This window comes from Chanos chanos, chromosome 3 (genome assembly GCF_902362185.1).
Source record: "Chanos chanos chromosome 3, fChaCha1.1, whole genome shotgun sequence".
Taxonomy (NCBI): domain Eukaryota; kingdom Metazoa; phylum Chordata; class Actinopteri; order Gonorynchiformes; family Chanidae; genus Chanos; species Chanos chanos.
Window position 1 is genome coordinate 33467888 of NC_044497.1, and position 72089 is coordinate 33539976.

General features: G+C 38.5%; 3 protein-coding genes across 3 annotated transcripts in view; 2 read left to right on the top strand and 1 right to left on the bottom strand.

Annotated features, from left to right (window-relative positions):
• The first annotated feature begins 16322 nt into the window (after positions 1-16322).
• On the top strand, positions 16323-44917 carry LOC115808201 (chemokine-like protein TAFA-1). The gene is made up of 4 exons (XM_030769495.1): positions 16323-16458; positions 41746-41886; positions 44600-44724; positions 44891-44917. Exons 1-4 carry the CDS (start codon positions 16323-16325, stop codon positions 44915-44917), a joined length of 429 nt encoding a protein of 142 aa, XP_030625355.1.
• Positions 44918-51486: 6569 nt separating this feature from the next.
• LOC115807837 (chemokine-like protein TAFA-4) lies at positions 51487-60312 on the bottom strand. Its single transcript, XM_030769006.1, has 6 exons — positions 60231-60312; positions 59151-59240; positions 58833-58951; positions 56447-56602; positions 54643-54767; positions 51487-51914 (listed from the first exon to the last, which is right to left on the bottom strand). The coding sequence occupies exons 2-6, from the start codon at positions 59198-59200 to the stop codon at positions 51903-51905; spliced, it is 462 nt and encodes a 153-aa protein (XP_030624866.1). The 5' UTR covers positions 59201-59240; positions 60231-60312; the 3' UTR covers positions 51487-51902.
• Positions 60313-65349: 5037 nt separating this feature from the next.
• Positions 65350-72089, top strand: part of LOC115806913 (WD repeat-containing protein on Y chromosome-like) — a 9431-nt gene continuing 2691 nt past the window's right edge. The window contains exons 1-15 of the mRNA XM_030767769.1: positions 65350-65389; positions 65666-65784; positions 66165-66265; positions 66464-66656; positions 67058-67160; positions 67486-67570; positions 67939-68047; positions 68363-68505; positions 68836-68903; positions 69035-69177; positions 69486-69623; positions 69812-69910; positions 70378-70605; positions 71334-71404; positions 71702-71930. Of these exons, the coding sequence (XP_030623629.1) occupies positions 65350-65389; positions 65666-65784; positions 66165-66265; positions 66464-66656; positions 67058-67160; positions 67486-67570; positions 67939-68047; positions 68363-68505; positions 68836-68903; positions 69035-69177; positions 69486-69623; positions 69812-69910; positions 70378-70605; positions 71334-71404; positions 71702-71930 (1869 nt within the window). The remainder of the gene's footprint in view (positions 65390-65665; positions 65785-66164; positions 66266-66463; positions 66657-67057; positions 67161-67485; positions 67571-67938; positions 68048-68362; positions 68506-68835; positions 68904-69034; positions 69178-69485; positions 69624-69811; positions 69911-70377; positions 70606-71333; positions 71405-71701; positions 71931-72089) is intronic.

Genomic DNA, 72089 nt, shown 5'->3' on the forward strand with positions numbered 1-72089 from the left:
TTTGCATGAGCCCAGTATTTCTGAAACCGCATGCAAGACTTTTCAAATTCACCCAAGAGAATACAGAGTCTAAGCTGTAAGAATGGTTTTTAAATGCACCAGGGTTTTTTTCTGTCAGTCGCTGGACCCTTGTATGTACTTACATTACTTCTTCAGTTAACTCCCTGTTCTGTTAACCAAGTGTCTTTCTTTCCATCCAGTACCCTCACAACATGACATTTAAATTAGGACAATACTGCAAACCTTTTGGAGTGAGGCTAGCATGCACACACAGACACACACACACACGCACGCACCTTCTGAAATGTGTGGCACTATAGTGACAGCATTTCATTCGTCAAGCAACATAACATGGAGAAGAGCCTTATTCAGTCAAGCCTACACAACTGCTCTACAGACCTAATCCTGATGGTGCATTGTGTAGCAATGAGAAAGAGAGGGGTCCAGCAATTCGTTCTCGCCCCAGGGAATGTGCCCAATTGCATTTTCCTGCTATTCCCAGACACAGATGGCGAATGTGGCACAGCTGGTATCCTATCAGATGAATCCCAGCCGAAGGACTTGCTTGTGCACTGCAACGCAACATCTTAACCAGGGCCATTTGCTGATTTTTAGTTATAATCCATACCTGCAATTATTTTTTTTGTTCACAACATCATGCATTTTCTCCAAACTCATGTTTTGTGTCAGTCCTAACTTTTTATTCTGTAAGAATCTCCAAAGCGCTTTGTCAGAAAAGAAACACAACTATAATAATAAAGGATGGCCCAGACAATCACCTAAGAGACCTGGCACAACAAAAACCCAGCAACTATCTGCATGTAAAATACCCACCTCTTTTTTTCCCTGCCTCATAACGCTGCATGGCCAATCAAATTTAATATATTGAAATGTATTCACACAAGGGGTCAATTATTGAAATGACTTGGACTTAGATTGCACCTGATCTTGGAAGCAGTGAGCCATAAAACGGGCATCTGCTCAAACGTGTTCACTTTAACTCACTGGTTTTCTGGTGCTTCATTTAGAGTGCACAGAGGCTGGGAGTTACATTGTCCTTATTCCGTCTTCACTCAGATATCAGCAGAGACAAACTCATTGGAACAAGGAGACTAGAACTCCCGAAATTCAGTATAAGAAGAATTCATTTGATCCTATTTGGTATTGTTAAATTAAATCCAAAGTGTGATGTAAACGGAAATGTTCTTTTAATATTTGTCTGTAGGATATGCTGCTCTTATCTCACACAGCTGAGCTGGTGTTTGAGCAGGTGAAAATTGGTTTATCCCACTGTTGTTCTTTGTAAATATCATGATCCCTGTGACATTAAGATTTTTTTGTTCTGTTGACACAGATCTTGACTCTCTCGTTAGTCCCAAAGGAATTTCTACCTTTTACACAAGCAGCTATTTTTGGGCCTTCCAGGTTCAGTGTATCAGTCACAACCTCGGAAAGTTTAGGAGATGGCATACAATGAAAAATGGAAGTGAGAGGAATGGGGGGGGGTCCTTTAAATGCCTTTGTCAGTGTATGCTATCCAGATGTGGCTTTGGCAAAATGGTATTTCAGTCCGTGATATGTCTCAAACTGCGACGGCAGTTTCGGTAGCATTAGCATTAAGAACTGTGCTAACTGGACAGATGTTTTATCTCACAGATGCTACAGTTTTTATTGTGAACCATGAATCTAGACCTCTGAAACTGAAACTAAAAAATGAAAACACCTCTCTCTTTGCTTGTTCAGTTGAATATAATGATGCACTGAGAACATGTAAGAACTGAAACAAAGAAGAAAAATTAGAATGAAGACAAACAAAGGAGATAGTTGAATATGCGCATCCAAGGCAGACTCTTAAAGTCTGTAAGCTCATTAATGATGCACTGGGGTCCTTATCAAAACATTATAACTCCAAAATAGAACACAATTACACAAATACTCCTGCCTATTCCATCTCAATGGGATGATTGCTAAAGGTTTCAAGTGTTCTCCAGAGAGTGAAACATTTTAAAGAGAGTGAGCAGGTTATCCCTCCTGAAGGGTGAGCGAGGAGATCTGAATAACTTCTTTCCAAAATTGGCTCTTCCAGGCAAAAAAAGAAAAAAAAAACCCATCAGGAACAGTCTTAATCTACACCATGTATAATTTCATCTCCAATTTTTCATTCCTTTCACATCCTTTCATGAGACACAGTAGAGGTTGGTAACTTCTGAATTCTGATAATATTTTGCATTTCTAAAAGTACATGTTTTCCCAGTCTGGATCCTAACACAATTGTCAGTACATGTGTGAAACCACCTGTGAACTGGTGAAAACACATGTGTGAATCTAGTATATAAGTTATGCAAATGAGAAATGGAGAGGAGGAGGGGGGGTGTCAAAAGAGAGTTGTCTGTCTGGCTGGTATTTCAAGTAAGTTTTTTCTCACGTAGATTTGGAAAAATGCATGAGAGCAGATGAAAATTATTCTCTGCTTCAACTAAAATTGCAAAAACACATGTTTCTAAACCAAGAGCCTGACTGTCACACTTAGAGTGACTGACAGGATTTTTTGGTGTGACAGAGGAAGCAGTATGTTCGCCCTGACCATGTTAACTGTGTGTATGTCCAAATGTCTCGACTGACATCAGAGACAAAAGCTGATTGGTATTCCTTATCTTACTCTGACAAGTGTGAGAATCTTGAAGGGAACACAATAGGCAGACATCCATATTTTTGCAAATAACAGGCAAAATAATAGCAATGACACACAATCCATTATATACAGGGCATTTACACAATTTTCTTGAACTCCACTTGGATAATTACCGCTTCCTTACAAATATCAGAGGAAAAATAGTTTTAAGATAAAACTCGTAGCAATTTAGTGTCTGCAATATTGATTTTCTTTTCCTCTCCTCGACTTGTGGCACTTTGGGAGGGAATTAAAATGTCATCTGTAGTGTAGGAATAAGTGACCCCTCTTGTGGAGAACAAGTGAGGTATTTGAGATTTTTGCCCCTAACTTTATCAAATCCCTTTGAATCAAACAACCAGATCCCTGAGGTATGTTTGAATAAACCATCTGTAGTACTGGATGAGAATTGAAACTGACCATCCCAGCTCTCATATTTATGAGAACCCAGCAAATGAAAGCTATAATGCCTTTAGGTTGTGTCTAAAAAAGTTTGGGAAGAATGAAAGAAAAAATCTCTGTCACTTAATATGGCATGGGAGACCAGGGAATAAAAAGCGATTGACACCTTAGATATGATATTTCAATCGGGTAGTGAGCGTTTTGTTTTGCCTTGTGTAAGGCTTTCTCTAACACATGCAGTCTTTGCATGGGATGTTTTTTGGGTTTGGACTGACTGAAATCTCCTTGACCTGACTGACAAGGGTGTTTAAGTGCCCAGAGAGAGAGAGAGAGAGAGAGAGAGAGAGAGAGTGTTTGGATGCATACATAAACCAAGGTTGGCAGGTACAACAGATCCATTTTTTGGTGGTAATGTCCTGGCTGTGGTCCTAATTGCGCTCTAAACAATCTGGTCATTTAATTATCCTCTCATCTAACTGGCTAATGAGGGATGGAGGACTCCCATTTCTCTCCTCATCACTAATGTAACAGCAATGATTCAATACAGAGTAACAAGGGTTCCAGAGCTTCACGGCTTTTTGTTTGGTCACAGTTTGCAACAGACAAGCTCCTTGATCTATTGTTTCCTACTGAAGTAAATGATACCACAAGCTACATTTCTATCATATTTTTCTCTCTTATTTATTGTTTATTCATCATATACTAGTGAGAAGGGACATGCTTGTTTATTCACCCTACTTGTTTATTCACCATATACTAGTGAGCGATGGAAAAATTCTCACAAGATAGCTCCTGTCAAACTGATGATCTTGTCAATCAATACTATTTTTCTTTGAGTACCAGTAATTTTAAGAAAGTATGCATATGCAAACCTTTTATGTACTTTAATAGCTTATGACAAGTGGTATTGTTGCAGGATAGTTACAGATAAAAGAAAATAAATAAGTGTAAAGTGATGGGTCTTTCAGGAGAAAGAGTCCTTACATTTTCACATACAGATTTTTGTACTTGATACATCTGTCAGTGTTTCAGATATTATCGTTTGATCCTTGTTTATATATGTACTTCATAGCTGTGATTAAGCTGAAAAGTCAGGTGAAGTTAGAGATTGTCACGAAAAATGGTTTAAAAGGGGCTTTCAGAAGGTCACACAGAGCAAGGCTTTCCACAATGCAGCCTTGAAAGCAACATTGCTCTCTCTCTCTCTCTCTCTCTCTCTCTCTCTCTCTCTCTCTCTCAAAAGACCTCTGCTGTACACTGCTTCTGAATTATTGCAAGCCTGCACATTGAATGATTGGAGAACACATCTATCAATAATGCATTACGGGGGCAAGGAAATGACAGTCAATCAGCTTGCGGTCTCTCTCCAGAATCGAGCTGTAAATTCACTAGGTAATAACGATGAGTCTTTTCTTTGAGATAAAGGCAGGACCCTGCTCCCAAAAGTAATAAACCTCATTCACGCTCTCCTTGTTGGGGATGAGAAATGTTCCCTCTGCAACCACACAAGTCAAACACTGTAGTTGCTCCAACTGGTGCGTCAGACTGGCAATCTCCTTTCATTACAGGGATAGAATGCAATTTCAAGTTTCATATTCACCATTTTGGGGTTGTAGGCATGGTAAGGGTTAGGGAAAAGCACACTCAATCACAGAGTGTGGAAAATAACACTCAACTTTAAAAATCATGCCCCTCCCCGGGAGAGTAAATATTTTGCCCCTTGCTGATGCTTTGACTCTTAATTTATCTCCACTTTTCAGCATTTAAAGTAAATGAACGCTATTAAACAAGTATGACAGAAGTTTACCCTCTGAATATGACTCTATGCTGTTCGTTTTACTTTTCCTTGCTTTTGAAAAGGCTATGTTTGATCGCATTAGTACTCAGCTCTTAGCTTGCTACCCATCACAGAAGGCATGTAGGCCATTCTCATAAACCTTTGTGTGTGTGTGTGTGTGTGTTTTCCTGCATGGAATTTAAATATTAAAATCAGTCAGCATCATTTGCATCCATAATAACAGAGCATCAAAAGCAAAAGCCATGTTTACTCTTACAGTTACAGGAATGTCAGAATGTTTACCTTCCAGAAATAATTAAATATGACAGTGATATTTTCAGACTGACAAAATATTTAACACAGTTAGGGGAAAATAGCCCAAATATTCATCGTGTCTTTAGGCCATGAACCCTGCTACTTCCCACTGTAAAGATGCTTCAGTTAGACCATTCTGATGTGTCCTGCTGTTGTGAAATACAACTGCATTTTTCATTATCTCTCTGTGAAGATCTGTCATGTGAATGATGTACCACATTTTTTTTTCCATTCAAAGAAGTCCTCACACCCTCTCCCATTAAGGTCATTGCTGCTGATTTGACCGGTTTACATTTTGGTTCAGTTTACTACCCAAAGTAACTTCTGATTCTTAATGTTTACATTCGAGGGCACAATCATCTGGAATAAGCTGTGATACTTTTTGAACTCATAACTTATTACTACACTGTTACTGTCTATATGAAAAAAATGTATGGTGAGAAATCAAGATCACCCCATAGTTTATTCACTGGGGCTTTAGTGGTTGATTTGACCAACAACTGACCAAGAAGGACACTGCAATGCAGGGAAGTGTGTCAGTTAGAAGAATCCTTGACCTCACCTGTTCTGACGTCGCAGATGTAAGAATGAGAAGTTTACCTCCGATTATTGTTCTACAAATTGTTGCCTGCAGAATGAGACTCAGTTCAATGCTCTTTTTTCATCTCATCCCAGAGGGACATCTAACTATGACAGACTCTACTGCGGGACGTGTCTGTTACGAGACTGAAGCTTGTTTTCCCAATGCTACACATGTCCTCTGCCATTCTCCGTACAATGGCAACCAGACCATCAGTTTAACTAGCAGACACCATGTCCCAGCTCACGTCCACACGCGGTCTGGAAAATGATGGACAACCCCGTCTATTTAAAGACAACAGACCAAGGCAGCCTCCTCGGACTCGAATAGACTGAAAACTGCATGATTTTTTTTTCTTTTTTCAAAGCATCGTTCCATTTCCTCACAAATAAATCCTAAATGATAACAAATGCAAAAGCCCATTCCAGCACACCCCTTTGGATGTCTATATTTGGGGCATTTTCTCTCTGCCACGAGAAATAAGCATGCCGTCTGGGTAGGCTCGGTGCTTTGTAAAGTGAATAAAAGCTTCAGACAGCACGAAAAGGAATGCAATATAAAAACGATTCCAGCGGGCTCTGCTTGAAATCTCGTCTCAAGGTTTAATCCAAAAGAAACTGACCCTGGCATTTGAGATAAAGTGTGGCATTGCCTGAATGCTGAAGCAGATTTGTTCAAGTGATTGAAGTGACAAGAGTTGATGGTAACACTGTAAGAGATGGTTGCTCCATATATTCAGAAATAAGCAATCTTTCTGCTATTCTTCATAATGTAGAAAATGGGGAGAGGTTGATTAGCTGCTCTTGCCTAAAAATTAGTTTGTATTGTCTTTTTGTAATCTGATATCTATCTATCTATCTATCTATCTATCTATCTATCTATCTATCTATCTATCTATCTATCTATCTATCTATCTATCTATCCATCCATCAGTATATGTTTTGAATATCCAGAGCAGTTCTCTCTTAAACTTTTTTTCTTTCATGAATGTCACATCCAGTAAGAAAGGCTCCAGACCAGGAAAGACTGACTCAATCATAGATCCACCTACTGGGTTCAGATACACTAAAGTTACAAACAAGCAAACAAACAAATGCAACAGTCCATTTTTACCTCTGCACAGCAAACTAGCTCTGGATTACAGCCACCATGGGGACTGTATACTCTCTCTCTCTCTCTCTCTGTTTCAAGTCTTATCAGTGTTTGGAGTGAAGAAGCCTATGGTCAAAATTACTTCCATCAAGGTAGCTTTTATCCTTTGCTTAAAATGGAACTACTCTAATTTCAAAGAGGCTTTTGTTTGCATTCAAACACTCTTACAAGACAGGAATTATCATGTAGTGTCATAATCAAAGTGAATGGGGGCTATTCATCCTGAACAGAAAGATGGAGTTGGATGAAAATGTGGCTGATTTTAGACCTTTCTATCATTAGTCTCAAAAACATTTTGTCTTTTTGGGGAATTAGTGATGCCTCACATGGTTAAAACAAAACACGAATAAAAGAGGACAACACAGCTCTAGAGAAATCCAATTCATATGACTGTGCATTGGCAGTTAATTGAGAGTAATGTACAGTGAATGGAAAAAGAATAAGAGCTATTAGGCGGATGGTCATCGATGCACACTCTGCCGCTTAATTATTATGATCATTCCTCAATCATTTCTTTGTCCTTGGCCTGTGTCTCCTCTGAAGATGCTCTCATCTATCCTACCTTAAATCCATTTCCTCAGACAGCAGAGACAGTGAAATGTGGTCTGAGCTGTGCCGTTGTCAGTTTGGATAACCATGTTCCAAGCCTGAGGGGTCTCTCCCGTGTGATAAGATAGTAGGTAGTGGATGCTTAAGGCACAGGAGAGGCAGGGGGACGAAAAAAAAAAGAACAAGGATCCAAATCACCTTCAGCAGTGTGCCTCAGACCAGCTCCCATTTTAGCTGTCAGGAATTGCATTCATCATTTTGAGTGTTAAATTAGAATGCTTGTAGAACACTGACACTTTGCTGAGCTGAGTGTTCTCTCTCTCTCTCTCTCTCTCTCTCTCTCTCTCTCTCTCTCTCTCACTGCTGTTTACGTATTCCATTTGGTTTCTCTAGTCACAAATTTGACCGTATACTCAGTCACACACAGTTGTCCGTATTGACATGCACTTACCAGATGGATGAATTAAGGAAGCATTGTGGTTAGATGAAACATTTATGGATTGTTACATGCCATTTTTCAGAGGATTAATCTAAGAATCAATCCAGTAAGGTCACTCTCAATTAAAAGGTTTTTCCCCCCATTTCTGTCTTGATTAATTTAGTGTCTCCCACTGACCTACACCAACACTAGGAAAAAGAACACGGATGTATTACATTTCCAATGCAATCCCTTCCCTAAAGCCCATTCTGAATGATATCTATTCTCTCAGGGTCCTCCTGTCCAGAATTGAAATAGGATTTGGAAAATGAACCATTTTAATTTCACCTCTAGCTTTCAGTTTTGACTTCTCAGAAAGGTGAAGGTGCTAAGGTGATGTTATAAGAATTACCATCAAATGCAACAGTGTGCCATGTGTAAAACCAAATATTTATTATTAGACTAAATGTACTGTGCATGAAATAAATCAATGAATGTATTTTTTTTAAGTTATCATGATATATAGATCTCCCTTTTCACATAACAGAGATATTCAAGAATGTATTCATCAGATGCTTGATTGTACAAGTACAGCAGCAGTGAAATGAATAGCAACAACTCTGACACCAACAACTGTGCAAACATAAAGCAATAGTGCAAACAAAGCTATCATAAAAAATTAAAGAACAAAAATATGAAAACTAGCCAGCTAAAATAAAAAGCTATAATAAATTTAAAATTAAATAGAGGACAAAAACAAAACCTATATACTGTAAGTAACAGAGACACAAAATAAAATAATAAATAAAGCTATGTACATAGAAGTACCATTGGTAGTGTGACAGTAGAAGTGACAACTGCAGGAGTATAAACAGTATAAAAAGTTAGCATAAGGTGCAGCAAAGGTGCATCGTGCAAAAGGGTGCAGGCGAATAACAGTTTGTAATGCTATGTAATGTAAGGTGCTGCAAATGTGATCAGGTTGAAAAAAAAAAAAAAAGGACAGTAATTAATAATGTGGGATATTATGCAACATTCTTTTTTTGTTTATCTGTAAAATACCCAGAAGATCAGACCATTCCTGAGTATGTCTACTCAACTCCCAACCCCTGCCTCGCTCCAAAAGAAATATAATCAGCTTCCTCTCAAAATCAGGACTGCTGACTCTCTAACCACATTCTACAAACATCTGAAGACTTATCTGCTCTATCGGTATCTGCTTTAATGTGGCAACTAGGCGGTTTTAAGCTATTTTTTAGCTTCCATGTTGTACTGAGGCTACTGTTTTTGGCAAACAATGGTTAAATTAAGCTTGCTTTCTCTCTTTATACAGTTGGCCATGTAACACTGTTACAGTAGGACACAATCAGTTAGATGATTGGTATACTATGATGCTGTAATCTGCACTGTATGTCAATCTATCCTTTGGGGGGTTTTTTTTGGTTGTTAGGTTCTCTTCCTTTGCTGTGTGGCACTTACAGCTGTCATTTATAACTACAGCACTTTCTTATTGTAACTGCCTATTGTCTGATGGAACTTTAGTTATGCACGAATTGTATGTACTCATGATGTCTGTTGCTTGGGGAAAAAAATTAAAACGTCTGCCAAATGAATAAATGTAATGTGATGCAAATATAGTGTAATCTGACCAAGGGAGACCAAGGAACATGGGCAAATGATTACCTTACAGAGACTTTCCTCAGATATGTGGTATTTATACCTGAACTGTACATAACCCAGTTTGCCCCAGTATGCTCATCAGCTGTACTGTCAAAAGCAGATGATGGCAAATTCATATTTTACATGATTGTTCATTAGATGGATAGGTGAAGACTAGACTGGTACATTATGGCATTTTACTGTTATTGCACCATGTTGCATATTTTTAAACACAAGTGTAATTTCATTAATTAATGCTGCATATAGTTACCACATAGAGCAGTTAAGACAATTCAATTAAAAAAGTGTTAATAACAGAGGCTTAACATTTAGAAAGAGAGTAAAGGGGGAAAAAAAGACATATAATATTGCTGTGGAAATCATGTCATCTCTTAGATTGCACCTCTAAAGCACAAAGCTGACATTACCATAGGTGGACACTGAAACTCACACAGACCAATCTTTCCCAACTCTAACCATGATACATTCTTATTTTAGATCAGTATTAACATACCTGGCCTTAACAGTTGAGGGTTTGGAACCAATCAGCTGTGAATGAGTTATAGTGGTACTGGGCTGGAAGAGTAACATCCATTTAAGTTAAATGAACTGCTAGATGAGGTTAGATGAAGTGTCACTGACAGTTTGATGACCATAGAGGTGCATTAAACAAACAGTGCTCTTCTCCAGCTATGATACGACACAGTTCACTGTGTAGAGAGATGTGTGATCAGCTTTCCACATGACTGATGAGGTTGTGCTAGCCTCAGCCACTTTGACTGAGGTGGGTGATACACGTTGGGTAGAATCAGAAGTGATTTGCATTTAGCATTTTAAACTGGGAGAAAAGAAAGAAAAGAAGAGACAATGAAAAAGTTTCCCAGTTGGGAACCATTTATGTAGACTATGAAGGCAAGGATGATGGTCCCCAGTCCAGACATGAACTCCTTCTAGCATCAGCTTGTTTTTCTGAAAAAAAAAATTGTTATTTGATTACTGATAAAGGCATTCATTTAACATTAATATGTTTGGGTGGTGCAGTGGGTAGCGCTGTTGCTTCACAGTAAGAAGGTCTTGGGTTTGATTCCCTGCTGGGTGGCCATGGTCCTTTCTGTGTGGAGTTTGCATGTTCTCCTGGTGTCTGTGTGGGTTTCCTGTGTGTGCAAAGACACGTAAGTGAGGTGAATTGGAGATACTAAATTGCCCTCAGGTATGAATGTGTGTGTCTGCCCTGTGATGGACTGGCAACCTGTCCAGGGTGTTTCCCTGCCGTTTGCCCAATGAGCATAGCCCCCCCCCCCCCCCCCCCCCCCCAATTAGGATAAGTGGCTTAGAAAACAAATGAGTGAATGAATTATTATGTTTGATATCAAGGAGAAGTAAGGATAGTAAGCTGAGCAATGAAAATGTCTTGCTGTCTATCAGACTGCATTATGATGTCCATTTCCATCAGATTATTGTCAATCTCACTTTGAGGTAACACTGTGATATACCATGCAGAATCCACAGAGGAAAAACTTAAAAGAACAATGCACTGCAACGCTACACTTTCACACAAACTCACATTAACGCTCATATTTGTTATATCACATCTCAGTCACCTGGTCCAAAAGCGTACCTTTTAAAGACTTTTGGAGAATTAACGTTGGAGGAAAGGACAGCTTCTTTTTGGTTTGCTGGTCATATTGTATGAGATTTAAACAAGTACGGTAAAATTCTGAGCTTTGAGCACGAGGTCAACATTATAAGCTGTTAGATTTGAGTGGGGGGGGGGGGGGGGTACTCAGCTAAAGATGAGCTTTTTCCTGCTTCTTTGAGCCTCTTAAAAGCTAGTATGGTGAACTCTATTTCCTCAGAGAAAGAGACTTCTGGCATGAAGACATTCTTGACATGGTCTGGTGGTTTTCCTTTCAGAAGAGTTTCCTTTCCAATTTGGCCCGGGGTACACCCTCTCGATTCCTGTTGCTCTTCCTCATGCCCAAACGCTGTTCTATACAAACACCGTGTACAGTGACTGGTGGAGGGTTGTTGAAGGGTCACTTAGTTTCAGATTTCGAATAGTCATGTTTACAATAAAGGACTGAAATGGAACAAACTCACTCTACATTACCACTCACTAAAAAAATGCTTTGTCCTCAGAAAATCGCTGCAAACTTGAAAGTACACTTAAAGAAGAGGAAAGTGAAGAAGAAAAAAATTGAACGCAGAAAAATATGTCCTTAGGCATATAGCATAATTTCAGATTTAGTGGGTTTTATCTCTGAAAGTTTAGTAAACAGACATTGACAGATTCACAAAAGAAAATTGTGGAAGAGTACATTCTCTTTGAATATTTAAAGTCATAGACTCATCATTTAAAATGCTAAAGAATGAAAGAAGTAATCATGAGAACAAGAATCACAGGTTTATTCCATTTTCCTTTTAACTTCATTTTCACTTCAGTTCCTCTGTGACGTGACTGAGAAAAAGAAGGAGAATACAAGAATGTGAAAAATCGGAGCTTAGACCTCATGACATGAGAGCAGGGCTAAATCAAGGATTTTAGAGATAAGGTAACAGATTATTTTATCCCGTCTGTTCTTTATATCAAACAAACACACAAACATTCCTCTCACACCAGTGCGAAGGAGAGAGGAGGGCCAATAAATCGATGATATCAACATCTTTCAGGCCCAAGTTAAATCTCTGGGACTGACACATGACAGACAGGTCATACCAATTGCCCTTAATGTATGACAGGACTTACAAAAGCATGTACGTATACTGGCATATAAAAATATCTAATGTATGTCCCATGGCTATGATTTGACATTTTGATTCCATTCCATTTCTCATACAAAAGGTAAAATGGTGTTTGACTGAAGAGATAAGTTGTCTCAGAATGGGAAAATTAATGTATTTTAGAAGACATGTCGGTCAGAAAGCATGTAATTTATTTTGGGAGACAAGTCGTACCATCCCCTGAAGCACATTTCTGTTGAAAACTGTTCAGTGATATGAAATGTTTGCCAAGTTGGGCTCATATTTGTTCTGCATTGGTGGAGAGAGACTGAATCATGTCATAATAATAATAATAACAACAATAATAATAATAATAATTATTATTATTATTGTTATTATTATTATATAACATAATAATAATAATAATAATAATAATAATAATTATTATTATTATTAGTATTATTGTTATTATTATTATTATTATTGTTATTATTATTATTATTATTATTATTATCATTATTATTATTATTATCATCATCATCATCGTACTGTGTTATTTTAAATATCTAACACCTTAGATTTGGGGATGTTCATTAATTATGAAATACTTCATGCTAGAATGTCCCTATGTAATAATTAAATGTATTTCAGGTACACTTATAGCTGCATAACTGCACATTTGTATATGAACCTTTGACTCAAAAAATGCCATTCATTTGATCAAAGAGATGCAAATAAAAGTATTTAACATTCAGCTGAATGCTCAGAATAGAGTCGTTCTGTCGGCACTAGGATAGATGAAGGAGGTATGTGAAAAGAATGTAAGACAATGCTTTTTTTGTATGTTTATTTCTATTTGTCTTTTTTCCACAATAAGATATTGCTTTTGAGTGTAGTCATTCCATTTCTTTTACATAAAATGCTTTCTGGGCTATAGCCTGTGGCCGCTGTGTGTTTCTCTGGTGCGTGTTTGTAGAGTGACAAAAAAAAACATCATTTTGAATCATTTCATAAATGTACCTCCTTTGGTAGGCTGACAATGAAAGTACAAATGAGTTCTCATTCATATAGACGCCTCTGGCTTCTCTACAGGAATTTCAAAATGCTCCATGTTCTTTCACAAACACACTCAGGTACGATTAAATGTTTGTTAGTACATATTGTTCTTTAATCCTCACATACTTGTTCACTGCCTGGAGATCAATACGATATATTTTCACTCTGTTTCTTGGAAATGTAAAGGAGCCCTGCTTGTGTCTGCTACGTGTCCCAGGGCATTTCTGTATTTGTTACTGTTTCTGGTAAGAGCCACCTTTAAAAGGTACATCACTCACTCTTAGAGCTTTTGTTTCGGTTGATGGATTGTTATATGAATTTAAAATGGACTATACATGTCATGAGAAAGCCATTAACAAAAGTGGTAGTCAGGGAAGGTCACACAGTCAATATGGAAACGGACCAGTGAAAACCTAACAGTGTTGGGGATGCTTTTCTGTGTTTTGTACTGATTTGGATAGAAAGCATGAAAATATGCTTTTCTTCTCATGTTCAGATGTGCTGTAAATGCAATACAACACTGATTGCTGTGAGAATTTGAATTCTAAGCAATACTTTGTAATGTATTGTTCTGAGATTAACTTGGATGTTCTTGGGGAAGATTTGTACTCTGCAGTTTCTCCCTTCATCATTTTCTCCCTTTCTAAACCAATGTTCTGAAAACTGTTTTGTAAACACTCTATTTGCCAGGTTCAGCACATTAGGCAGACCTGACAAACTTATATGAAATTGAACTAGTCCATTTTCACGAGATAACAAGAAATCATTCAACACAGCCCCAGCAAATACAAGCCTAACTAATCCAAGACTTAAAAGTAATACAAAAAAAAAAGAAAAAGAAAAAGAAAAAAGAAATCCTCAGCCGCACACTGTGCTGCGAATTTCTCTTGCTGTTTGTCCTCCTGCTGTAATGACATCTCTCACCTCTGTTGATGTATTGCTAAGCTGATGACTAAGTGCCCACATATCCTCCTGTTTCTCAGTTACATTGAGGCCAGTCTAGCTTTAAGACATGTGATACCTCTCTCCTTCTCTCTCTCTCTCTCTCTCTCTCACACACACACACACACACACACATAAACACACTCTCCCTCTCTCTCTCTCTCTCTCTCTCTCTCTCTCTCTCTGTCTAGCTAGCCCAGTAGTGCTGGAGCTCTTTCATTAGCTAGTAAGAGGAGGCAGTGACTGCTTGCGGAGCTAGCGTCTCCGTGTGTTTGTGAGAGAGTGTGTGTATGAAAACAGAGCCTTAAGACAAGAGGCTGATCTATCATTGAATAAAGACTGCTCTTTCCTCCATGCTTCTGTTTCAATTTGAAGAGACAAGACATCTCCAGGACTCCAAGGAATAAAGTGGTGATTCGGGGAGAAAATGAGAGAGATTTCTTCTCTCTGAATTATAACTACTTTTTTTTTCTCCTCCTTTTTGGTACTGTCTTGGCTGTGTGTCTTTTTGCTCCTTCCACAAAGTGGAGGAGCAGACGTGAGAGTGTGTAGAGGGGAAGAAGGTTCAGGTCTTCACTCAAAACAACAGCTCCAGGGCAAGGTGATGCTCATTAAGCAATTATGGGTGGATTAAGGATAATGTATTGAATCAAAGCTCTGCTTTTCTTCTCGGTGTCACAGGTAAGAGATTTCTTCTTTGCATGCAGGGTTTTTGAATAACTCTTTTCATGCTGATCTCCTTTCCAGAGTTAAGAAGTCAGAGTCAGAGAGAGAGAGAGAGAGAGAGAGAGAGAAAGGAGAGAGAGAGTGAGAGAGAGAGAGAGAGAGAGAGAGAGGGAGGGAGACAGAATATGGAGAATGTTGCACATTTTTGTTTTCCTTCAAGTTCATAATATTGCTTATAGTTGGATGACTCCGTAAAGTGGTATTGAGACATAAATGAAATAAAACGCATTGAAAATACATTTGCGTTTCAAATATACAAATATACAAATATACAGATATACAAAAAATAAAGGCATGAAATATAGTGTTCGGTCTCAAGACAAACATACACGACTTAAAAATGATATCTAGAGTGTGTGTGCACCGTAGATTTACAAATAATACAATACTGCTTTCAAAAAGAACAATATGGTGTGTCCAGGTGTGAAGGTTTACCAAACTTACTTTGGAAGGAGAAGATCTGTGAAATGTCATCAGAAATATATGTTGAGCATGATATTTATAAGTTGTTAATTTTTTGTCTCAGGCTTATACTATAGAGCAAAGGGCAACTGTTTGTAACTTCCATGTCTACAAGATCTTGACCAATCTTGACAAGTCTCAACCATCTGGACAAGTCTTGACTGTGCTGTTTCAATTTTAATTGGCGCTGACAGACAACACATTGACGGCGGACTGCATGTTATTACTTAAAAAAAAATCTTATCACCTCTTTAATGACTAAAATCTAAAAGCATCAGCCACAGTCGAGTTCAAGGCATTTGGACAAAGAAGAACCCAGCTGTAGATCTGATCCCTGGGGGAAACTCCAGATCCTCCTTCAGCTCTCAGAGAGGGGGGTTGATGGTCTTTTCTCAAAGAGAAGAAAACAAACATTGCTTTGAGTTCTGATGTCTTTGTTGACTTATATTTGCAGGTCAAAATATAAGTCTACCTTTTATTAGGATATGGTCTCATTTATGTATTTTGTGATTTAATAAATCTGTTTCAAGTGAGGTTCCTTTAAAGAATGACAATATGTAAATATTTAGAGAGGTTTAGTATACTCATGTGGTTGTATGTGTATGTGATTGTGTATGTGTGTGTGCATGTGTGCATGTGAGAGTGTGAGTGTGTGTGTGTGTGTGTGTGTGTGTGTGTGTGTGTGAGAGAGAGAGAGAGAGAGAGAGAGAGAGAGAGAGAGAGAGAGAGAAACAGTTTGATAGGAGACAATTCAAGAACAAAACAAACATAGTGAAGAAGATTCCTGTGCTGACTATATGGTTTCTCTCCTGGCAGATGTGTTCTGTCATGTGGTGAAACATAAATAGTGAGGAAGACTCCCATGTTGACTCTATGGTTTCTCTCCTGGCAGATGTGTTCTGTCATGTGGTGGCTTCTGTGGCTGTGCTTTAGTCTGCCAGCTCTGCTGCTGTGCCAGCCAACCTTCTATGAGACCATACGCCAGAACCACCCGACACGCATTGGAACAAACTCCATTCAGATTCTTGGTGAGTTCTCACCTTTTCTCGTCTTTGCTGCACCTGCTTTGAATCTAATTTTGAAAACCTCAAAAGACTCAGGAGTTTGGTATTACCCTCCAGTCAGAGCAGCCTTCATACAAAGTTCAGGCAGGAATCATTGTTACCAAGTGTCAAACAAAAATAGAAGACTTGGTCTCTCTTTTCTGTGTATTAAAATATGTTGATTGTACCAATGAGCTTTAGGCATCGTCCTTGTGGACAGAATGTTCCACTAGACGTAATCACAAGTCCTCCCAATGGAAAATGTACTGATATACACAGAGATGTACGAACCTACTACAAGGCTATTACTATGGTGCTTCTTATGGTAAAATAATATATCGCTGCCAAGTTTACACTGTACCCTCAAATAAGCTCAAGGTGACAACAACCGAAGGGATGACACAAAAGCCAACTGTATAAGAAAACTTGTACAAAATTATGAAAAACTCTTACTACAACGAGCTCCCTCTTTGAGAAAAACAAATACAACATGGTTGATTGGATTTAGTAAAACTGTTTTATATACAACTTTAGAGAGTTAAGTGAATTTCTATATATATTGGTTTGGGAGTTGAGATCACCAAAGCTATCAAAGAGCATCTAGTAGCCGGAGGGCTCTTAAATAATGCAAGGGTTATGAGAGAAACCCATTGACAACCCTGTGTAGGCTGTGAGTCAGAGGAACCTGTGGTGAAAAAGTGAGAAATAGCTATGCTGATGTGACATCAGAGAAACTCACAAGCTTATGTTTAATTATCAACATTTCCAGTATTAACTCAACTGAAATGGAGTTCAATCGTATTATGGTAATGGACTACATTTACATGCCTGGTCTGTATCTGAAATAAAATCAGTGATGTGCATAACATGAAATGAAATTTGATCCATGCATGAGATGACAGAGTAGCATTTGTTAGTATTTAATGAGACAAGGAGTAGTCGTTAGACTGTGAGCGTGAGTAAGGTGGTGAGTGGGGCGTCTGACTCATGGATTTGTTGGGGAGGCATCAGTATTACAGCACTGCATGGGACTTTGGTGAGAAGAATATGGTGTGGGGATGTGAGGAAGGAAGTTGCAGAGGCTTAACTATAATCTTGGCTGGTTGGGAACAGTGTTAACATGTGAGGGCGTGGGTAGCATTAGGGTTTGGAGTGGATACATTTTTCACATGAGGAGAGGGAGTCCCACTGAAACATAATCAATCACAGGGAGAGGTTAGAGCTCTGTGATCTTATGCTGTGAGGGCCTTTAACCTTTTCAGAGTGTCTGTGATAGTTTAGTTAATGAGCTAGTGGAGAGAGATGGGAACAACATTGGGAACAATGGTTTACGATGCAAGTGCAGGCGTTACCAGCACCAGCTGAAGCAGGGGCTTGTCTTCACCCTTAATAATTAACCAGACATGACCTGCTGAACATGAACTCTCTGTCAAACGTGTGCAAGCAGATGTGTATGAAATGATAATATCCTATGGTGATTCAGTATGCATAGCAAGGGAGAAAGCTGTGGAGTTCACTGACTGCTTTATACTACAAACCACATGGGGGTGGGGGTGGGGGTGGGGGTGGGGGCATATTATTAGCTCTTAGCAACAACCAGAATTGATAGCATTGCACACTGCTGAGGATGAATCAAATCCAATCGACAACAAAATGTGGCTACAAACCACGAGCGATATTTTTGTTTGAACAGAGCAACGTGCTACCTTGACACAAAGACCAAACCAATACTCTTTTTTCAGAGGGCTTCAAAAGAAGCCTTTGAACAATTAAGATGAAAGTGGAGGCGGAACTATTGTTGTCTGTGTCCTTACATTTATTTCAGGGCAGACTTTATGTGTGCAACATCATACCTCACACAGATAAAGCTAGAAGCAATCTGAGATATTTCCACCATCCAGCTGGAGCCACTTTAACAGCATTGGATCCTTAATTGGAATTGATTTTATGATTTAAGATCTGTTAAAACTGTAGAAATCTTATTTAAAAAAAACATGCAGTTTCCCCTTTTCTCAGCTTAGTACCAAAGAGGAAAGAGGTAAAGATTTGCCATAAGAAATGGATTTAGAGTATATTTCGGGAAAACAAAATACATGAAAATATAATATATTAACCTAAAAGACACAATGGTATTCTAAGCATTTGTGAGCACTCTCCAAATAACATTGATGTTCCTCTTATAACTGATAATTCAGAACTTCCTTTTCATACACAACACTTCAAATTTGTAAGGTGTTACAAGGACATGTCACTTCATGACTACATTTCTCTGTTATTGAAATATATGTAATTGGGTCTTCTTAGTGGCTATTGAAGCCACGTCTGACAGAGTCTGTATGATACTTTACGACCAGCACAAAATTTTACAGAAATAATCAGGTTTCTCATGCATTTCGTAAGCCTAAGATACAGTTTAGCATCCTGAATCGGATCGTTTCTGTTTCGGGGAACAGGGATATTTTTCTCCATTCTAAAAATGTCATAAACACACACATTATTATTTTTATTATCATCTGCTGTAATGTGTTTGCTCAAGAGGTTCCTCATGCATAAGACATGGTAGCAGTGCAGCATGACATCTTTACAGATTGTAGTTTTATGAGCCTGGTGATGTCATGTGAAATGACATTCTCATTCTGAGGCAGGGGACTCTGTCCCTCAGGATTTCTTTGCAAGAGAGCTTGAGAGCTCATATCGTTCTTTAACACTGGGTATAGATTAACTTAGACATTCACAGGATGATGACTGCTATTCAAAACTGAATTAACATATTCTCTTTTTTCTTGAAGGACAAACATTTGACAAGAGCATTGTATTTCAGTGGTTTAGATCTGATCTGTAATACATGAATTTTCCACTGATGATTAAACTGTCATTACACAACTGAGAACACATGAAGTTAATTCTAATGTAGAATGTAACCGCAGATCTCTTATTGTGTTTGTCTTGTAAATACTCAGACAATCAAATGTTTCAGAGCCAAGTGTTGTTTAGCCTCATTCGGAGATGAATGGGAAAGCGTTTTGTGAACACCCGGGAATGGGGTGTGAGAACGAGAGATTTGTTTTGTCTGAGTGCCTCGTGGCTGTTGGATTGGCGAGAGTATCAAGGTTGACAGGTCAAGAATTGTCAGCCAGTAGGAGCGTGGTGTCAGCCAAATGCCCTTTCATCAGAGCCATTAATGGGCTTAGTGACCAAAATCACCTCAGGAAATTGCAACTACAAAGGTTGAAAAAACAGATCCACACCACTGCAGCTAAAATGAATGATTTGTCTGTTACAGCTTTAGACGTCTGATCACACCTTTTCAATGTTTAAGATTTTATGTGTTTTTGTTGTTGTTGTTGTTTTTATTGTTTTTGATGCATAAGGTGTAAATTTGCGTGATTTTCTTCACCGTGTAAAGACTTTGAAGAGGTGGATCAAACCATCATTTTAAGAGTTATGTCTCATAACATCTAACAGTTTTATTTCTCTTATTATAAAGTGCAAAGAAGTAAATACTTCTTTTTAAATGGTGAACAGAATTCTCATCCTCTGCTACTGCATGATTTTTCTTTATCGACTGTTTTTGACAGTGCTCTCAAATGACAGTGCTCTTAAATGCTGTAAAGAAAAGCTACTGTAGAGAAGAGCTGAGGATATTGCTGTGGTATTTACAGGAGAAGATTTCTCTGTATTTTATGACTGTGGGTGGTGGCCTGGTAACTTGACACCATGCTTCAAAACATCCAAACTGAATAGATGATTTCTGCTGTTTTGAGATATATATATATACATATATAAATTACCACTAGTGTCTATGATTAATGGATACATGATGCACACTGTGCAATTTCCTTATATTATCTTCATAATGTGAGAGCTACAAGGTGCCGCTTAGGCCATAATTCAAACTTTACCTCCTACATTATAATACTCTTACGTTCACCACATTTACCCCTCACATTCACTTGTTTTTATCTCTCATGTACACAAGAAATGCTCTCACATTCACTGATTTTACCTCTGGCGATTACTGCTCGCACATGTAAAATGTTCTCACACCCACTATCTCGCCTTTTACATTCACAAAAGGCACTGGTTTCTGATGTGAGAGGTAAACGTAGTGAATGCGAGGACATTTTATCTGTATGTGAGAGGTGAAATGGGAAATGTGAGAGCACTATGTGTGCATGTGAGAGATAAAGTTTGAACTATGGCCTTCATGGCACCTAATAGTGAACCATATCTGCTGATATGAATGCTTTTGTAAATTTAAAATGATTGTAAAAATTCTTGTTTTTTGAATACATCGGTAAAGATTTGGAAATATTGTTATATTCATGTACCAGTAAGGAGCAAACAGTATTGCATATCTGCGCTTTACTGTCATTTGCTCTGTCCATCTCTCCAATGTCTACGAAAAGTTCTCAGTGAAAACACAAACCGGGTTTTATACTGAACAGGATTTTTCAGCAGAATACAGAATTAGCACGAATACAGTGATTCTCTCCATGCATCAAAACATAGCAGTCAAGTTGTTGAAAATCCTCTCTCCGATTATGCCGGAATATTTCAGCAATAGCGGCATTCTCATAAATCACCATTCCAACTCAGGCTTTTCTACCATCTTGCCTTTTCCATGTGGCAACTCTGGAGACCAGTTGCACCAACTGGGTTGGCTGCGGGGGCCAGAATAGATGGTTATTTATGTGCACTGAATGGGGGAGGTAAGAGCTAGCCTAAAGCCGGCAGCTCCTCACAGAGAACGCAGCCGCATGCACAGATGTGCTACCGGCTGTTTTCCATCCCCTGGCCACAGACGGTGAGCTGCACATGATTCATAACACAGCATCTTTATTCAGCGCAGAGTGCAGGAACAAGAGAGAGCAAATCAGGTCTGTCATGCATGTGTAACCGTTATGTTTTTTTTTTTGTTTTTTGTTGTCTGTGTGTGTGTGTGCGTGTGTGTGTGTGTGTGAATGGGCTGTGCTCTCCAGATGTAGAAAATAACCCGTCTTCACCAAACCATGACTATAACAGGCCCACAGGAACGTACGACAGAGCTGACACAACGCCCGCTCTGTAGCACGCTGATTTAGTTATTTATGCAAGCATGAAAAGTGAGCTGGAGTTTTCTGTAACGCTGAAAGGCTGATGTCAAGCTAGGCTCAGAGAGACGCTCACGCACCGTGTTCTTTCTTTGCAATCAGTCCATTAGGAGGTCACTCTCATTGTGAGTGGAGCCTAAACTTTAACAATGCACTTTGCTTTAGGGGGCATTATGAGTATCCCACCATAAGAACATGTATCCATAACCATCAATTATGTCAGCGTGAACAACTCCAAGGGAAAAGATTTAATTGAATAGTTTGCTGTTCATCACATTTCAGTTGTTATGATTCTTTAATGGATTATCTTGAGGAAAAAATAACCTTACATCAGGTTAAAAAATAGCTCTTGAGGCTGAAAACTGGGGTATACTAACTCTCACTATGAAGTTATGGATGATATGTTTTGAAAATCTGAATGAAACAGGTTAAAATTTGACCTTGGTGCTTTGATATGGGTGTGATGTTGTACAATGTGAAGATGTCTTCATTAAAGCCTATAAAGATGTCTTCATTATAGCCTATAAAGATGTAATCCTGCACTCCTCACATGAAGTGTTTCTGTCACGGGTTCATCATCAGTAAAAGTCATTCAATTAAAATCATGATCAGTATGATTAAACGGAACAGCCGTCAACCTTGACGTCTCTATATGACATTTAAATCTTTTACATCACTCAAGCAATGATGCTTACATGGGAAAATTAAGCCTGGCAGTTTGTCTAAATGTATACCCTTAGTTTTGAGAGATGGAATCATTCAAGCGTGAAGAGGTCGCTTTCTTTCCTTCTTTCTTTTTTTTTTCCAAGGTCCCACTAATAAAATATATTCAGGGGAAACACGATGCTATTATGGGTTAGAATGCAAAATTAATTCTGATTTTTGAAATAGAGATATTTTCCCTCAGGCTTTAATTCAGTCAAGCTGCTGCTGAACTATCGTGACAATCAATTATTCCTGCTTTTTTCTCTGGGCCCATGGTGAAGGGTAAACTTATTGAGAAATAAACCAGGATTGGCTCCTTTTTCCAGAATAAATGTTTATTTTGGCACTGATAATAAGAGCCAGTCAGCTTTTGGCAATGATAAAAACAGCCAACCAACAGTTTATGAAATTGGGTTGGGGTTCTGTGTCATAACACAAAGATCATGCTATTAGTGGTTCTAAAGAGTTAAGAATTCAAACCTCTCTTTATTACACAGTTGAGTCAGAGAGACATTCACAGCAGACTTCAAACAAGTGAAATGATCTCATTATTGATTTGAATGTCAAATCTTCAGTGAAGCTTTTATCTGATCCAAGACTTTTATCTGATTATGTCTTTAGGAATCGGTTTCAGATCCATTATACATAATGCATTTTAACATATGTATTTTTCTCAGATTTGTTACTGTATCCATTTACACATCATGTAAAACTTGATTTTATAGTCTACGATTGCTAAGAATAAGAAAAGTTGTTTTTTTTTATGACTCTCTACTCACAAAATGCTTTATCACCTCAAGGCTCACTTTTCAGTAGCTTCAGAACATCTCCTAATGACTAATTAGTACTTTGAATTCCCACTGAGACTCAATCAAAGTCCTATAACAACATTTTGGATGCATTTATATTTCTTGTCTTAGTTGCCTTAAAAATCTTTAAACACGTTTTTGTAGAATTAGATTTCATGGATAACTTGAACAGATTTTTGTACAGTACAAATTCGTTTTTTTCATGGTGAATAGACAGTGTTGGGTTTGCTGGAGAAAATGTTTAGTATCCAACAGGGCAAGTTTGCAGATGCTTCAGAAAACACTGAGGCCTCTGTTTTATTTTCCTGTCAATTTTGGCAATGTTTTCTCTTTGTTGAGCTCTGCTTTTCTTTCTGTTTAAGAAGTCTAGAGTAGAGTAAGAACTGAACTCACAGATCAATATTTTACGATGTGAGGCTTTGTTGATCCTCCAGAAAGAGTAGGTGTGATGTTAGTTTTCTTTTTGTGATCCCAAAAGTATTTGATCCAAAAAACGTTCGGTAAATAATTTTTATTGAACATCTGACATATTCAATACATTTTAGTTGCAAAAGAAGTACGCCTACTGACCTGATTAAAGTTATTTTTCTTTTTCTATTTTTTTCTCCTTCTTTTCTTGTCTTATTCTTTTTTCTTTTTCTTTCTTTCTTTTCTCTTTTTACATTGTCACTATGTTGCTTCATAGAAAAGCAAGGCTGAGGGCCTGGGTCTATGATGACGGTTACAAGGAGAAACACTCCATGGAGTTTAAAAAACCCTGTTAAATCTGGGCATGTTCAAACCACAAAGTTCACAACAACAAACACAGGAATATATTTTCATGTGCTACAAAACAGAGGTTATAAGCCTCCATACACCAAACAAGGGACTGACAGTTTAATAGTCTTATATAAGGCATCTCCCCAAGGCGCATTATTTTTGCTTAGACATTTCCGTCTCCTCCTCTTCACTTCTTTGTCCTGCCATCTCTCCTTTCTGTCGTCCCCACGCTCCCCCGTAGGAACAATGGGAAGCGACATGCAGTATAGGCCTTAGGCACTGGTCCATCTGTTTCCTGCCAAAGCCACTTTGTTCCCATGTTTCTATGAATGTTCCTCTGACCCTGCAGGACCCAGGATGCAGACAAACAGAATTAGAATTATGTGAGCTACATATGACAGACAAAATTGATGATATTGATGCACAACCGGAAAAAAAAGAAAGAAAAGAAATTACACAGCACAAAATGAGACTGATGTGACATCAGAACGTCTGTAAATGTGTGTATATTGTAGGAAAGAAAAAAAAAAAAACCAGATGGCTTTTGAAAACTTTCCATCACGAATAATCAGAAACTGTTTTTTTCTGTTGCGAGAGAGTCTCATGGTGAGATGTAATAACTTTTATGTTTGCAGGACTTTTGATTGTTATTCTAGAGCACTCTCAAAGGTGCTTGAGTATAGCAGAGCAAATAAGCAGGGTAATAAGCTTGGTTATTATTATAAGTCATTGGCATTGTTACCGTGCCCACAAAATATTGCATATGTTGGTATGTCACCTAAATTTATCAGCGTACGACTTCTTACTTTGAGGGAAATGTGCTGTGGGATTTGAATTGCATCTCACTGGTATTATAAAACTGATTTATTCCCTCCATTAATCTCGGCCAATGAGTTTCCCAACTTATACTCAGCTGACATGGGGTAGGATTGTTTGAATCATTGGTTTCAGGATATCCATACAGAATATCTCAGCTTCTGTAAACAAGTGCAGTTTCTTTATTCTCTGTGATTTAGGACATATGTCGGGATATGACAGCAAAGGCAGAAACAGACTGGTGATGCATAGCCAAATATTCCCTCTCATTGTTTAGTTGTAAATGTATTCTTGCGGAGAAAGAAATGTTGACAGGTTCAGAATTAGAATAAATGTTGTCAGACAGTTCTGCTCAGCATAATGGAGAGAGTTTGTTATCTTGTTTTTCAGAAATTCTCCCATTTTCCCAGAATCACTATACAATATATCATATACGCATGAAATGAACATCTCTAATTTACAAATTACCATGCAACATTTCATGCATGAATAGGGCATGTGGTGATTTATGGATGCAGAAGTTGCTGAAAATGTTATTAGATTTTTGTGAACTTCTGTTTACATCTTTCAAAGGGGATTTGGGATACAGTGTGGCTCATATAGCTTTTGGGGATATCCAAACTTGTGGCGAGAAAAAAAAAAAAGAAAAAGAAAAACTCAAGCCCAAATGTAACTTTTGACAGTAACACGATTAGTTCAGTGTTACCTGTTCTTCAGGCTTTGATGTTCAAAGTGTAAAGCTGCTTACCTCGACAGGTGCAGAAAATAAAACACTGTTCAGTCTTTTTCACTTTTCTCTGGCTCGGGATCAAGAATGAACAACATAAATGAGTCAGATATATGCAGATTCTGAGAATGTATTCATTTGTGTATTTACCCCTCGCTCAATTTTCTGGTAGTTGCAGTAACTACAATTTAGTTTTGTTACCAAAAGGAGGTACGGGGGAGTTCTCAAAATATCTTGCACATTACCCATGTTTTTCAAATCCAGTGTCTAGCAAGTCCACAATATTGTTAGTTACAACCCAAGCACTAGCCTGTATAGCACAGGTCTTGCTTTTCAGGACAGTTTTCAGTGAGTGCCACTGAACATTCCATTGAGTCCTGAGCAATGAGACAGTCAATTGCATCATAATATTGCATCGCATTATCCATTGCATCATATTATTCGAAAGAAATTTGGCATTATGTTTCTAAATTTACACTCCTATTCCCCTTGGACCTCATGAATAATTCAGCACATGTGACACGAATGTGCTTGTGTGTATTTGCTTAAACAGCGTGAGTAATTGAAAATGTACAGACGGTGGTCGCGCAGAACCCTGGCTTGTGGCGAGGACGCTTATGTGAAAAATGGATTTCTGTTGCCCACAGCTTAATTAATTAAAGTGCACTCTCTTCTCTGACTTTGCCAGCTGTTCACAGTTCGCGACATTCAATAAGAGGATCCCCACGCCTTCATAAACATGCAAGATTGCTCCAGTAGTTTCCATCGGCTGCAGCCGAAAGCTTCCTTCGTTCTCAGAGCCCGTGGCTGTAGAACCGTCTGGATGGGGAAATTGTTTTGCATGTGGAAGGAACAGCAATCAGCCTCAGAGAGGGGTAATCAATCAAAACAGCGTCAAACATGTTCAACATAACTAATCTAGTGCAGGACTGAAATAAAATAAAGCAAAACTCTATAGAAACAAAGGCTTTTTCATCCTCAGTGTTCATGAGGTTTCAGAACATACTTATATTTAGTTTTGTTGTTTCAATGCTTGCATCCGATAAAAGAATTTTTCAATGCCGATGTTCCATTTATCAGCTATAGTCTAAAATTGCATTTAATGCCATAGTAACTATTGTACCTCTTGGCCTTTTTGATAATTGTGAAGGAGGTTTTGACACTTCTGACGATTCTATGAGAGAAGAATCCCAGAAGTATGGTTAAAACGGATCATTAAAAAAAAAAACATGTCTCTACAAATGAGTATAAGCGTCCCGCTCTTTCAGAAGACTTTCACCAGTAATAATCTTTGATAACCTCAGAGCTCCCTCACTTTGCTGCACTGCAGAGTTAACAGCACTCTATCACAGGTCTCCACGTCCTCAGGGTTCTTCAAGCGAACTGAGGGAAGTGGTGATGATGGGCTTGGGGGTAATTCTGTCACCGTTGAGCCTTTCTGGATAAATTCAAGCTTTGTGAGAGCCACTTCAGCAAGGACATAGCTTTCTCTTCCTTACTGTACGAGTATGGGGAAAGGTACTCAAACATTGAACAGGCAATCTGAAAGCTAAACTCAGGTGTTTGAATATTTATAACACATTGATATTCAAAGAAATTTGTGCTTGGGGGAATACTGAAAGTGGATTCAGATCATGAAATAGCTTCTTCTAGCCAACAAGAAACATCTGTTTGTAATTTATCAGGAAAGCATTGTGCCAAATGTTGTTTTCGATTCATGAGATATATCCATTACAATTGTACGGAAAATGTCACTGTCTTCTAATTTTTTTTTAAATATGATTAATAGGATTAAGAGACATCAGGCTTGACTGGACCTTACTAGATTCCCAGAATACCTGTGCTTCAGTCTGGCAGTATTGATTGTTTTTCTGGCTCCATGCACCAGATACATAATTTCTTTTAAGTAGAGCTGATTGGAAACATTATCACTCTTCTTAATGTCCATGCTTCAGTGTACATACAGAACATATGGATATATTACATACAATGGATACACACACACACACTCACACACACACACACACACACACACACACACACACACACACACACACACACACACACACATATATATATAAAATCGATATAATACATACAATGTAATTTCTGTAACAAATAAAAATCCATCTAATTATCTATTATCTTACTGTTCTACTAATGCAGTTTAGTTTAGCGTGGGAACATACAGGTAAGGTGTACATATATACATATATAATTGACTACAACTGAAACTGATATAAAATGAATTTCAGCAGTAAAACATTTGGCATTGTAGTCTAAACCCAATCACCTTTTGTCAGTATCTTTCAGCTTCAGGTATTCTGAGAGTAACTGAAAGGTTAGAGAAGCACATTAAATATTTATGATGTCAGTTCTCATGAGCTTGAAGGCTTTGGAATTATAATTTTTTTTTCCTTTCAAGATAAGGAAAGAACCTTTGGCATGAAAAAGGTAAAACTGATAGTTTGAAGTTTTACATTTTCTTAGCCTAAGAATTGTAGTTGCAAAACCCTGATGGACATAAAATGGAATTCATGTCACACATTGCACAAATTACGCTAATTTACAGCAGTGGCTGATGATAGTTCACTATGAATCCAAACCGTGTTTAAGTGTTCACCCTGATTTGTCCTATGTGAGTGATTTTAAAATCTTATCAGTGACAGTACTATAAAAGTTCAGGCACGTTTCAAGGTTATCCACTACACTTTTAATTTCTCTACATCCTAACACTTTTTTAAAACTCTTGGAACATTCACTCTGTTTGGACAACAGAATCTGAAGAAACAGTGTAAAAAACTAAGCTTTTCAAACATACATCTTGCAACTATTTTCCCACGTATGTCCTCTTAAGGGCAAACAAATAAATGGGATTACTTATAATGAGGATTCAAGAGGACATTTGCTGACTCTCCTTGAGAACATCCATTAGTTAAAGCCCTCTGCTATGTAAAGCAACTACCTACTTCACTACCCCATCTATTCACTGTGGCAAAGTTACTTCAACAAACTCAGGCTTTTACTCCATCATCTCATGCTCTTTCTGCATCACTCACTGGTGAGGCATTGGGCCATTCCTTTCATGTACATTCTTTTTTTCCCACCAGTAGCATCAACCCTATTTTGCTCTACTCTCACCAGCCTGTGCTGCAGAGACATATCTTTCATTGTGTCTCTGATCAGATGATATCTAATGGTTCTAGATGCCCAAACTGTTGTTGCTCCCTCAGTTCCCTATACTGTGATCAAGCTTTGGCCCCTTTGCAGAGATCGAGGCCTTGTCCATATCATGCAAAGAAAGTTTTTCTCCCACCGCCATGCTCAAATTCTGGGTATTCTTTTTCAAACTGTGTGCCTATGTTTTGCAGTTCAAAATACTGGAATCTAATACACGATATAAATTGTGAAAGTAGGTCTTTCAGTTTGATTTTCACACCTGCTAAAGATCCATAAAGCAAGAATCCATAAAGTTTTCAGACAATTCATAATGCATACAAGTGAACAGGTTACAAATCTTCTTTATTGGTTAACTTCCGGTTTTTATGCATGCATGCATTTTTAATGGACTATATGTCGTGGAAGGACTGCAAACACAATCAATTCTGCAGTTTAACAGGGGGGGCACTGTCCATTGGAAAATTTGTGATGGCACTGTAGATGTTTTGTTCATTGTACTGAAGATTATTTAGGGTTCATACTTTTGTTTTAACCCCATTTTATGGCTAGTTGTAAACAAGAAATTTTTAGAATCCCTGAAGAATAATGGGAATAGATGTCTTGGTGATTTTCCCATTGATTGGAGGCTATGGAATGCAAAATGACAGGAACAGAGAGTTTATTTTTTTGGTTTTATTATGCATGAGTTTCTTTGCCTCTGATTGTCAACACCATAAACCCTACTGAAATCTCAGTAATGATAAAACAGTACATGTCTGCAAATATTATGTTTATTTGGACCACATGAGCACCAGAAAATCTGTTGGCCTAGCCTTTCATTCATTCATTCATTCATTTATTTATTCATTCATCCACTGCTGGCCATTTTTAATTGATCTACTCAAAAGACCTCAGAAGTTAATGACATCATCTTGACCCTTGAGGTGTAGTCATGGTGGCTCTACTCACCACCTCTCTGTTTTCTACTCTCTATGTAAGTTTTTGCCCCTGGTGCTCCTGGTCGTGGAGCCTAAAAACACCTTTCCTTCTTTCTGCAGTGCCAGACTGGACATAGAACCTTCAGTTTTACACTGACCCTTGTCCCCTCTGTCCCTTCCCTCCTGTTCCTCTCATGTAAGTGTCAACATTTATCTCCCTTCAGTTCTCACCTCACTCCCATGCTGTGGCGTCATACCCTGCTGAGCTGCCCTACCAGTCCCTCCGACATGTGTTATTCCTGGTGGGGTTGTTCCTCTCTCCTTGGTCATGTCAAGTTTGCCATGTAAATCACTGCACAATTGTTCTATCTTCTTGTAACTACCCTCAAACATTGCCATTTGAAGTACGTCGTCTTCAAACAGTCAAAAACTCAGCAGACATGCTTAACAGCAAAGTAAGCATTTTAACATTCCATGTCTGTTGTGGCCTTGACTTCCTCACCATACAATGCCATCAATCACCAATGCCCATACTGCACGGTGCATCGAATGTTCCAGAGAGACAAGACATCCATCTCTCAATTCGCCCACCTCCTTTCACTGTCACTGGACAGCTTGGAGTGCACATCACTCGTCAGCTTTTTATGTTATTCTGAGGATTTCAAGGTTAGGGCTCACACATACTACCCCAGCAGGACTCCAGGCCATAGACTGTTAATAAGTGCATCCACAAATAACTATTCATTCACTATTACTGAAAACTCAAGCGGCAGAAATTATTTTAAAATTCATAGCCACACTTGACCTAATAAAAGGACTCTACTCCTCCTGACTTCTCATCATCACCGTTTACTGTTTCAGGGGAATAAAATCATTGTATTAATTAAAGTTGCATAGACTTCATTATTTCAAAAGGAAAAATCTTAAACCATTAACTGGGTCTGAAAGGGGAGCCAAAATGTAGTAAAATAATGAACTTTGCACAGAGAGGAGTTGTGAAGATCAGTAATTATTTTGTGAGGTGTTTTGTATGTCAACAAAACAGCAAAGAACATACTCTAAGTACACACATATTTTATCTACTTATCTACATTTGGAGCATGTATCAGAATAACAAGTTGAAAAGGGATTTTACAATTAGCTGTAGTGCTGCTAGTTGTTGACACAGTTAATATCCCAGTTAGTAACAGGTCAATGAAAATACTGGGGTCAAACACACACACACACACACACACACACACACACACACACACACACAAACAGTTGAATACTTACCTTGAAATGACATTGTCTGACATCATCAGACGCTGAACTGCTGAATTTGCTTCACAATTCAGTAGCTTATACACTTTTGTAGCTAAAATGAATGCATATTTGTCTGTTCACTTTCTACAAAAAGTATGATTCCCTCATATTTTTCATCTCATACACTTCGACATTACTACCCCACTCTTATGACATTCAACATTGCTCTCTGCTCTGTAAATACAACACTGTGTCTGCCCAGACTACAATACATGGTAATTTGGGTTGGTGTAATTGTTTTGCGTAACAAATTGTCTATGTAGAATGAGATATCCATTATACATCTGTTATATAGGTTATAGGCTAATAGACAATAGCTTTTCATATTAACAGAATGAGCATGGTTTCTTTGTGACCAACACATTGTGTTGGTGTTTCATGATTCCGGTGTTTGGATGGAGAGTACACATATAATATGCTACAGATGTACGTACCTGGACATGGTGATATATCTATGAAAATAACCATGTGCAGGACACTATTTTTTCTGTCAGCCACAGTTCAGTCTCATCTTTCAATTACTCATGCACGTGGGCTGATCATCTCATTGTGTAATTGCATTTATTGGAGAGACTTCTTCACTGCAATATGGAGGAAATTACACTGCCTATTGAGTTTACAATGAGCTCTCTCTTGAAGCCCCCTCAAAAGGCATGGCTGTGCACTGAAGCACACATAATTACCACAGCCTACCCATGTGAATACATGCCATTTCAGATATTAGACTGGAGAGGAGTCCGGGCATTAGTCGATGAGCACATGTCAGAGACACGTTGGAGTCCTCCAGAAATGACATAGTTCTGTCAGGTCTTTGAGCTTACATGGTACAAAGAAACATATCACAAACACTGTCCGTTCTCAAGTTTTCTATTGATACTGATATGTGTGTGAACATACACGCACATGTCCATGTACACATAGAATCACATCATAAATATTGCACAAAAGAATCAGCTATTCGAAAAATTACCCTCAACACATTTTCTTTTTTTTTTCTTGGAATTTTTATGCAAAAATTACGCCACCAGAACTTAGATGTCAGAAATGCTGAAACCTTGTTTGATTGCGTGATACTGGTGCATCCAACAGTCCAAGTATCCCCATGCGGCAAATTGGCCCTCCGCAACCATGGGCACTGTTTAAAAGGCAGTGTCCTTTGCGTGAGTCGAGCAATCATTTCACGGCCTTGATCAGTTCCAGTTTCTGGTACTTTCTGCCTGCTCTGTGTGTGTGTGACAGCTGGATGACGAGCTTTGAGGGAAAACATGCAAATGGAGATCCATTCCCTCTGTCTCCGCCTTGGCTCGGATCTTCCATGCCGTTTTCATACATCTTAAAACAACACCAGCTGACTGCGTACAGAGTTGCTTTGCATTTCAATAAAAACGACGCCTGTGCCTTTTTTTTTTTTTACTACCTCACCTCACATGATTGTTGTTTTTTTTTTTTGTCCTCTGCATCGCGATGGCTGCGCTTAGGGGCGAGTTGGCTTCATAAACCATTCCTTGCTTTTATTTGTCATTTCTGGCACTTTTGTTCAGGGCTGCAATTGATATTTTCTTCATCCATGTGAAAAATGGCACATACTGTGAGGACAATGACTGGATCCCATCTAAACAGAACAGTTTCACTGAGGCACCACAGCATAAATCTGCAATATTATAGACTGAAAGTTATGACAATGCAAACACACACCGTTGGCCTGTGGATAACTATTATAAATGACAAAAATGTCATTACCCCCCTTCAGTAGTTTGATCATGGTCCCATGAGGTACAGCAGAAAAGTATGCTTACATTATTTTGAGGTATTCAACATCATTCTTGAAATTCCATTTGAAGCCTTTTGAACTTTACTGCTGGGGAGACTCAAAACATCCTCATTCTGGTCAATGTGCTTTCAGCTCAATCTGCAAAATTAATGGTTTAATGTATCTTTTTCCTCATTTCTTTGTAACATTAAATTATTGATAAATTATTAATTCACCTATGACACCGAATCAAAGTTCCAGCAGGCTTTCATTTACAGTTTTTTCTCATAACTATAAAACAACACTTCCACACGTACAAATATGTATGCATGAGAGTAAAACAGAAACAAGGAAAGAGATACAACCGAATCATTACTTCATCAGTCATTAATTCATTAATCATTATTTCACTTCATACTGTAAGCATTAATGATGGTGTTTAGCTGACCAAAGAGAATTATTCAGAGATGTCTTGCTGTTTTTTAGTGCATTATACTGCTGTCAGAATATATGCTGTGATGGGACCAAATTCATACTGATTACACCAGAAAGCCTCAGACATGCCCTGGAAGTTATCAAAACCAGAGGAAATTTAAGGTGAAATTAGAAGAGAGGACCAACAGAGCCCTACTGCAGCTCTGAGAGAACAGGATAAAGGCTCTCCACAACCTCAAAGAGTACACCTTAGGAAGGCTAGTCCCTCTTCCAATAAAACCCTTCTGCTGGTTTCGTCATTTTGCTCTTGGCAAACTTTGGCATCTGATATGTTAGACAGGTACTACAGTGTGCAAAGTTTGTAACAAGTTTTATAGCAATAACACCTTGTGAATCATTTTCCAGATTGTAGGAATATAATAGAGAATTTGAGGCGTCATAGGTAACACAACATGAAAGGATTGACAGTGTGCGACGACTGTCTCTGTGTTTGTTTTCAGTTTCTCTGTGATGATACGCTGAATTTCAAGAATGCCACAAATGTTTTAGTCCAGTCAGGCAATGTGGCTGGTGCCATAACCGTATTTCCACTTGCAGCTGTCCTGATGCTCCATGGCTTTTTTTCCTTGAATGCACCAATCTGTATGAAAACGGCACCCCGGGACTTCAGGGAGAACAATTCCCTTGTGTGACATGAATCGCAACGCTATAATTTCGAGGGCTGTACAATGTATTCTCAGAACAAGATTACATAGATTTGTGCAATCTTCTAGTAGTCTCCTACATTGCATTTGTTATTTTCAATTGGTGCACTGAACATAATGTTCAGTGCACCAATGGAACAATAATGTTACTTATCCCTACTCTGTTGACCTGGTTTGACTATTTGCCCAGATGGTTTCTCAACTGTTTGTGACTTAATACGGGTAACTTCCAAAAAACTACCAGAGATATCAAAACCAAACATCTTATTAGAATGTTGGGCAACTGTGAACAGTTTCAGTGTGCCTTAGAGAACATTTTAACTGCAATTCTGGCCACAGATGACCCCTAGCTGATGACACCCCTCAGACTTCCAAGTGAAGATCATTCTAGATGCTTTTCCTTGTGAAATGACAGTAAGTTGAGCAATTTTCATTACTGACTCTCTTGCCAGTCATGTCCAAAACATCACCCCTCTTTAATGTGACTGATATCTCTGCTGTTGGTTACTGTGGCCAAAAATACTGGGAGGCTGTGCCTAAGGGTTAGAGAAGTAGGCTTGAGACCAAATGGTTGCCAGTTCAATTCCCAGGACTGGCAGGAAAACATCCAAGGCTGAGGCACCCTTGGGCAAGGCACTTAACCCCAACTGCTCCCTGGGTGCAGGTGTGCTGCCCACTGCTCCTGGGCCTAGTGGTTGTGTGTGTGCTCACTACTGGTGTGTAAGGATGAGTTAAATGTAGAGGTCAAATTCACTGCTCACAGTATGTGTGTGTATGTGTGATCACAGAGATTTAATCTTAATTTAATCTTAAACGACCTTAAGCATAATGAGTTGTTATCTGCCTAATTAACTCAGGAAAAACACCTACCTAAAAACATCTTCACACTCAATTTTTCTTTTATTTTATCTCTATGTTGAAGATAACTTCTGTTATGACCACAGATATGCTGGTTTTTACTTCCTTGTTTATTATCTCTTTAACGTATGCTCCTTATGTGTGGAAACAGTTGATTGAAATACCCATCACATTTTTTGGCTTCACTTACCCGTACCTTTTCTCCAGTGAGTGAAGAAACAATTCGTCACAAAAGTCATGCGATTCACCAGGCAATGTCCTTCTCCAATTATTTGCTATTCCCAGGTGTCTGCGTCTCTGTCTCTGCAACATTAGGGCAGGGACACACAGTGCGTTTAGGAAAACGGAACATGGTCACCCAGTTTTCTTCTTTTCTTTTTTTTTTTTTTTGGTGCTGGGTGAGACTCTCTGGCCTCTCTCCATCTGCATTTCCATTTGACTTTGTCTGATCAGTCGTGCAATCTCATTATCCAGTGTTGACAGCCTTGTCAAAGTCTGCCAGTACCAAAGACCCAAAAGAAACTCTGTCTGTTTCATCAGGGTGACCTTGGGACAAGTCTCCATTTAGCACTACCAGATTTGCCCTTCTAGAGGAATACTGTAACTTATCTGGATGGGGGTTCCCAGAGTGCGGTGACACTGTGTGTTTTTGTATGTGGCTCTCTATTGTGTTTATTGGTTTACAACTATATAAATCTGATGATTTTTCCCCCACTGGATCTCAAAAACAAGGTGAGTCATGTAATTCTGGGAGGTAATTTTAAAGGGAACTTTAAATGAGACCTTTAAGTCTTTATCCACTTCACTGTAGTGTCTGTGATAACAGCTGACATGTGTTATTGCTAAATACTTTTGTTACAACCTCTTCATTTTTTTGCTGACCTCAGAACTGAAAACAGAAAACAGTTCACCCCATTATGACCGCATAAGACAGCAACTATCTCTAAATGTAAATTCTTGCAAAAAAAAAAAAAAAAAAAAATTACAAATTGCGCAATATTTAAGAACATGCCAGTGTTTATGGAATGTTGTGAGTTCTTTCACTTTTGTCTACATTAGATGAAATAGTAATTAACTTTGCCTTTTCTTCTCTCACACACACTTAATTGATTACTGCAGGTTAGTTTCTTTTTTCTCTGACTGTAGTTTTGGGCAGAGCATTTTGTTAATAAACAGAGAAAAGGGTCTATTTTGGGCATAGCATCCACCTATGGCTACAGCAAAGCTGTGAGAGACCAACACTATGTTTCCCACTGAATAAGAATTATGGCTTACATGCACACTTTCCACTTTCCAGACACTGGGGTGTTTTAATTGGTGTGGTAAGATTAGACAAAAGCAGAGAAATCATTCATGAAGTACATATGCTGTGTTTGTTTGTGTGCTTGTGATTGTGTATGTGTACATGTTGTGTGTGTGTGTGTGTGTGTTAGTGTTTGAACAATTGACCAAATACAGCAGACAGACAGTGAGCAAATGAGTGACACCTGAAGAGTGAGAGAGAGACTAAATTCACAAGACATTTACCCTGGCTGTCAATCAGTCGTTATATTTGCACATTCAAGTTTCTGGGAGAAATCTTGTTATCTCAAATTGAGTCCCCAGGCTTGAGCCACAGCCTTGAATGATAATGTGTGTAACTGATTTCTGTGTTCTGCTCTGTAAAAAGAGGTACATTTTAGCATTTAGTGCTGTAACATGCTGGTAACTGATTTCAAATCTGTCCACAGCAAGTATTAATCAGATACAGTGTCTTATCTAAAAATAGCTGATCTTCTTTTTGTATAAATTTGCCTTTGGAAGTGTCAGGAATGCGTGCTGAATTTTCTCTTTCTCGTTCTCTTTCTCTTTCTCTTTCTCTTTCTGTCTCAGTTTATCTCTCTCTCTCACTTGTGCACACACATCCCCATACACACATTTGTATGAAAAAAGTATCTGGCTTGTAGCAGCTTTCCATGCAGATTTATGTTTTTATGAGAGGAAACATGGTGTGTGTGTGAAGGGACAGGGGCTAATGTTTCCATATTTTGCATATGCCGTGTGAGCTTTCTGCTTGCCTACAGAGATACAGAATAACTTCTCTATATTTTTTTCTAATCCTCGTTGTTAGTTTGATGGGGTAGGTGCGAGTGTGTGTCTACGTTCACAAGCATGTGTGTGTATTTACAGTTAGTGTATGTTTTGTTTACAGCTGAGAACTTGACAGTATGACAGCTGCCTGGTGTCAGAAACTGCAGGGTTGCAGCAAAATCTGATTTTGAGAGGTAATCCGTGCTAAATGTGCCTCCAAAGGCAGTTTTACACACTTTTTTTTTGTTTGTTTGACTAATTTTTTGACTAATTAGACATCCACAAGATTGATCATGCCTTATCCTATACAATAATGATATGTTGCCTGTAATATGCAATCTGGGTTTATTCTGTCTTGGTTTCTCTCTCCACTGCTGTAATACAGTCAAATAAGTCAGTATTAGTCCCCAGTGACCTGTGCACATTTCCGTTACCCTGCATATGTTCCATCCCTACATCCTGTCTTATATACACTAATGTACTAGCTGTGCCTTATCTCCCCACACAGCCGTATTTAGGAGCAATAAAATGTTTATTTCCATGGGGACGAGACTGGATTGGATATGTAATCTTTTTTTCATAAACCCGGTAGCAGATATTTATCTCAGTCTTCATCTATGATCTTTCTTTCGTCTTCTATGGTTTAGTCATCAGATACAGTATAACCTTTCAGTGAAAAGAGGGAGAATGCTCTATGTCTAAAAAATTGTGACTGGCATGTTATCATGTGTGCAGTCCACTCTGTTTATCTACACATGTGCAAGGGACACGACATACAAAGAGATATGCGTTGTTGTTTTTTTGGAAATATGATATAGTTTTGAATTACAGGGCACTTCCACATTGTCTTGATTTCCTTAACACTCCTGTTATTTCAAATATTTAGCTTATGTGAATTATTCCAAAGACAAAGCACTGCCTTTTGTGTTCTGCAGTCAGTTTCAAACACACGTAACCTTCATGCCATTTGATGAGGAGGGCTGTGCTCAAACGCTAGGACAAAATTCTGGCTGGCGTGCTGTGTACCAGCTGGGCTGACATGTTCCCTCCTAATAAAAGTGTGTGTGTGTGGAGAAAAACAGTGGAGGGAAAGAGCAAAAAACAGCAAAGGAGGAGTGTGTCCTCTACTGTCCTCAGCCCTGTGGAAGTCATGCTGGCTGTCAATCATCAGTACACGGGGAGGTACACTGATAAACAACAGGTACAGGAAGAAGGTCCTCACAGGCTAAACAAGCATGAACAGTTAGGCAGACAAAAAAACCCCAAAACATACAGGAGGGTGCATGAATTTACCTCGAGTTCAATGATTTTATCAAGCAATGTGCTCGTCTGACAATATAGGAGAACACATTGTTAATTTCTCAGCTCTTTCTCTCTGTCTCTGTCTCTCTCTCTGTCTCTCTCTCTCTCTCTCTCTCTATCTCTGTATATCACATTCACATGTCCTAACACAGAGATGTAGTCTTAGAACAAACAGCAAGCCAAGCCCTGCTCTCACAATGGTTGAGCACCTCACTTGATGGTATATGACTGTTTGACAAGTTTTGAGTCTGAAAAAAACGTTTGTTTTTTTTCTTGAAAAAATGCGTACCACGTCCATTTAAGATAATATACATTTTCTTGTGTCAAAAGGCGCATTTTGTAAAGTGTTTCCTCTTTTTCCAGCTATTTTTTAAACATGAAAAATCTGAAATGAGAGATTCATTACTCTGTTTACTTTCAACTGGAATGGTGGTTATTTTTGTGGAGAAGTGGAGTTTTTTTAAAATAGATCAAAAGAGAATGTGAGCCTGTCTTATGTAATTAAGAATACACACTGAAGAAAGTAAAGCCCTGTGTCTTTGACCGGAGCCCTGCCGCTGTTCTGGGTATTTCATAATTAATGTTGTACAAACATGGCCTGCTGGAAAACACTCTGTAAAAACCTCACAGGAATCAGGGTGTGTCCCTACAGTTTACTGCAGTTTACTCCCAAACCTAAACTTGCTCATCTCTATGGAAACCAAAGGACATTCCACCATAGAAGTGGTGTGAATTCAATAAACGGAACTGGAAGATCAATCTCCCACATCTCCTTTTTCAGTCAACCTCAGCTATTGTGTTTAATTGCTTTCAAACAAGTTTGTCTTCCCATTAACCTTCTGTAGTCTCTGAATAGGCTGTCTGGCTTTGTTGTTAATTAATCTCAATTCACTCTGCTTTGAACAACACTCCAGATGGGCTGAGAGAGAGAGAGAGAGAGAGAGAGAGAGAGAGAAAGCATATCATGTTTGCAGTAGTTTGAAACTGATTCACCAGACCTTCTCTGGTCTCTGATTCACCATTGGCTAAGCATTCACTACTATAGGCTGCCATGCTAACTCTGTGAGCTGACAGAACACTGTGACACAGATGGATCTCAGTGGAAACATACTAGGGCAAATTGAATGATATTTGACAGGTTGCTCTTCTTGTGATTTGAAATGAGGCCTGTGAAAAGTGATAGTTGTACCTTTGATAAGGTTATGTCATGGCAATGATACACACACACACACACACACACACACACACATGCATACACACGCACATATGCACACGCGCACACACATGCTTGTGCACACACACACACACATACACGCGCGCTGAAAAACACACACACTCAATCACTGTGTATCGCCCTCATTGCACTGACTCATGGGCAAATGTTTCATGGTTTGTGAAGGCAGATATAACCAACCCATATAAGCCTCACATTCTGATTCTTTTTGTTCATACTGACAGCTGTCATCACCCCAGCTCAAATCAATGCTACTCAGGTCAGAGCTTTTGGAAAGGAAAAGCACTACTGACAATTTGCAAGAAACTACTATTTCTCCGGAAACTCTTAAAAACAAACCACTGTTTGTTAAAGGAAATATACTGATTTATCAGAATAAGGTATTCACTAATGGCAAAGATTAGGGGGTAGGAAACATTACTTCAGAGAGGAAAGCTGATTATGAATTCAAATTTGTTACATGAGCCTAATGCAAAAAAAAAAAAAGAAAAAAAAGAAGAAGAAGCAGAAAAAATTTCCAAATTCAGAGACTGAACACTAGCCTACTGATCACTAGTCTGATCAGCCACTCTATTAATAACTTGTTTGGCCAGTTTTTGTTAATCAAGCCTTGTTTTCTCTTTGTGTAAATATCCCTGCTTTTTCTATGTGAAGTTCTATGTGAAGTCTTGCTTTGTGATAACTCCAGCCCTGTCAGCCAACCAGTCTGTACCTGTACCCATACCTGTTCCTGTATCCGTACCTTTACCTGTACCTTTAGCTTTTCCCCCCTTGCACCCCTATCTATGCCTGTTTTAAGTTCTGCGGTGCCGTTCAGTTCAGTAAATTCCCATTGACTCGCATATGCATCCAGTTCCTTGTGAGATCTCGACTTAATATGAATCATGTGAACTCTTCAATAATTGTAATAATTCAAATAAAAGTTTTCCACACAAAAAACTTTGGTGGCTTTGGTGGGAGCTCTGTTTCTGCTTTAAACTCAAACAAACTGAGTTATATAGAAGGCAACAGGAATACAAACAGCAGGGCCTTAACAGACACCGTATAGAGAACAGAATTCATCACGTTTCCACGTATGATGACAATTTAGAAAATTGCTTTGACTTCTTTTTTCCTAAATTAAGTGACATTTTTAAAATGTTAGATGTTTAAATGTGATTCAAACCCTATGGCCATCACCGTGTGAGTTTTACTGTGGACAGATAATGCTTGTCAGCAGCATTTACTGCCTTTCCCCCATAAGATTCAAACTCGATGGCTCATTTTCACACTGAGGCAGTTAGACTTTAGGGAGGGAATGGGAAATTTTGCTGTGAGATGTCTCCTATAAAGAATTCAGGGCTATGTAAGATAAATGTACATTGGGCGTGACCTGGTCTGTATCTGACACCATGGTACATTGATGAGTTTCCCCATGTCTCATGAGAGAGATCGGTACAACTACTGGACTGTAGATATTGCTCCCTCCAGACACAGGTCCCCAGGCACTTATAATTAATATATGAAGTATGCATCAACCGAAGGATTGTATTTATCTGAGAGAAAGATGATATGTTTCTGCACAGTGTGTCATGAAATAGAATAATGTTATAGTAAACATTGTTTTACATGAACTTACTGGTTCTAGATAATAACAGAGCTCTGAAGCATGAAAACTTCACTTAAAAGCCCATATTCCCATTCAGCTGTGAGCATCTGCGGATCCATATTAAGCTGGTCGCTGAACTCCTCTCGTCTCCTGTAGAGTTGTGCTTGCGTTGCCTTGTAAAATTACCATAGATTTTGTTTTTGAAATTCGTTTCTGAAATTACTCTCTCTCTCTCTCTCTCTCTCTCTCTCTCTCTCTTCCTCTGTCTCTCTCTGTTTCGCCCTGCCTCGCTCTCTTTTCTCTGTCTCTGTCTCTCTCCTTCACTCAATAAGGAGTAAATAGTAAATTTACTGGCAGCAGGGGGAGAGGATGGGGGTGTGTCTCTGTTCTGTGTGGTCCTGCGGGCAGAATTAGCCAAGCGCTTGATAATTACTTGAAGGGGCCATTACTCAGCCTCAGTGAGTGTACCTGCAGGCCTCTTGTCCAGCTAATAGATGTGTCTTTAAAAAATGCCTTTCACTTGAGTACCCTTATCATTAATGTGGATTTATACACATAGCAGCATCCTCAGAGCCTGTTCAGTGCTTACACTCAGAAGCACTACATTAATCTGACTAAACACTCCAGTGTAATTCATCAAATCTGTGTTTAATGCTGAGAGATAAGTGTAATCAATGCAGTGAAGCACACAAGTTTTTTTGGGTTTTTTTTAAGTTCATTTTTTTAGTCAGTCAGTGAAACACTTGACTCGTTTTAAAGAACTTTAAAAGTTTTTTAATAATGTGAACTTTTTTTGTGGAAATCTTTGGTGAATAGAAAAAAGTGGGATTGTTGAAATGAACATCCAATATAAAAACTTGCAAAATGTTCAAATCAGAAATGTCTCAAACAATTTCAAAGAGCACTGAAAACAATAGATTAAATGGAAATGATGGATGACTCCACATTTCTTTAAAATAAAAAAAGAGATGTCTGAGACTTGTCTGCAACTGTTGCTATTGATTATTTATCTTTCTGTAGAAGGAGGCACATGCGAGGTGATTGCTGCGCATAGATGCTGTAACAAGAATAAGATTGAGGAGAGATCTCAGACGGTGAAGTGTTCCTGTCTGCCTGGAAAAGTGGCGGGAACCACCAGAAACAAGCCCTCCTGCGTAGATGGTGAGTGACAGAACCAACATCCAGTAACCCCAGTCTAGCCATTAATGGGGAGTGACAGAACCAACACACAGTATACCCCAGCCTAGCCATTAAGGGAGAGTGACAGAGCCAACACCCAGTAACCTCAGTCTAGTCATTAACAGAGAGTGAAAGCTCTTGGCTACACCTGAAATCCATGTGTCATTTGAGGATTAAGTCTAATCCTAGTCTTACCTCCACACTCGCTGGCATGCCTTTCAACAATTTAGTCCTGCACTGCTCGTGTTAATCTTGCTCCTCAAATTAATCCTCGTTTTTGGAAAGCAGCCTTTGTCATTTTGAATATGACTACTCCTTATTTAATCAGTTATGGGTACTTTATATTGTTTTCTAATGCATGGCACTGTACATACTCAAACTCTCCAGGATGCAACATTCAATTCATCTGTCAGACTTCATAGTAAAGAGTCTAAAGGCATTAACAGATAAACCTTATGACTCTAGTGCTTCTTCTGTACTGCAGTGTTTACCTTTGCAGGAGCATCCAAGCATCCTGGCACAATCTCAACCACTGCAGACTTAATAACATGAGTTCATTGGCATTTTCAGTGAGGGTTAAAAGGCTCTAGCATGTACAGGAGTTCAACCTGTCTCCTCTCCACTGTCCATTGTACAGCTGAGGATAAATTTGCTGATATTGCATTGGGTACATTTACTGTGGTTTATTTGGAAATCATTACATTTACATTCTGTCTCAGTAACGTGTTTTATCCGATTAAAAAATGCATTTTATATGATTAGAAAAAAACCATGTACTGTAACTAAATGTTTTTTTTGTTGTTTTTTTTTAAAAACTGAACCTAAGTTTACACAGACACAACAAGGTACCAGCACTGTCCTTGTCTTAGACAAAGTTTAGCAATTATTCTTTGAATGCAGTAAACTTCCACAAAGTAAAGAGAAAAACTGGATACAGATATATCAGTCAATTGGTCTCCTGCAGAGAGCCACTACAACAATACAACATGCTTGCTGTAATTATAGAATTATTTTTTTAGTGTTGTTGTCGTTGTTGTTGTTATTTTCACAAATGGTTGAGTGGCAAGGAAAAAAAAGAAACGAACAAACAAAAAAAAGGTGGAGAAGAATATCATTATGCACTGATTGATGTAAGTGGATCATTGCAGTATATTTCTGTATGATAAAAGCAGACAAGGCAGATTTGTAAGTGGAATTTTAAACGGGCACTCTGCTGGGTCACTCCTGCAGTGTGCTGTCCCAGAAAAGCCCAGATCCCAGGGCCTCTCATTACTAATGCTCTGTCGTTTTGAGTAACGAGCTGCTGATTCCTGCACTGTTGGGAGAATGTCTCAGTATTGTCTGAGCCAAAAAAACCCACCAGTGAGAACACACATTGTCCACTGCTCTTAATGATGTTTGATGTGGTGTGTTTGGTGGGGTTTAACTATTGCAAATACGTCCATGCTTGTCCCACAACAAAATGTACCAGTTATTTCAAGTTATAAATATAGAACTGAAAAAAGATTCTAGATGTAGAAACATTCTAGAATGGATCTTACTTCTTGACAAATTTAGTAGTAATAGGTTTTCTCTTGCTAAATGATTCATATCATTTTTGTTCTCGACACCAGTTTGAATTCGAGAAAACGCAACGCTCTTCCGTGCAACAGTGAGTGTCTGTCTCACCGGCACCTATTAAAAATGAAATACTCTGTCTCTTTCTCTTTTCTTCTCCCACATAGATAGTGAACTTAAGATAAAAATTAAATTTACAAGAATGTCAAGCACACCAAGTAGGAGCTCCCCTACTCCTCTCCACCATTTTGTTTACTTTTCAGTGAAACAAGAACAATATATATATATATATATATATATCAAAAGAAGGGACTTTTGCCTGAGGTAATACCGATATTGATTTATTGTTGTTCTACAACTATAACTTTGGAAAGGTCTAAACTGAAACTCACTCATGCTAGATTTGTCATAGAGAAATGATGGTGTTCTGTACAAAGTGTTGAATTATACTACAAACTTTTGCTCTCAGAAAACTTGACTTGCTGGGAAATCAAAGATGCTGAACTAGAGAGATCATTTAAAGTAAATCCTTTGAACTGTCACATGACTCAAATGCTCTATCATGTATCTTGACACACGGATGATTGTTTTCAACGCCAAAGGTTTTCTTACTTTTAAGCAGAGTGGAAGCCAATTGGAAGTTATGTTGAGCAAAGTGGAGAAAATTGATATGCTTTTTTATATGGTTGCCAATGTCACATTTTATGACAAGAGTTTGAAGTGAGTCATGCACTTTAGCTGTATTTATAGCTATTGTCTCCACAGAGTGCACAAGATTGACCCACTTTATTCAGCAAGTCACATCTGGAACACACAGAGGGGCTGCAAACCTTGTGTCACATTAGACTACACGTTTGGGGTGGGCAGTCTTTCTCTTGGATATCTCCACAGTTTTCACCATCACTGGCTTCTCTCAGAACCTTGACTAGTGAAATTAATTGTGTATGTTTGTGATTTGATCACAAATCTACATGTACAATGGTTCTTTAGGAGACGCTGCAGAGTTCCAAAGTCCTTTAGAGAGATAGTTGTCAGTTATTTCTGTCAGTTATGGAGAGGTGTCTTAATATGTTAGTCATGCTTGTTTGTATGTAGGATCTCTTGTCCTGTCCTCACCTATTGTCTCATGTGCTTATAGCCTCCATAGTGATTGGGAAGTGGTGGTGTGAGATGGAACCCTGTCTGGAAGGGGAGGAATGCAAAACTCTGCCTGATAACTCTGGATGGATGTGCTACTCGGGCAACAAAGTCAAAACTACCAGAGTGAGTTAATATCACTCATTATCCATCAACATATGGATCGAAAACAAAATGATCCTAGTTAACTGAAATGCACACGGTAGAAATGCAGGTGAAATAAATGTGAAAGGGTTAATAGATGATTCAAAGAAAAACTATAGTGCCCAATTTTGTTCTCCTTTTTTTGTAGAATACCCATCCTTATTCCTCCTTGTAGTCTACAGGAGTTCCTTAACACTCAGATGAGCCTTTCTCGTCAAGGTTTGTATTGTTACAATTTGACGGTAATAATTTAATGGTACAGTTTGCCCCTGTGATACTGCACTTGCATTTAATGGAAAGGAGTTTGTCAGGAAGAACGGTTCTCTAGAAAAGCCATAAAAAATATTAGTTCGGCAGCCAAGCCTATTTAAAGAAATTTCTCTTCCTCCCCTTTCATTTTTCATCCTTTTCTCCCTTTCTCTCTCTCTCTCTCTCGCTCTCACTGTCAGTGTGTGTGTGTGTGTGTGCGCGTGTGTGCGTGTGTGCGTGCATGCTTAGATCAGTGCAGAGACCTAAAATGTTAGCATTTTTGAATTAATCTCAGAATTGATTTTTTCAGAGAAGCAACCTAGAAATCAACACCGTGGATGAAAATGGACTACTTCCAGCTCAAAGCAGCTGAGATCTGATAAACACACAAACGACTTTGACATAAACGTGGAGTTGGATGAAGAATTTCGATATCTGACTTTCTACTAAAATACATAAATATTTATGTTGTATGTTACAGACACACCTCTTTGGTTACAAATAATATTTTCATCTTACTGAAAATCTCCTCTCCTCTTTTCTTCTTCAAAAACTGCTTGGGATGACATCATCAACCTGTCCTGTGGAATGAACTCAGACCAGTTCTGATCTGTTTGAACGATGTTCATCTGCCTCATCCTTGGATGATTTGTCGACCACCGATGTTATTGCTGAGTTTATCAATTCACCATCTCAGTGGTGATGGCAACTCTCTCTTTGTGCATTACTTAAAAGAGAATGAAACAGAAAAACAAGCTGCAACAAATTTATCCTCCTCAGAGAGTATTTTGCTGAAAGACAATTAGGAAAAGAGAGAATGTTTGGGAGAACAGCAGAAGCACTAAGGAGAATATTCTGTGTATCATCAATAAAACAAACTGACAAATGTTAAGGACAATATCTGTGTTAAAACCTCTCTGTGCATTACTGTTCCACTGTCGATTTGTACAAAAAATGGCAAGCAGCAATACAAGAATTACTTTGTGAAAATGACTCACTGGAATAATAATTACTGAATATCTCAGTCTCGGTTGGTAAATGATGAGATTGTTCCAGAAAAGGTAAAGGAGCACTTTTGGAAGAATAAAATGAAACCTACCCATGTGACAACTGAACAGATTTGTGAATTTAATTGTATAAAATGAATTAATCACAGCCTCTACCTATTACATTTGTAATGAATATGTGCTTGGCCATCAGTCAGTGTGTTATATGGAAGATTCTGGAAACCAGTAAGACTTGCTGAAAAGGCACTGTTGTGTGCGAGGTATGAAATACCATGACATTTAAGCACAATAGCTCACAGCACGCTGTTCAAAACTTTCTTCTTTTTCATTAGTTCAAGCCTCTGAGAATCCTGAAATGTCACTTAAGAACAATTCAGCTTTCTTAGCATTCTGTTATATAGGTTGGTTAGGACTGAAGGGTTGAAGGATATGCCATTGTCCTCAAGCAAGTAGTTGGACATGCAGATGCAGATAGCAGCAAAGGATACAGGGTCTGGAATAAGAGTTAAGCCACTGCCTCTCGCTGGCCTTCCATCCATCATTTAGATTCAGAAAAAGTCATTTTCACCAAGAGCAACAGAGGGGCAAAAGCATATATTCTGTCTGCGTGTGTGGCCACAAGCATTTTAAACAGGGACACCAACACATAAGATTCCATTCCGCCACTCTCGGCATTCCGAACGGAGTCTCGGACAAAAGCCAGCCTGAATATAAATCACTAGATTTTCCATAGGACGCACAGAGGATGAGCAACAGACCTGCATTCTCCACCTCCAGGGGGAGATCTAGTGGAATTTCAAACAGTTGACACCACAGCAACCCCACTCATAAAATTAATACATACACATCTTTGGTCAGGTTCCCTCGCTTTGGTTTAATCTTCCTAGACTGCTAGGTCTTTGTTCCTCTTTCAGTGTGCCACTTTAACTAAAGAACCCTCTGTCGGTTCCATGCCAGTGTTTCAAGGTTTATGAATTCAAGAATTCAACACATGTACAGATTTTTAAGAAACAATTCTGTAAAATGACTAAACTTAAGATAACCTGTTACTGGCATGATGGCTATGTGATCTAAATCAAAAATGTTTCAGTTTATTTATTTGCATCCATATACTATCCCTTATTTTTAATGTCTGATTGCCTATAAAGTCTCTCCTCTAACAGAGAAGCCGTCGAAATTCAGGTGGGTAAGTCTGGCATATGTTTCCTCTGACACTTGTGAAACCAGCCACAGCATCTACTCATATTACATGCTGCTTAACATCACCAAGCAGCGTAATGAAGTTGGAAGAGGGTGCTATTCATGTGACAATAACTACAACTGCACAGCAACTGTCAGAGATCATCGAGCGGTCGTGGATAGACGGATTCCCTTCAACTGCCCGTCTACAGTCAGCAAGCGTAGGACAGCTGAGGTTCATGACTCCAAACTGTAGAATGTACATCCGCAATGAGACGTTGCCTTAAGTGCTTGCATTGGTTCACTGAAACAGTAACAGTGCAAGTCATGTTGTGTTGACTCAGATAGTAACATCTGTGGAAATATTATCACAAATTATGCTTGAATCTTCAGTTGGTTTTAAAAGCTTATCAGAATTCAGCAGTCTCCATCAACCTGACCTTGACACCGAGAAAGTCACGAATCCCAGCTTGTTTTCTCTGTTTCCTATCTCTAACGCAATGAGTTTTTTCAGCAGGACACAAATGATAATTTACAATGATTGCACCCACTGTGGCTTATGGCAGTGTGTTGTGAGAGGCAACCATTACAAACCTCTATTCATCTATAAAACTGTGAGGGGCTGAAGTGACGTGAGAGATACCATAGCAACAAAAATATCTCTCACAGTTCCTTTTTTCTTTCCTTCATGTGCACAGATTTGTGACGAAGAGTACTAAGGTATGTTCACATTACCTCTCACAGTGAGGAAGATTGTTTCTTTTTATGCTGTAAAATGGGTTATAATCAGTTTCTTTAAGACTAGCAGATGTAGCTGTGCATTACGTAAAACAGCAGCCAGTCATATATAGCTACAAAGAAAAACTCCTGCTCAAAAAAATAAGATAATCGAAAAAAGTCCCATTCTTGAGAAGTAGAAGCTTTAAAATGATAAAAGGAGGCTCTGTCTTTCCTAATGTCTCAGTTTTCTGGCAAAGACATGCAAGTTCCACCTCTCTCCCTCTCTCTCTCTCTTGCTCTCTCTCTCTCTTTCTCTCTCTGTCTCGCTCTCTCTCTGACAAGATTACAAGAGGGGAAATAGCAGTTCAAAATCACATTTTCCTTTCTCTGACCCTAAACGCTCAGTGTTTCACATTTGATTGTCTGCATTTCAGATCACCAGTTTAGCTGTTTAATCAAAGGGGTCAAACGCTCCGCTTCAGAATACAAAAAGAGCTTTGCGTGAAAATGACAATGATCAACGATCATTCAGGTCCCAGCACCAGGCCACTTCTGTCTCTGCCACTGTTCTAACAATATAGAGCCTCTATCCCTACCCTCCATCCCATACCATTAAATAGCTCTGCTCTCTCTCTCTCTCACCCCTCCCCTTCCCTCAGTCCCTGGGGCTTTTCTTGTCTCACACTTGTGTGTGGAGTGCAGTGCTATGACAAACAGAGCACCGCTGACAGTAATGTGCTTTGACTGCTGTCATGATGTAAAAGAGCCAGTGGAGAGGCAGCCAAGCGCCCAGGGGAGCATGGGCAGAATGACTTAATTCACAACTTATAGTCCATAGTCTCATGAAGAGACTTAAATGCACTTACCCTCCTTAAGCTGTGTGGGACTACTGGAGTCATTAGCTTTATGTGTGTACTGCTTTCTGAGGGGTCGTGGACAGTTTAAACGAATGAAATATGTAGTGAATCAAAGAATCAGAGATCAGATCGTAAAAAAAGAAGTGGAGCGCAGCACAATGTCTGGGACATGTACTGTAAATATTCACTTCGACACTTTATAGGGTAATTATTTATGTCTTATTACAATTGTATTGGCTTTCTGATCAATAATGTGTGTGTGTGTGTGTGTGTGTTTTCTTCTTTCTTTCATATCTCCAACATTGAATAGCTAAAATGTTTTTTAATAAACACACAACCAAACTTCTCTTTGAACAAAGTAACATTAGTGTAATCATTTCTGACTGATCCATACTCTGGAGAGGAGTTCAAGCAAAAAGATTTTACAGCAGGTTTAACAGTGGACCTCTATACGTAATCTATTCAGACAACTCCTGGCTGTTTTGAGCCACAGAACTTTGCATTGTGGGATGAGTACATGTCTACTGTTAGGTCTGTTCTCTCTGTAAACAAGCTACCAGGACCATTACAAAGTCTAATCACATCTCAAACCAAGGACTGTCTGCAGTCCCCTGTGGAGAGTTGAGTTTTCAAAGTCAAGGTACCACTGGTTGAAAGTGATTCAAATGAAACCTGACATCAGGTAGCTTTCCGAGGCTGTGCTGTTTCAATCAAAATTATTAATGTTGAGAGCAACTGTGTCACATCTCGATCCGGGTCCATAAAAATGAATAAATAACTGTACAGAAAAGCAATAAATAACAACATCACACAAAGCACTGTCTCTGATTTTTTTTCTTAGACAGGGCAGTTTCAAAAACAAGAAATGAAATAGCTGCTTCATCCCCTGGCCATCTTCCCAATGCCACTGACTGGAAGATAAATATCAGTGGATTATCAAAATGACTACATCCACAAATCCACTAAGTAAACCATTAAGTGTTTTAGATTGTACTACATGTGAGCAAAGTGTTTTACATATTACTGGAGTGTTTGGTGGATTTTTGAGGCAGTTAGAGAGGAAGGTGAGAAGGCTTACTGCGGCAGTCATTAACACAACTCCATTCAGCTTGCTCCTGCTTCTCCTTCTTTCTCTCTTTCACCGACTCCTGGCCCGCAGTCACACACGCACACCTGTGCCAAGCAGACTTTAACCATACAATGGACAGACACAAGGAAAAAAGAGATATAAACAGTGTAAAAGATTTCTATTCAGACCTCAATGCTTTCAAAAACACGAAAAACCAGCTTTTCACCCTGTATTGGTCTGCTTTCATTAAGCAGCGTAATGGTTTTTATGGCAGTTTAGTAGTTTTATAGGCACTCATGACTCCATGTAATACCATATTCCCAAATCATGATGACTTCTCCATCACTTTCACTCACTCACAGAAAGCTAGGTGATACACCTACACAGGGTTTACTGCATACTACATCTGCAAGTGTTGTTTTACAGTCTAAAATTGACTACCATTGGGATTAAGGTTAGGGTATATTTCAGAATTATTCTACATCCATCAAAAAAGGCTATGTAACAATTATTGGTAGGGCAGCGTTGATTTCTAGTCTTATCATAATTATATCATATTATACATGTTTATGTGTCAGAATACATGGCTAATTGTTATTCATTTAGCTAAAGCATTACTGAATTCAGACACCTGTCTTATTTACAGTTTCAAATGAAGAGCCCATTGGATTTTTAATAATAACAATAATAAAAACTGATGAAGTCAATAATGGATATGTTTATTTATGCTTGGAAAAGAGAAATGAGTACAGTAATTACCAAGCCAACTGTTTCCCACAAAGTGATAAAATCATTAGTATTTTGGATGTCATCCTGAACAGACTGAATGAGCTGTTCATTCGCCTAAATGTTCCTCTCTAACATAACCTAAGTCTGTCAGAGCAGGATTTCAGAGGTCTGGTGAAGAGAGTCCAGGGCATAAAAACAAACGAGTAATGAATAAGTCCCTTTTCAAAAGTTTTTTTTTCTTGTCTCTGGTGTCAGATTTGTAAGAATCAGTGTAACAGTGTAACTAATATTTAACATTTTATATAAATATATATACAACTGTGGACCACCTCTCAGTCTCTCATTCTTTCACTCTTTCCCTCTGTACCTCTTTCTTTATGTCACTTTCTATCTTATTACTCTCTCTCTCTATCTCTCTCTCTCTCTCTCTCACATACACACACACGCACAAATACACACACACATACACTTTCATTTGATTAGCATTTCAAACAGGCCTTGTTTTGCCACCAGCTCACATGTTCATTTGCATGCCCCTCTAGGCTTGCAGGTGCTGTGTTAGAAACAGACGGGAGAGGAAAGGAGATGTAAAGAGGAAAAGGAGGAAAGACAGCCAGACCTTATCTCAGTTTTTTTTTCCTCTTCTTCTGTCTTAGACAAAGACTAAATGACCTAAAATCCCGATAGATTCGCACAAGTTCTTAATAGGATGGCATGCTTGAGTGGGTGGCTGAGTTAATGTATTCATACAATAAATCACGCAAAGACAAAAAATATTATAATCAATGGAATTTGGCCGTTAACACAAAAATAAAACATGACAGTGGAAGAATACAGATATCACATAGCAAAAGAGAAAACAATGCTAGAATATATATGAACATAGAGCATGATTTTGAGATTCTTTCTGTGTTTTGTCAAGCCAAAGTACTGTTCATTACTTGAATGACCCATCCTGCAGGAAGGTACTCAAACAAGAATGAGAACAGATAAGGGAGGGCTACTGGGGACTAAGAAGCTTAGACATGATTTAAACACACCAAATTATCATGGGAGCAACCCACTGTAAAATATGAAATGTAAAACATCGACTAACATCATTCTTGGTACGGTCTTATCGGTCGACTTCATTTTAAATCCACTCTCGTGAACGTATCACTCCAAGTTATCGCTGAAACATGCAGAATACACCTGAGACTGTGCTAATTCTGTAGTCTGCAGTCTCGACCGGCTCTGGTCCTGCCCATCCTTTTCTCCCCAAGTAGCTTGTCAGCTTTGTTCACAGTTCCATGTGATAACATGTCCCAGGGTCTCCGCTGAGCAGAGCTTCTCTCAACAGTTGTGTTCTTGTTACCGTGTCACCTAAAGTGGAAAGGAAGAAAAAGACAAGACAGGATAATGTCAAAATCAGAAAGCAAGAAACCTAACGATCTCTCTGCAGCTAACCCATACTCTTTTGAAATGTGTTGATTGTTAGGGCAACAGAAAGGAAAAATCATCATCATCAAAAATGATTAAGTCAGTTTTCTTTTGGGATTAGTTATAGCTGCCGTAAATAAAAACTTGCCCTAACTTGTGAAGTTCAAATTAGACTATAACTTTGTTAGAAAAAAAAAAAGTCTTTAGTTTAGAGCCTTCCATCTGTAAACTAGATGTCCTAGTCAAAAATGGCTATTTTTCAGGACCTTATCATTATTATTATTTTTCCCTTCTCTTGTAAACTGAAGCAGCCTGTGATTTTATGCTCTTTTATCACTACCTTCACTTTTCTTTTCTTTTGTTTTACCGTATCCATGAAAGCAGCGTTGACAAAATATGGACATTTTTTACCAGAGTAGCAATTAAGAGCTGTCTTTCCCGTCTAAAAAAACACAAAGCAACAGTACGGACAAACCACCTCTTTACCAAAAAATGACAGCATAGCCTACCACAATAACATAGACTGAGCATTAGTCTGAATGCTAAAGTTAATCTGTGGGGGAAAACCCTGGAGCTACATCCTGAATTTATTTACAGCAGGGCCCACTATGTTCTACCCTGTTTTGTATGTATGACATGTATGTAATTTTCGTGTAGAGAGCGGTTAAAAGTATCATGTTCTCTCCATCAGGACATTGCAATGACATGATAAGTATCTCAGTTGTCCTGATATATGACTCAGTTTCTTATGAAAGAGATCATTACAGCAGGAAAGGGCCGCACTCAGACAACCTTGAGGTATGGAAATGTTTGAGATCATGCCTCAAAGACTCAGGAGAAAAGTCAGTGGGCGAAGTAGCTTAGTGCAGACCAGCCCCCCCCTACATGTTGGGGAAACATGATTAATGCTCTTAGAGGCACAAAAGCAAGTTTCTATCAGGAGAGTTATTCTCAGAGAATGAACATAAACAAAACTTGGTACAGTATGAGAGAGTGATAATCTAATCAGAAGATATAAAATGTTTTAATCAAAGCTCATATTATATTTATAAGCTCATATTTATAAGCTCATAAAAATGTTGATGTGATACTCCCAAATCATTCATATCAATAGTTGATTTTTCTCTGTTTTCAGTGAAAGCAAAAGACACCCAGAGGATTTCTCATAGATTGCCTTGGCACCATAAAATACACTGTTAATATGATTTTCCCCTTTAAATTTCATCCTCTTAGACATTAAGGGATGTCTTCTTATGTTGAGCGGTTTCACAGTGACAGGTTTTACCATCACATTTTTTACAACCTGATTTTCTCATGAGATGGTAGAACTGAGCATGCTCTATTAACTGTGGCTGAGTGGATGCGGTTATTACTGATATCTCATATGGGAGAAATGATTACACATGATGATTGAGTCATCAGTCATGAAAGAGAAAATTATGCCTTTTATTGTGTCTTTGTACTGAAATTATGCCAATTTACTGTGTCTTTGTGCAGCACCATATCAGTAGTGTAATTTAAATTGTTCATTACCTAATGTTAGCTAATATCTTTATCAGCATGAACAAGGCATAACTTAAACATTTCCACATATTGAACAACAATTCAATACATTTTGAATTTTACACTAGGTATGGTATATCTATTTTGTTGTACCAGGAACTATAACATAAGGTTTCACAAACCAGAAATGCAAAATTTATCAGGAGCAACCTGATAATTAATTTGTCACTATTTAAATGGTGTTAATCCTCAGTTGTTAAATGTCAACATAAGCCAAATGACAACCTATCCACATTGTTTAATGAAGAGAATAATACAACTTGTTCCTTATTGATTGAGCTCAAAGAACTCAGACTGAAAATCATCCATTAGAGAAAATGGAATCGAGTATTTATGTAGGTGTTTTGTTTTTTTTAATCTCAGTTAAAGTTAACACAACAGAAGAAAAATGTACGCTAACCTCAGTCTAAGCACAATTATTTGATTTGAGTAGGGGATGCATAAAGATTTTGCAGCCAGAGACTTTCTTTACGGAATGGAGAAAGAGATGATCAAGGTCTTTCTCTCCTCACAGCTTATTCTCCTGACGACAAACACATCATGAGCTGAGCCAGAAATCCAAACACACACCCACACATCCAACACCTAACACACTTCACACACGCACACAATACACACACGACATACTGACATGATTTCTCTGTTGCTTGGCTGCCCTAGCTCCCCTGTCAAAATCCATGGGAACTGCCTCATCTATTTTTCCCTTTTCATCAAAAACTGTGTGCGCCACTCAATTCACCCTGTGGATTTAAATCCTACAGAATAAAACAAACTATGGCATATATATGCAAATACTCTCTCTCTCTCTCTCTCTCTCACACACACACACACACACACACACACACACATGCATACATACATCAAACCACAAATACTGAAAGCAAAAATCATTTAATATTACATAACACAATGTAATGTACGGAGTGTGTACAAACTGTCCCAATAACCCCCACTCATGGAGAACTGTGTGCACTGTGCATTGGCTTGCAATTGTTATTTACTGATCTTTTTTTTTTTTTTTTTTAACCGTTTTGAATATTTCATATCATATATTCATTCAGTCTCTTCCAGCTAAGCTTTTCCAGGCTGAATTAAAACCACTCTTTACCTTGGTGGTTTTAACTTTATTCCCAGAGCTGCAGGACCAGCCAGTGAGGTCCGGAAGCACTTTACACTCCTCTCCTTCCAAGCAAGGCAACATCTGACACCACCACTTCTGACGCACGATGGAGGCTGCACACAGGAGAGACGAGGTTAACCACAAACCAAAGACAAGCCACTAACACGTAAAGAACAGAGCAGTAACCACGGGAACGAGGAGGGAGTGTATCTACCTGAGTAATTCACTGATGGTTAATATAGTTGTGACACACATTTTACACACGAGCTGTCCTCCAAAACAGTTTTACTGTTGTGCATTACGAGTGCTGTGTTTTTTGTTTTGTTTTTTTTCTCCCTTAGTTCAAATGTAAAGAAAACATAAAGCAACAACAGGAGATTAAGGGACAAATAATGTGAATACGAAAAAGGATGTAGGACACTATGATTTCCTACCTCCGACACAGAGTACATAACTGTAAAGATGCTTCTCTGCACAATTTTTGTCAAAACTGAAAGAGCCTTGGGAGAGGAAAGTCCCAATCCTCCTTGTTTCCACATAATAACTACATCTAAACTTTCAAGAACTTTTCTCAAGCTCCTCTGTAAATGGATGATGTCTTCTAATAAAAAAGTGCAGAGAGAGAGAGAGAGAGAGAGAGAGAGAGAGAGAGAGAGAGAGAGAGAGAGAGCAAGAGTCACAGAGAGAGAGAGAGAGAGAGAGAGAGAGACTGCATCTGAGCCAGAGTGAGAGTGTGTGGTGCAGCACTGTAGTCCTCTGAGGCTCAGAAGGGATGTCAGCAAGCTGAGTATTTTTATTTATTTATTTATTTATTTTATCTTCAGGAGCACTCCTAAGAGGATGAGATGGAATGAGAGTGCCAGGGATGCAGAGGGGAAGGAAGAAAGAGAGAGAGAGAGAGAGAGAGGGAAAACAAAGAGTGCCAAAACATAATCTGACGTGTGTGTGCTGGCACATGTCTACACCTGCCTGAATTCATCTGTATTGGCCTCCATAGCCAGAACATAGTAAATAACAACTGCATAACTACATGAAGCATTTAAATCTACAACTGTTTGTCACCAAGAATGTGTGCGCAAAATGTTACGTCTTTTCTAACAGCATGAAATTCCACAGATTGCCATAAGCTTCTTAAAGCTTTGTTAAAGATAAGGTTATTGCTTTGTTAAAGGCATTGAACTAAGAGCAGTGTGGTGTTTAAGAGAAATATCAGTCCAGTGAAATAGTCAGAAATGTCACTGATTGCGTCATGACTGATTCTGAGAGTGACAACTTATATAAGAAAACCTCTGAGCCAAAAGACATTGTGACTATTTCAAACCAGCAGACAGTAGTTTACACTGAATTGCAACACAATCACAATAGCTTTGACGATATAAATTTGTTCTCAATTCAGCATGTATTAATAAATACAAAGTATTTGAAAGAATTCAATATATTTGGTAGAAGAGTAAGGAACACTAGGTCATTTTGTTGTGACCAAATATTCTTATTGTAATGCTAAGCTATATAATATATTGAATATTGAAGAATCATTTAAACATTTTAGCTTTCTGGACAATTATTAAATAGACCATATAAAAAAAGAGGATTAAAAACTCAGCTGTGAATCCAACATCTTTGGGATTATTGTGCCCCCTAGTGGGCACAGCTGACCTGACAATCATTTGGAATTATCTAAATAAATGTTAAGCAACTCATTCCCAGTGCATCTCAACATTATATGTGAATGACAAAAGTTATGAATGGAGTATAATATAGTATAGTATAGTATAATTCATTGACAACTTACCCTCCACACATGAGGGCTGGGCTCGAGTTGTTCCAGCTACCTGTCCAGGTAGGCAAGCACACTTGACTGTCTGAGATCTCTCCTCAATCTTATTCTTATTACAGCAGCGACGGGCAGCTATTACCTCACACGTACCTGGCTTTACCTGAGACTGAACTGAAAGATAGACAGATAGATAGTCAGATAGTCGGACAGAGAGAGAGAGAGAGAGAGGGAGAGAGAGAGGGAGAGAGAGAATCAGTTGAGTTGATTCAATGCATTACTTAAAGCATTCAAAATTTAAAACACCATCAGTCAGTTTAGATGTCATATTAAATGTTAAGCAAATGACAGGAAATTGTTATCATTTTCAGTGCAGATTAATGAAACTACAAGACTTTAATGCTATGACACTTTGTGCAAATGGTGTATGACAAAATGCCTCAAAAGGCAAAATGACTGCCATTGTATCCACACCAACTTTTTCACTGCTAAAGGTGACGCAACGAACCTTGCATTTTTAATGTGCCAGAAATATTAATTATAATTTTGACTGAGTGGTGAAAACAGTGTTTCCATACAGTGCTGTTTCACGTCTTCCACTGATCTATCTCTGTAAGCAATGCTAGTACTATACGGACTTTTTAATCATCTTTCACATACTCTTCTTGACATTGTTTATAAAGAGTGTTAAGAAGGACTTTTTAATCATCTTTCACATACTCTTCTTGACATTGTTTATAAAGAGTGTTAAGAAACACACTCTCTGCACCCCAGACAGCTTAGCTGCTAATGATGAAGTGTGATGTCAGAGTCGTGAGGGCAGTCAGACAACATCAACTACTTTAAATAACACATCTTTTTTCAAGCAAAAACTGCATTTTCCTGTTAAGTAACTGTGAACTGGCAAAGCTAAACTATTAAGCCTATTGCCGAAATGCTACACACAAAGATAGCTCTAAATTTTGCATGAGCATTTTGAATAGCTTTTAAGGTAACAGCAACAAAGCTGGGTTAAAGTTGAACACACACTCAACTGCAGACGAGTCTGTTCTATGTATGTCTACACAGCATACATAACATTTATAATGTGTTATGAATGTAGATGTATGGTGATAAAGAAAAGAATGCAACTGGAGAGGAAAGTGCCTTCTAATGTAATGGTTTAAAAGAGCTCGGCCTTTCATCAAGGTGAAGTCCAGCATTTACACATTCAAAAATTTTGTACGTACTGTATTAACTATCACTCCAAATCCATTGAAACATACGAAATGATAACCCCAACTGACAAAGTATGTGACATATCTAAAATCTCAATCCAAAGTAATAAATAGGTATGGAAAAGCCCTCGTTCAGCACATTCAGGCATGAGGGCTCTTGTTCTGTCCTGCCTATAAGAACAATCTGAGCCGTCTTTCAAGTCAGGCGATCTGTCAATCATCTTGTGTGAAGGATTCCTCTGACAGCCAGATAATGACAGTGACATGTCTGACAGGGTCACCTTGCTGTAGATCAGGACCAAAGAGGAAAACAAAAGGAACTACAACTAATTCTAAAAGCACGCAACATAACGCTCTTTCAAATAAAGCAAATAAAAATCTTTGGCATCTTGCTGACCTGATATTGTACAACAAAACTGAATTTCATTCACCTTTATGAATACACAAGAATGAACACCTGGAAATTTCATTCATGGTATTCTCTTAAAATGTAAGGCACTCACCTAACTGCTGACAGCTTCAGATGTGTAGAAATCTTTGTTCATTTTATACATATGGAAATAAATCCTTTGGTTCTGTGCTGTCTTTCAGAAATACCATTTATGCAAGAGTGCAGTGTGTCGAAGACTTCATTTCGGCACAGATACACAGCATAGATTTGGGCTCTCCCTCACAGAGAGAGCAATGTTTTGCTGGCTTACAGAAAGAGAAATGTTAAATGTTCTATTTTACTTATGACACAGTGGGTAGACTTAAACCTCGCAAAAAAAACTTTGGTTTCAGCACCTGAATACTTCCTGAATTTTCCAAAGGGCTTTTGCTGACTTGAACCTGGTTTCCAGAGAGATAATCGATAAGCTTTCCATGCTGGGAGCAGATTTCAGCAACAGAAAAACTAAATTTAGTCCCATCTAAATTTAGTCCTGTCTTTTATCTCAGTAAGATTGAACTTAACTGAGAAAAGAAACCTGAAACTGCTGACTTGTAAAATGCTAGTTTTTGTTTTGGGTATATTCAAAACATAAATGTTCATTATAATTATGTTTAAGTGTAGTTCAGTCCTCTACAAACAGCCATTTTCAACTCATTAGTGAAGAACTGACTGAAGTCTCATTGGTGGTAAATGCCTGAGTGTCCAGGTGCTCTAATGAGTCCTGTGGGGTTCGACTGAAGTGGCTGGGATTCACCTGTCTGCCTCTGGGAGTTCTGGTTGCCAGTGGTCACTGACTCAATACAGAGAATCACCAGGCAGAGGAAGAGGATGCCTCTTTGCAATGGCCAGCAAGGTACTGAAACCCACCCCATTCTGAGAGAGAGCGAGAGAGAGAGAGAGAGAGAGAGAGAGAGAGCATGAACTAAAAACACTCTATAATAATGTCTATATAAATATATTACACTAGCAGGACTAATGACAGCAGGACTCATAATATTTATAATACTGTCAATTTGCTCTGTCTCTAGGGTCCATGCTTGAACCAAATTCTGTTTGGCGGGTGTTTTCTTACCTTGGTGCCCTTTGTTGTAATCTATGATCTATCCAACTCTTGGGAGACATCACAGCTTAGGAGGGAGAACTGTGTAGTCATAGTCATAGTCTGTAGTCATAGAAAGAATTATCCAGTGCTCATGAACATGCAAGTCCAGTCAACAGGTATGGAGCAACCAAAAACTGTACATGTTTTAAACTTTCAGTTCTTTCAAGAAACCACAGTAATATTTCATTTGAAAACAGAGCAGGAACAATGAAGTCGTGCACTCAAGTATTTGCTCAAACACACACACACGCACACACACACATACACACAAAGTCCATTCATTGCATAGTTCTTATATTTATATGGTAATTACATCTCAAACAAAATATAAATATATAAATGTTACACATACTTCAGACTTACAAACTTAGTTTAAATGTGACTTATTGTGACAGTCTATTCATTGGAAAACGGATGCACGGTTGTTTTCCTAAAGTGATAATGAAAGTAAACAATAACCATTGATTTAGGACTCATTTAGGAGCTCATAGTTTCAATGTGACTGTCTGTGACAGTCTATACGCTGGAAAACAAATGCAAATTTAGCATCCTCTAGTGGAAATATGGTAAACAATGACCAGTGATTCAGGAGTCATATAGGAGCTCACATTTGTGACCTAGGTAACAAAGGCCTGAAAGACAAATAAGCTGTCAAAAAGTAAAAGGAAAAGTGACTCAGATCTATAGCAATAGTTAATGGTTTTGTTTGTGTAACTACATTTCTGGTTCATTTCTGTTGACTTTGGAATGGCGTTGGTTTATATTCCATAACCTCGTAAATGAAAAAACAACGGGCTGATATCCTTATAGGTTGTTATACATCTCATTACTGGTCTAAGTTGATGTAAAGTCACAAATTCTCTTATTTCACTCAAGTAGGTTTTGCTGAGGGAGGCATCTGAATATTGCCAAATTCAGACATTACTCCTCTATCCACGAATAAAACTCACATGTGAGACTGTAAATCTGTCATTCGAAATTAGGACAAGGACTTTCTCTTTAATTACTGTAAAATGCAGACCAGAAGACAATGGGTCAAGAACTACTTACTAATGTCCATCAAAGATCTCCCTAAAGGAATATATCTGGAGAGCAGCTTGTGGTGGTATTTTTAACCTCCATCTGTTCATCATTGGGGTCTTACATCTTTTCAGCAATTCACCGCGGCAACACAGAAAGGTTATCATATATCAAACGGTAAAGGACATTGGTCGTCCAGTTACTGACAGCTCCTGTTCCCAAAAGTGCATTAACTATGACAGGCTTGGCATGCAATGTTTATTTTTACACATATACTTCTAATACAGTTAAATAATTATATGTATTAAAAGAATCAGAAAAGTGAATGCTTTAACTAATTAGATCAATTTAAAGTCAAAAAGTTACCAAGGCTCTAAAAAACATTTCATTGCTTTGAAATGTTTTAAAGTCACTGCGAGGGGGGATCACCATATTTTGAGGAGCCTACAGAAAAGTAAATTTAATAGCAGTTCGGTTTTAAAGGAAAAGATATATCACAAATCCTCAGCAATATTAACAGTATGTATTACCCGGCTTGATAGTGCACTCAGCTCAGATAAAGTGAGGCGAGTGCTGTGAATCCCTACGCGCTGCCGTGACCTCTGATTAATTTCAAAACTGTCTCAGTACTGAAGCCAAGACGGGATCAAGCGTTTTATCACGCTAACCAGGAAAACCCTGGATACTTTATCTTTGGCTTTGCTGTGGATTTACCGAATGCACTTAAAGAAATGACATTTCCACAGGCATCACTGGCAAAAGTATTGTTTGCGCAAGATAGATCGGTCTTGAACCACTAGGCCTATTTGCCTACGTATCTATAATCTGCAATCAACGTGATTCAAAGAAAACTATTCGCAAATTCTATTAATTTAGCGTTTCTTGTATTTTCTGAGCACCATACGAATACACACATACATACATACAGTACATGCATGTATACAGCCTATACATATCCTACATGCAAATATCTAAATATATTTCAAAATACGTTTGCAGCAAAACTTGGTCTGTGCAAGGCAGAGAGTAACGCGTATGTCCAAACATTATAATGTAACATTAAAACATTCACAATCTTGTGTCATTTCCAAACACCAGATATTCTGAACGATTTTCTGAGCAATTCAGAGATTGCTGATAGACCAGCCGAGTGAGTCGTTTAATTCAAAGAATTGTTCAGTGATTTGGATCGAGTGTTTGGGCTTACCTTTGCAGAGAGGGCTATTTGAGACAATAAGTCATCCTTACCAAGAGTCGAACTACTTGGAGCCTACATTACACCACTCTTAATGTTCTCCAAAGACACCATACTCAAAAACCTCTCAGAGCTTCTGAGTTCATTCCTCGTCGTATGTCTGTTTTTCATGAGAATCAAAAATGTGTATGCCAACTTCTGCTCGATTGGAACTTATTTTTTCAAAGCATAACAACTGCACTTCACACAACAGTACGGTTAACGAAAAAAAAAAAGACAAAATGTCAAAGTTTCAAGGAACTGAGAAATATACTCAGCATTGTAAATCACTGTCACGGAGCCGTCGCCGGAAACATTTCCATTTCAGACTAATCCAAAAAGACAAAAACCCACAAAGTTTTTGAGTAACTCTGTCAAGCAAAGGGCTCTCTCGTAATCTTCTAAAGCCGGTGGAGGTGTTGGCCAAACGCCTCTTTCTCCTAATTGGCTTCCTCCCGTTACTTCCCGTTGATTATCTTTGTCGATCCAGTAATAAATTTACAGAAAGTGGTTAGGTCAGTCTTCAAACCACGGAAGTGTAATATTTAGCCTATTAGTCCACCGATAACGTCACTGAAACCGGAAACCTATAACTGGTGAGCTGATCTGATTTTGTCCATTCATGAGCATTGAGAAGCACGAAACTTTGAAATAAAGGATAGTAACATAGTACTTACTTTGTACTGAACCTTAGTTCTCAAATAAAGTCTTATACGGTTCTAGAGGGAGCTGTAATGATCTTGTCTCTCAGCACGCCGGGACAAAGCTTTTTCTTTCATTACTGTAAAACTTAATCAACTGACCATCTGTTCGCTCACTATAGCAGACCTCTTTCATTATTACTCTAAAGGAGATTACTCTTGTTTGTTGTCGGTTGTCGTGGTGGGAAGGGCTAGTACCACTTTCATTTAGACTATTTCTTCTCTCAGCCTACTATTTTGATGCCGCCGGGCATATTTTATTATTTTATGATAGAAAAGGTGCGTGACTAGTTTAGCAACGTAGTTTCTTTCTTTCTTTCTTGCTTTTTTTAAAGAAACAGTTGGAGAAATTCACACAGTATTTCCTCATAATAGACTACTTTTATCATGTTACTTGGATTCTTTCAAGTATTTTAGTACCTTGGATGGTGCCAGGGGAACACATGCTTCTTGCTGTGGTCTGTATTGTATTTGGTATAACCTAGTTGCCAACAAAGCGTTTATTTTACAGATATATAAACACCTGCCAGATTTCTGTTATAAGAAGTACACTTTTGTACCTATAAAATCAAGTTTCATTTGATTTTCATCACTAACTCTCAAGAGAGTTGTAATCAATATTCCTGAAATAGTGTTTGGCTCAGGCCTTTTCCATTGGATAATTTTTTACAGAGCATTTTTTAACACTTGAACGTCTTCATCTCTTCATATTTCCATAGCCTTTGTGACGGAATGATGATTGCTAATGGCTATATTGTTCACAAATACCTTTTTAACCATTATAATTTCTGCTGATTTGAAGTTGCCATGGAATCTTTGCCTAGTCCCCATGGGCACATGCTTTTAAGATTGTCCTCCAGTAATATCATTCAGGAGAACTGTTGCAGGGCGAAATAAATTACTTGAAGATAACAGTGTGTGCCCTGAAATACACATATTGTGCCTATTTCCATGGCAACAAATGGGATCCACAAGGCAAATGATTCTGGCGAATAAAATGGTTTGAATGAACTGTATTCTGTAAAGAGTTGCTTTATAACACACACACACAGTGTTTTCCAATGAGTGTATAGGCTAGTACTTTCCATGTACTAGACACATGAAGGCCACACGTGTGAAAGATCTCATTAAATAAGTACATGAGGTAGGACAAAGATATACACGTCTGTATCAAATTTTGAGGTTTTTATTTTTCTTTGTCACTCTCTGTCCTGAGTCTGACCTTGCCCTACGTAGAAACACAAAGTGGCCTATTTAGTTTGGAATGTATGATGATGGTAAACTGGGTATCAGGAGTGCCACAGATTGCACAGAATGCCACAGACTGCATCGCCCTCATGTGGCCTGGTTACGAAATATTGGAAAGAGTAAAATTAATAAACAGTAAATATTTGATAAGAACGTGACAGAACAACGAAATGCTATAAATAAAACAGATGCTTTGGGTGTCATTCAAACATCGATGTTATCCGAGCCATCTACGTAAAGTGAATGTCTTGCCGAATTGTAATGTACTCGTATATAATTTAACAAAACACGAGTCAAAGAAAACAAAAGACAGAGCTCCAGTCCCTGATGATAACGGGTAATAAACACACTACAGGACTTAAAATTGCAATTCCAGCGCGCGACTCCTCCATTTCGTCTCAAGGGAGCCGCGGAATGTTGAGCCGTTGCTACTTATCTTAAAAATAAACAAATTAAACAAACCAAAAGCTTTAATTTCTGAAGAGCAAAACATTGGAGCAGAGATGAGGTAAGGAAGATATTTATTTATTTATTTATTTTAGCTCTGAACAGCCATGTCAGTACTTTCTAGCACTTGGCAAAAACTGTTTCCTGAATGGGAGCTATACAGTCTACGCTTGATATGCGTCATATTGTTAGATGTTCTCTACTCAGTTTGAATGCAATTCTGGCTGAGAAAGTCCTTCTAGCTAAGAAAGTCTGCCAAATCTGTAAAATTGTAGTCAGCTAATTTTAGCTGTAGTTAGTTGATAGTAAATGCTCTTTGAAACCATGTGCTTAATGCTTAATCCTGTATTAGATATCCGAACATATATTAGCCTACATACATATCAGTAATTATTAAAGTGAGTTATAATCTGTAGTACTAGTGATATGAAACAATGACGCTCAAATGTGCCAGTGCACTTGTCCACGTCAGAAAATGCACACAATGACGTTACTAACTTGTCAGTATTAATCGGATAGATTACTAATTTTTTTAAAACAGGCTAAACAAATTAGATTAATAAATATTTTTGAAATAATCAAATTAGGGACACCAAAATCGTCTATTTCAAATGACATTCAACAGCGGAGCGAGAATTTAAATGGATTACTCATTAAAAAAAAATTTTTTTAGTATGTCAACAGCTGGGTGTGTAGGGGTTGGTAGAAATTTAAGTTTCCTTTTGTACAAAGAGTTTAGGCCATCGTAATAGGTATCTTTCTGCAGTGTTTGGTAGATAGCCTACGTGCTGCCGAAAAAAGTTGGTTGGTCAAGTTGGACAGGGGTACTTGATGAGGAATCTACTGCCTGCATTTATTTCTTCATGCTCCGCTGCTTCTCTCAGGATTAAAAAATAGTTCTATTCAAAGTATCTGTATTGTTTCCAGATCCATCTTAATGAATCAGTTAGCAGATGACATTATTACTAAATATCAAATTTAAAGCAGTGAATGATATAAGAACATTCTAAGTGTCATTTAGTTTTACATAAACATTTGAACTTCAGCATTTTAAGGAGCACTAATTTCAAACCTCATATCTTACGTCTGCTACTCTGTAATGATAGGGGTTTGATACCTGGGACAAACTTAAGGAAAAGATGCAGTTTTAAAGGAAAGAAAAAGTGGATAAACTATTTTTTTAAGTCTATCTTTAAGTCTGTTTGGAATATCAAACTTGCTACAATGGTTTAAGCCTCTTGCTCCAATGCTATTATTATAACTCCCAAACAGACCCAGACATGTACACACCTCCTTGCAACCTCACTCAGCACGCTTAACACATTTCTCATCACTCATACACTACAACAACTCTGTCTTGACAAACAGACACAGACGAGATGACCTATGAGTGACTTATAGTGATTTGACAGCAAGGAGCCTTACTGTAGCGCTGTGGAGAAATGAGAGGATGACTGGTACATATACTTGATTATTTCAGCTTTCCCAAAGGACTGCAGGGTCACAACACTAAAGAAAAATGGGTGCATCGCGCTCGGGCAATCTTCACAGAGGCGGATGTAGATGGAGGAGGAGGTAGATGTCCTGCCAAACATCCTATTTTCTCCTTCTTTCTATTGATCCTCCTCTCCTTCTCTTTTTTTCCCATATGATTTGGTTTGGTCTATTTGACCTTTGCCGTCTCCATCTTAAGGTTTCATATTGGTTTAACATGTTGTGTTTGATATTCAAAATTGTTCAAAATTGTGTGTGTGTGTGTATTGCCATTGTATTATTAGATAATTTTAGTAATTCTCACATCCCTTACAGTCATTATTTGTCTCTTTCTCTCTCAGCCCTCGACCCAGAGGAATTTCAGATTGTAATGAGGAAGATCATGCCTGAGGTAAAAGATCAGGGGTTGGTCAAACTCTTCATGCAGATTGACACCAACTGTGATGGCACTGTTGACTGGGTGAGTATCTGCCCCTCTCTCTCTGGAAATCTCTTGCTATAAATCATTTTCATTCATAGCACTCATCTCAGATGCCACACAAATTATGCAATCTGTACTTCACTGGAAGACACCAAATAAAACATTTTGGCCCTTAGAGGAATGCGAGTGTTAACAGCCAATGAAAGATTTAAAACCACTCAGGTTAAATATTTTTCTTTTTTTTCCACATAACTCTTTTATATGAGCTTTCCATCTTTGTGCTCTTCTGAGTATAGATGACTGAGCGCAGGACAGTTGAATTACACCTAGCAACATCAAAATGTTATATATGTGTGTGTGTATGTGTGACTGTTCAGCTCTCCTTCACATGTTTGTTCCTCTTTTCCACTCTGTGACAGGATGAATTTCTCAATTTCCTTGTGCTGGAGCAAGTAGCAAAACATGTCATGCTGACCCAGAGCCGGACTCTGTACTTTCCATGTCCACTCAAGATCGTGGGGTAAGTGGATAATACAGGGACTTCTGAGTGAGATCTGCCATCCAGAACTGCCATCCAGAAACTTCCCAGGCAGAGAAATGTTCAATGTTGTCGAGTTATATTGTGGGTATATTTTATATCATTTTTCATATACAGATAGAACATACAGTTGAACTCAGTGGTTAAAATTGTAATAGCTTGCTCTTTGTTGGTCCATAGGGCCTACTATAAGATAATGGCTGGTCTCCAGTTTTGCCCTCACATTTATGGAATGAAGAAAAAGGGTGCAGTAGAGCAGGGAATGGCTGATTCCACAGCTCTCATGCGAGGCAACTACTTCTCCATCAGCCAAGATGGTGTCCTCAAATACTGGACAGATAATTTTGAACTGAATCACACAGCAAATATTAGTGTGAGTGTGTGTGTGTGTGTGTGTGTGTGTGTGTGTGTGTGTGTGTGCCTGTTTAAGAGCGGTGACAGCTGTGAACACATTTGGGAGTCACATTTTTTTAGTGTTCCTGGAGGACTTTTCTCACTTCTGTAGAAAAGTTAGTTCTTGGTCGGTCATTTGTGTTGCTGTTGTCATGGCCACGTTTTGAGTAAACACATTTGCTAATGGTAGACTGTCAGCAATAAATTAACAATAACTTTCATTTGATAAAATTCTGGGATATTGTTCATATTTTGTAAAATGTTATGTTAGTTAAGACAGAAATGATTAAGCAATGTATCTGTAGTTTCTTCTAAGGTTCTTTAGTGCCGAAAGTTTATGTGAACACATTCTACTGTCTGCAATTTGCTGTGTGTCTGCAGCTGCCCTGTCAAGCCTCTTCTCCACAAAAGATCTTTGTGGTTGAGATGGTTTGTATCAGCAACCTTGACCTGCTGGCCATTGCCTCCACCAAACCTGACATTGGTATGGGTGTGTGTGTGTGTGTGTGTGTGAATTTATATCAAATCAGGAAACTTTATAGTTCCACGCAACCTATAAAATCATTTCCTTCGCTGATAATTGAAAATACCTTTTTTAAACCTGTTTTTATTCAGATCACCCTCACATGTCAAAATGCACTTGCGGTTTCTGCATTGGACTAATGAACACTAACAGCATTTAATCAGTGTCATTTGTTTGTATTACTCTGTGCATACATGACTATTCTTTTTTGTGTGTTTCTACTGCATAAATTTGGAATGTTTAATGATTCTCTTGAATGTGAATCTCACCTTCTTTTGATCTTCAGACTTCTATGAGACCCGTACCAGGAATTATAACATGGTGTTCTCCCTGAGCGGCCTGAAAGGAACAGTTGTTGCCATGGACTACTGGTAGCTCATAGATTTAATGTTCAGAAACAGTTGGAGTGTAGTGAAAGACCTGTCCACAAGGTTGTATAGGAGTTACATGTGTGGTAAATATGTAGCTATAGGTAAAAGCTATTCGAGTCTGAATATACATAATTCTAGACATGAGTTGGTTTTATACTAGTGGAACTGCTAATAATAGTAATAATAATAATAATAATAATAATAATAATAATAATCATAATCATAACAATAATAATTATAGAGTGGGACTGAATATGATAACACCTGACTGGTTTGCTGTGTGTTTTTGGGTCTGATGGGACTAATGGAATATTTTCTGTGTGTGTGTATGTGTTTGTGTGTATGGGTGGGTGTGTGCGCATGTGCAGGTCTGATGGGACTAAAGGCATATTTTCCATTGGCGATTCGAATGGTTATGTAACTGTTTTCATCTCGTGGAATGTGCTTGAAAATGGGCTTTTCAACAGCAGGACCTCTGTACCTGGTTTGTGTGTGTGTGTGTGTGTGTGTGTGTGTATGCCTATGTGTTTTAGTGTGTTTTTGTGTGTTTATGTGTGTGCCTTGGCTATCCATTGGTTATAGTGAGCGTAGGGAGTAACCAGCGAATTCTTCTTCCTGTGCTGTTGAGAAGCACGTCCAAGAGTCACTTGTGCTTTAAAGTGGTCAGTATCACTTTTCAAAGTCAGATAGCTTGGAGAAACTATTGCGTCTCTCTATGTGCAGGTTCCCACTTTCATCGTTTTTCTCTCCTTCTATCTGCTGTCCCTCTATCTCTCTTTCTCCCTTCCCTAGGCTGTACACAAAGGCTGGTGTGAGAAAGTCCGTTTCCTGTCACTTCTTAATGCTGTGGCCAGCTGCAGTGCTTGTGAGGAAACTGCACTGGCGCTCACATCCATACCAAACCTCAATGAAATTGAGAGCAAATCAAAATTTTGGTACGATATCTATCCTCGACGAATGTTTTACATTCTCCACACCCAAACTTGCATACAAATCCATCTGATGTGGATAGCTCTTGCTCTATGCAGTGCGTGATGTTTTCAACTGTATGAGGAAAATGCTATGTGAATCTATTGCCTTTGATTAATTACGCTGTGCTATCTTTGGTTAAACATCAAAATGTAAATTAATGTAAACTGAAATAGACATATGTCCTTTCAATCTCAAAGCAGAGCCCTATGCCTGAACACATACTCATAAATGTCTAAGACCAGACTCTTTTTAAACATGTAACTTTCAAACGTCTCTCGTTACCTCCTCTGCAGTCACTCATCCTTCCGGTTTAGGAAGGGTTTGAAGTGTTTTGACTACTCTCCAGAGTTAAATATCTTTGGTGAGAGTTTTCTTTTTACTGTTGAAAGTGTGTGTTTGTCTAATGTAGCCAGTCCACGTATATAAAAGCGTACATGTGGTTCAAAAGGCTGGTTTACACAGTACACAAATGTGAAATGCTTCATCTTATAGCTGGTGGTGGGCGAGACTGCACAGTCTTCACTTGGGATCCCCATTCATTTTCCCCATCTTGCCTGCGGGGACACCCCACACCCATCAGTCATATTGTCATCAATGGCCAAGACAACAGAGTCATCAGTGTGTCAGTAGACAAGGTCTTTTAACAGTTCCTTCTACTGCTACAAATCTGCCTTCTTTGAGATGCTAATAGAATTGAGAGATTATGAATAGAGTCTTATGTGTAGTGTTACATATAATAGGTACAACTAACCTATTAAGATTTACAGCTCGTGCAGTCCTATGAGTTTCGCTGTATTGTATGTCTTTGTTTTGCTTTGCTTCTGGTCTTCTGTCATCAGACAAGATGGTGGTATGACAACCATAAAGTACCTTGTATATGTTTTTTTAAATGATCAACCCTTGATTGTCTGATGTGTATTCTTTGTGTATTTGTCTCTGTCAGAATGTGCGGGTGTGGGACTTGCACAGACATGAATGTGTGCAGAATATTCCCCCTAGAGATATTGATCTGGGCCGTGGTCCTATCTCCATTGTTTGCTACAACTATTACACCAAAACACTGATAATGGCCACTCATAAGGTGGGTTTTCTATACTTTCAGTTGTCAGATTGTGGAATTTTTTGGTTTCAAAGATCTGTATTTACGTTGTTTACCTCTTAAGTGAGAATGCTAAATGAAGAAATAGAAATGGCTTCTGTGATAAAAATCTATCTTTTTTTCAAGTTTTCTATGTCGTTTTTATTTTTTTTATGAACATATATGAACAGTTCGGGCTTCTCAGCCATGACATGGATGGACAGCTTCACACAAAGACATCACATGAAAAGGGCCTGTGTGCTGCTCTCTATAACAGCAATTTTCAACAGGTGAGGACTGATGGTCTCAACATATTATAACATCTGGATGCGAAACAATCACAGAGGTGGCCCTGAATGAGTTCTTCGCTTCAGCCTGCAATGAGACCACTTAATTATATGTCTTGTCTAGCACCTTTCATAACATGTTCCCAATTCAATCTCTCTCTCTCTCTCTCTCTCTCTCACACACACACACACAAACACATGCACACACCCAGAAACTCATCAGCATCAAAACAGCCAATGGCTTCATTTTCCAAAAAACAGTATTTCGCAAGTTAATGTAAATAATCACAATTTGGCCTAGACAGAATTAGTGGCCTTGGACTGAATATCCTATCAGGAAATAATTAATTTTCTTGTTATTTGCTAATTACTTTACTTGGAATTTGATTGTTACTATGTGAATGAGAACTGCTAATACTGTTAGCGGTTTTAGAGTCTTCCTGACTCTTTATGTCCTCTTTCTTATTTAGGTGGTGAGTGGGTGTCACAAAGGTGTTGTGAAAGTCTGGGATATTGAGACAGGAAAAAAAATTACACAGTTTCAAACATCTCCTGAAGAATGTGTGGAAGTGACAGCCATGTCCTTTGACCCACCCAAACGCCGTTTGATCACAGGCTGCTATGATGGGAAGATAAGACTGTGGAACTTTAACAATGGGGAGCTGCTGCTCACACTACCTGTGACTGATCCGAGTGAGGTACTGCAAGAGATTTTTACGCCTCTCAAAACAGAGGATTAATCCTATCATTAACATATCCCTTAGTGCATCCCTAACCTCAGCCTCCACCTTAAACAATCTCTCCTGACAGAATTACTATAGCCTAAGTCACTCACTATAAAATATTCATGTGCTTCAAGGACAGGTTCGTGTAATTGTACATGCAATTCTTTCAGTCTTATCGGACAAAACGTGGTATGGTTGCATAAGGTTGTCCATTTGTCCTATGCATTGTTCACAAAAATGTAGTACACTCTGCATTAAGAACATTATTCCAAGTCTCATGCCTGTGGATGGTTATTGTTTCCATCAAACTGCCCTGACTTTATTTTGTAAGATTTTGAATGGACTGTGATGCGACATGGCAAATTCTGAGTTACTTTGTTCAACACTAATAATTTAAAAGATGGATGGAGCCTAGTGCTACCACTTGTCTATGTGTAGTCGATTTTTCATTACACACTAAGGCAATAATACACATTTCATTTATGTTTTACACTTACTAATTTAGCAAACACTCCCATCTAGAACAACTCATAGAAGTGTGCTCATTTAATGGGTAGCTGGTTCTGATTTTCAAATGAAAGCCATTCATACATACAAGTCTCCAGTGGCTATAATTAAAAAAAGCTTGATGAAGCAATTAACACAAAGCCAGTGAGTTGTCATAGTTACTGAAAAGTTCTCTTCCACCTCTGTCTCTACAGATAACAGGTATTCAGTGTATCAAGCACAGGATCTTTGTGTCTGGTTGGAGCAAACGTGTTGTATGTTACTTGTAAGTAGGATGAAGATGGATACGCACAAAGTGAAACAGGAGCTGTAGAGAATGCACCTAACACTCAAATCCCATCATGAGAACACTCTCACTTCTAAAGATTACAAATGTTTTGAGAGTGATTTTGATGTTACTCACCAATGGGATAGAAAAAAAGCTTTTTATATTGGTTCTTTATCAATGTACACTTTCACCTTTACAGCAAGTTTTTAGGATAGCTTTGTGCAGTGTGGTGTTCTGGAGGTTTTTTTTTTATGTCTGTGAATGTGTATGTTTTGGTGTTTATGCTGACAACAGAGATGAAAAGGATGGAGAGATGACGCGATATAGTATATGGAACCAGTACCACTGTGAAGATATTGTCACAATGCATGCATATGGTGACAAGATGCTTGCCACTGCCTGCCGCAACGGTGACATCAACCTGTGGAACATGAGAACCAGTCAAGCCACTGCCTGTGAGAGCGGACGAATCTCCCTACGATTCAATGCCAGTGAGAGCCATCGCCCACAAGAACCTAATCAGGTATGGAGTTAGACTGTATCAACACTGTGTCAAGTTAGTAAAGAATAGTAAAGATCTAATGAATCATATGAAAGGAAGGTAGGATTAAGTATTACTTCTGTTAAGGGTCTAGGCAATTTCCTACTCTTCATATCTCATAGATGACAGGTAGGTGGATGC

Excerpts from the sequence above, each read along its gene's own strand:
- LOC115807837 (XM_030769006.1), bottom strand. The coding sequence starts at position 59,200 with ATGTCTCCCAAGAGTTGGATAGATCATAGATTACAACAAAGGGCACCA. Across the intron at positions 58,952-59,150 it reads TTACAACAAAGGGCACCAAG|AATGGGGTGGGTTTCAGTAC; the intron begins GTAAGAAAACAC and ends GCTCTCTCTCAG. Across the intron at positions 56,603-58,832 it reads GAACTCCCAGAGGCAGACAG|TTCAGTCTCAGGTAAAGCCA; the intron begins GTGAATCCCAGC and ends TCTATCTTTCAG.
- LOC115808201 (XM_030769495.1), top strand. The coding sequence starts at position 16,323 with ATGTGTTCTGTCATGTGGTGGCTTCTGTGGCTGTGCTTTAGTCTGCCA. Across the intron at positions 41,887-44,599 it reads CAAGCCCTCCTGCGTAGATG|CCTCCATAGTGATTGGGAAG; the intron begins GTGAGTGACAGA and ends ATGTGCTTATAG. Across the intron at positions 44,725-44,890 it reads ACAAAGTCAAAACTACCAGA|AATACCCATCCTTATTCCTC; the intron begins GTGAGTTAATAT and ends CTTTTTTTGTAG.